We start from the raw sequence: 72089 nt of genomic DNA, 5'->3' as shown, positions 1-72089 counted from the left end.
GTACTGTATCAACTGAAACTACCATGGTATTTTCTATGGATTTTTGTTTTATTTCTTGTGGGGTGGTAGGGAGCTTGATTGCTACTTGACACCAGGATGTAAGGGATTCAGAAACCAGAGGAAGTAGGGAACAGTGGGACATTTGTCTGGGCATGCTGTCAGCTTCAAGCATGCAAAGAATGTTGTTGGAATGGCTTTGCCAAGGCTGGAACTGTTGTAGGGCCACACATCACTCCTTCATTTGGGTAAGTGTGAAATTCCTAAGGTTTTAAAAATAACAGAATAGCATAATAGGCTCTCCTCCTAACAAATTAAATCTCACCCACTATGATAATAAATAAGATTTGTGTAATGGTGACATGTAAAATCAAGATTGAAGTGTCTCCAACTAGAAAGTGGTAATGGCTAATTTCACATTATGCAGAATAATCCATTTGTCAGTGAAAACCTAACTCCCATGCTTAGATTCTCATCATTCTTTTTATGATAACTGCCCAGAGTCTCTGTTTAGTTATGATGCCAATTTGTTATTTCATGTAATATTAACCAGTCATCACATAAAATGAAGAGCAGACTAATTTTCTGAAAGTCTGCAAGTAAATACTGAATTATGGTTAACTCCTTATAGTAATTCAGTTTAGAAAACTTCCATTTCCCTTCTCAAGTCTGCCAATATTCAAAATCATTTCCATCATCTCCATGTGTACATGTAAAACCTCAAATGAAGCTATTTCATTTTCTTTAATATACCTAGAAATTGTGTTTTTTATTTTAAGTGCTGTTATGGTTGAGATAAAGTAAGGTATCATTGGCCTTAATGGCATCTTGCAGCCACTAGTTCTGCGGGTAAATTAGACAAAACGTTGTTTTCTATAGGAAGTCCCTGGCTGGCCACATTTTCATAAATACTGAAAAAGAGCTCTATTAACGATAATACTATTTAGTCAACATTATAAAAGCAAAGTAAAGATATCCAAGATGAAGCTTCAGTTAATAACAGACAAGTATAACTGCATCGAAATCTAACGAATGCTAGTACAGTGCTGGAACACTGTGATCGGTTGCTGGTTTTGAACAGCGCTTGTAGCCTGGCTTTTCACGATATGAGTCCTCTGTTCTTTTTCTTTTTCCAGATCTGATGGACCCAAGTAAGCAGCAAAACAGTGCCAGGAAGACCACCGGCCAGTACATTGCTGGCAGCTGGGTTTTCTGGCTGAGCCCTGGGAAAACTGAGCTTATATTCATCTCCAAGAAAAATGAATAGATGAGTAGGGCCACAGGGTAAGGAATCAAGTATGAGAAAATTCGACTAAATGTGGGCTTGATTCTGCCCATGCCTCTGTCAGTGTCTCGCCGTGGAATGAGCTGCTCTTTCCCTCTCACGTGCGTGGCCACACACCCTGGAGGAGCCCTGACCTTCTTTGCTGCTGTTGGTGCTTTCTGATCTCCTCCTCCTTCCACCAGCTTTACTCATAGTCAGTCTTTGTTCCAGCCTCTACCTTAAAGTTTCTTTCCCAAGAAATCACTCACCTTCCCTGTGTTTGGAGTCATGTTCTGTGACACCTTAGGTGGAGAATAATGGACAGGCTTTATGATGCCCTTGGAATTAAAAAAAGGTGACCAACCTTGCAGGGGGATTGTCTGGCTTTGGGAGGCTCTCACCAGTTGGCGGTAGTCAGAGAATGACTCAGCTGTCTGGCTCTACCTTTGAGACAGATTTAGGTGACCTGGAGACTCATCAACAGCAGTAAGGCTTATTCACACATAGGCATGCCTGGATTAGCCAAGTCCCATGGGTGCACAGGAAGTTTGTCTTTCTTTGATTGCTTCAGGCAAGTCCTACTTCTTTCCTGTTTGAAATGCCTTTAATTTAAACTTCCTATGGAAAGCTAAGACTGTCCACTTTTATTCAAGCATATAAGACTAAATAATTAAAAATGCACTTCTAACTATGAATTCTTTCCACATTCAGTGTGTTTTTATTTTATTCTTTTATTAAATGCCAGCATGTTACAGGTGCCAAGTGGCACTCTTAATGATGACTTGGGAACACTCATACTAATTTTTCAGAGGAGCAAGTAGAGGTCTCAAAAGGCTAAATTGCTTTCTCCAAGACTCGCTTTTTCATGCTGGAAAAGATATTAATCTTACTTAGCCTTTTCTTTTCATTTTGATGATGTATTATTCGGTTATAGTGAAAAGCATTGGTTAACTTGTGTTAGTGTATTTTAGGTGTCTTTGATAGAGCTCCAGCGTCTGAAATTGAGAATAACACAAGCTGCTAATAACAAGGAAGAGGAACGGAAGCTGAGGGGTCATTATGACAGCGCTATGCTTTGAGCCAATCCTCGGGACACTGACCTCCAGCTTCCTGTCCTGCAAGACAGTTACAGGTCTTTATCGTTTATTTAACTCAGTAGCTTGGCATTCTCTTATTTGTAAACCAAAGTTCCTACCTTCTAGACTAAACTAATAAAGATAGCACAATGGCAACAGGAAGTGAAATGGAAGTTTTAAAAACGACCTCCAAAGATAAACCCAGGCGGCACTTATTCCAGTCAGTTAAGACCCAGGTGTGACGGAGTTCGGATTTGGATTGATGTAGTGTGGGTTACTGGAGAAGGCAATGGCGCCCCACTCCAGTGCTCTTGCCTGGAAAATCCCATGGGCGGAGGAGCCTGGTAGGCTGCAGTCCACGGGGTCGCTAAGAGTCAGACACGACAGAGCGACTTCACTTTCACTTTTCCCTTTCATGCACTGGAGAAGGAAACGGCAACCCACTCCAGTGTTCTTGCCTGGAGAATCCCAGGGACGGCGGAGCCCGGTGGGCTGCCGTCTATGGGGTCGCACAGAGTCAGATACGACTGAAGCGACTTAGCAGTAGCAGTAGCAGTGTGGTTTACTACCAGAAACACCCAGAGACTCATTAGAGGATTGCTCAGTTAGTAACACGTCAAGGATAGGCACTTAAAACAGTATTGTAAAGTGTCCACAGTAGAGGTCGTACAGATTGCAGATTCTGTCTATGAGAATAAATAACTTGGGCATCACATGATGTGACTGGCTTGCATCTCGAATTTCCCAAGAAGAAAGCGGTGGTGCAAGAGCAAATTCCATTGCATTTTCTCTATCAGGAACAGTTTGTAGACATTTGTTTCCAAGGACACCGGCAGGGACATAAATATTAGCTCGCTCCATAAAGAGCTTGCAATGGAATGCAAAATAAGATGTGATGCTGTATGTCAACTCATTTATTGTCACTAATGAGAGCTAAGATTTGTTAAGCACTTACTATTTCCCAAGCACTGTGCTAAATGCTTTTCATGTATTACTCTAGTAGGACCTCACACCCTTGTGAAATGGAACTTGTTTTGCCCTTTTATGTATGGAGAACATGTGACTTGGAGAAGCAAAACAATTTGCCTAACACCCTTGAACTAGTGAGCAGGACGGAGCCAGGATTTGAGCATGCGCAGGGTGACAACCTCTATGTTCTGCTGTCAATCATAACTACTGTGCATCTTACAAGAATGTTTATGTAACTTGTAGACCAAATAGGTAGCTTTTCCAGATGGATATTTTTTGGTATATTTTTGGTTAGCATTGCTAGAACTTGAAGACCTGGGGTAGCCTATTGCTGAAAGAAGACAAAGGGCACCTTGGTCATGACTGAGATGGGAGACGGAGTGAAATCAGAAGCAGGGCCATTGCCTGGACAGATGAGCTCCTGCTATGGCCTCTTCCTCATACGTTCTCATGACTACATGCTCACGCTTGGGCTAAAGGGGAAAATGATTAAGAAGGACAACCAAGCTGGTCCTTCTTGGATCTGCCATGTCGTACATGGTCATGTGGGAAGTAGAACAAAAGAAATATGTAGAATCAGATAAAGCTGAGTTTAAATTTCATTTTGTCATTTTTCTAGCCAAGTCTTAGTTTCTTTGTTTACAAAGCTAAGACAATAATGCCTACTTCACAGTGTCATTGAAGGAATTTATTTATGTCTGTTTGTGTATTTATTTACCAAACAAAATACTTGAGACAGAGATGAAATAATAAAAAATAGCTATAGCTACTATATATATTAAATTTGTATTTATTATAAATTTTATTTATTTATACTGTTTAATATATTTGTGAAATATAGTTAACATAATATTTACATGTATTTAATAGTAAATTAAATATGTAGTTAATATTAATTTATAATATTTTGTAACTTATTGTTATAATACTTTATAAGTTGTATATATTTAATAAAATTATATGTATTTGCATATACAAATATGTGTAACTTTTGTGTATATAACATATAAATGTTATAATAATCCAGTAGCTTTCTATTCATTATTAGTAGTTATTATTAGCTCTCTAACTCTAGTTCATTGTGTCACTCTGAATTTCCAATCTCACCCATTTGCTCTGGCTCTTAATGAATCCTTTAGAAGTTCAATCATTTTTCTTCCTTCATTTTCAGCTAAGAGGATTTATTAACTGTGTCCTCATTGTTTTAATAGAAAAATAAATATACTTTTATCAAAGTGCTTCTGAGGTCAACCAGCTCATGTCTCTAGCCTGCTACTCTTTCCCCTTAAATTACCATCTTTTCTCAAATTGTAGCTAACAGAAAAGATTATGAGGTTTATAGAAAGCTGTAGCTTATAGTTCCAATAATGAAATTCTTTAAACTCTTCTGGTTTTCCTTCTTGGTACAGGTGACTTTGGGATGGTTTTATTTTCCTCCTCCGGTACAATATTACCGACTTCTGTCCATAGTTCTTCAGGCACACTATTCACTAGATCTAGTCCCTTGAATGTATTCGTTACCTCTACTGAAAATTCATACGGGATTTGATTTAAGTCGTACCTGGCTGACCTATTGTTTTTCCCAGTTTTCTTAAGTTTCAGCCTGAATTTTGCTATGAGAAGTTGATGATCTGAGCCACAGTCAGCTCCAGCTCTTGTTTTTGCTGACTGTATACAGCTTCTCCATCTTTGGCTACAAAGAATGTAATCGATTTGATTTCAGCATTGACCGTTTGGTTATGTCCATGTGTAAAGTCATCTATTGTGTTGTTGAAAAAGTGTATTTGCTATGACTAGTGCGTTCTCTTGGCAGAATTCAGTTAATATTTGCTCTGATTCATTTTCTTCTCTGAGGCTAAACTTGCCTGTTACTCAAGGTATATCTTGACTTCCTACTTTTACATTCTAATCCCTGATAATGAATCATTTTTAGGTGTTAGTTCTAGGTGGTCTTCTAGGTCTTCATAGAACTGATCAACTTCAGTTTCTTCACCATCCGTGGTAGGGATTAAATATCAAAAAATAAATAAAAAAGATTATGGCATCTGGCTCATTACTGCATGGCAAATAGAAGGGGAAAAGGTGGAAGTAGTGACAGATTTCCTCTTCTCAGGCTCCAAAATCACCGTGAACAGTGACTGCAGCCATGAAATCAGGTAACGATTGTTTCTTGGCAGGAAAGCGATGACAAACCTATACAGTGTGCTGAAAAGCAAAGACATTAGTCTGCCAACAAAGGTCCGTATAGTCAAGGCTATGGTCTTCCCAGTGGTCATGTATGATTGTGAGAGTTGGACCATAAAGAAGGCAGAGCACCAAAGAATTGATACCTTTGAACTGTGGTGCTGGAGAAGACTCCTGAAAGTCCTCTGGACAGCAAAGAGATCAAACGAGTCAATCTTAAGGGAGATCAACTCTGAATATTCACTGGAAGGACTGATGCTGAAGCCGAAGCTCCAGTATTTTGGTCATCTGATGTGAACAGATGACTCACTGGAAAAGTCCCTGATGCTGGGAAAGATTGAGGGCAGAAGGAGAAGAGGGTGTCAGAGGATGAGATGGCTGGACAGCAACACTGATGCAATGAACATGAACTTGGACAAACTCTGGGAGATAGTGCGGCGGGACAGGGAGGCCTTGCATACCGAAGTCCATGGGGGTCTCAAAGAGTCGGGCATGACTGGGCGACTGAATAACCACAAGTGACTTAGAAAAACACTGGTTAAGTTTGAGCTCTATACATGAAGTAGGGCACCCAAAGCTGGTGCTCTGGGACAACCCAGAGGGATAGGATGGGGAGGGAGGTGGGTGGGGGTTCAGAATGGAGGGGTCACATATATACCTGTGGCCGATTCATGTTGATGTATGGCAAAAGCCATCACAATATTGTAAAGCAATTGTCCTCCAATTAAAATAATTATTAAAAAAAAGAAAACCAAGCAATCAGACCACATTTTCTATCTCAGACACCTCAAAAAAAAAAAAAAAAGAATGAAAAAGAAAAGCACTAGTTAGATAGGTTGTTTTTAAATGGTGTGATTGGATTAACTGATGGCTTAAGGGGACACCTGTCTTGAAACCTATGATTTTAATCAGTTTGGATGATCCCCATATCATTAGATGTCTTGACAGTCAAATAAGACAATACATTTGCAGCATTTAGCACAGAACTTAGCATACAGTAAATGTTATTAAATGCTGCTGCTGCTGCTGCTGCTAAGTTGCTTCGACTCTGTGCGACCCCATAGACAGCATCCCACCAGGCTCTCCTGTCCCTGGGATTCTCCAGGCAAGAACACTGGAGTGGGTTGCCATTTCCTTCTCCAATGCATGAAAGTGAAAAGTGAAAGTGAAGTCGCTCAGTCGTGTCTGACTCTTCTCAACCCCACGGACTGCAGCCCACCAGGCTCCTCTGTCCATGGGATTTTCCAGACAAGAGTACTGGAGTGGGGTGCCATTGCCTTCTCCTTATTAAATGCTAACAGTTACTAATGTTTTCTCCGTTATAGAACTAACAGCTGTAGCTTGGTTATAGTAACGATATGCGATGAACAAATTAATACAGGTTGTTTTCCTTGTGAACCAGTTATTAAACTACTCTCTCCCTCAGCTACAATCGTGTCCAGGAGTATTTTGCTTTGTGATTCTGAGAACTGCCCAGCTCCTTTGGGCTGGTGTGTTAAGCTCCACCAGAAGGGGGCTCAAGGAGGAGGAAGAGGAATGTTCTCTGTTCCTTACTGTGATCAGGGTCACCCTTGAAATAGCTCTTTCCACTGGCATTGACAATAGGTTCCAAAGGCTGTAATTGGTCCTACTTTACATTTGTTAATCACACCTTAGAAACAGTCTCTCAGAACCTTCTCTGCTATGTCAGAAAGAGGTCCTCTAGGTCCCAACTCCACATGGTCCCTCCGCTAAGCTCCCGAGGTACCCGGACCAGCCAAGCAGGGCTCCTTCCATAGAGCTCTGAGTCCAGACTCTCTTCAAGCATCTCCCTTTTAATGATATCATCCTCTTCCATTTGTTCTCTGAACTCAAGGGGTGAGAGTTGCTTTCTCCAGTCATCACTTTTATGAATCCACAGTGTCCACCTTCTGTCTTTCATTTACATAATACCTCATTAATGATTCTGGGGATCAAATTCTTACGTTAAAATAACTAGTGAGCTTTCTTTCTTCTGGCAGAACCTAACTGATTAACTTTCCCATATCCTACCCAGGCCATGACTCCTGGTAGCAAAAATTGCCCAGGCTGGGAAACTCTTTTATTATTTGCAAGCCAATTCTAAATGGTGCTCTGTATTCTATAGAGTATCTGAATAGTTAAGTTTTAAATCTGTTTTTCTAATAACTTTGAAGTTCTCATCTTAAGATCTGGCAAACGGCCTACCGTTTAGAACCCTGCAATAGAAAAGAAAGCCCTCTCAGTTACAGTGCCCACAAGCACTTCTGGGGTAGGGAAAACCCATTTTCTTTGACTTAAATTGCCAAGAGAATAAAACAGCTTTATTTTCTTGAACAATAGAGTTTTGGGTTAAAATCTTGGTTTGTGTCATGTTTTCCCCAAAAGAAAATGCACGGCAGAGTTACTGTGGGTCTTAATTGAGATGATGCTCTAGAATATAATCTCCATAAGGGCACAGATCTTCGCCTTCACTCTATTACAACAGCCTAGAACAGCACCTGACGCATAATAGGTGTCTGATGAATCATTACCGAAGGAATGAATGATGGCTGTAAAACTACATTGCAAACTCTAAAAATCTATGCAAATATTATGGTCCATTAATATACCATGATGGCAAATCTGTTACTGAGTGCTGTTGAATCACTTACCTTTTCTTATAATATAAATCTTATCTTGTTTTTGCACCCTGCTGTTATATATGAATACCGTGACACAAGAAAAAATTGTTGGGATTTGAAAGCAGTGTTCTTCCAAACTAAATCACATTAAAGTACAAAGGGCAAGAGAGTGTGAGTCTGTGTGTGTCCATGTCTCTATATGTAGGCATGTGTTTGCAAGTATGTTTGTAAGTGTGTGTTGTTACTATCTTTGTCCTAAGTCTCTCAGATAAAAGTGAGACACTAATTTGTGAAACTGTTAAAACTACTCAGTTCAGTTCAGTTCAGTCGCTCAGTCATGTCTGACTTTTTGCAGCCCCATGGACTGACCAGTCAAATATATAGGACTTGACTTTGCCAAGTCTTAATTCAGACTTTCTGAGACCACCTATCACTGAAAGTTTAAAACAGAAGTAGAAAAAAGAGAGGGACCAAAACTTAAAAAAAGATTTGTGCGTTAGGTAGAACTGCTTTCTATAAATCCCGAGAAAATAAAACAAATTATGTTTTTATGGCTTGGCCTTAACTAAGTCTTCCACCTTCTCAAATTCCTACACGAGACCCTCTGTACTTTGAGAACACCAAATTACTCCTAGGTCTATGAATTCTCCTTTGTACATTTTGTAAAAGGCTATATATTTTGTAAAAGTATGAGTGGGAGGTACTTTCTTTGTTTGATCTCTCTCTCTATAACTCTATCTAGAAGCTTAATATATTGCTTTTCATCAAGTAGGCAGGGAGCTATGAACAGCAACCTCTTCAGAGTCAGACAGAACCTTCTGAAGACAGATTTAACTCTTTTCTCTCAGCAGGTATTATTTTAGGAATGTGAATCAGGATGAAAGAGCTAGGAAGACATGAGATTTGAATGTGTTATGCCCAAGGATAGGCATCTAGGACATAACCTAATCAGCAACTGACTGATATATAATCCTATATGCTACTCTGAGACCCAGCCAACAAATTGAGGGGAGCTTATTGAATGGGGTTATAAAGGTTAACCATAGTTCTAATGGGTTTCCAGCTTTCACAATATGCCTTGCTGCTCCTGAAGCAGAATGGACAATAAGGCCCAAAGCTTATCCTGTAATCATTACTGCACTGTCCAGTTCCCAAGAGTTCCCCTCAAGTTCTAATTCATTCAGTTGTTTCTGACTCTTTGAGACCACATCGACTTTAGTCTATCAGGCTCCTCTGCCCATGGGATTTCCCAGGCAAAGAATATTGGAGTTGGTTGCCACTTCCTTCTCCAGGGAATTGAACCGGTGTCTCATGTCTCCTGCATTGGCAGGCAGGTTCTCTACAACTAGTGCCACCTGGGAAGCCCCCAAGAATGCCCAGCAATCTCTCAAAAAGTCTAGTTTACTCCAGGAAAGGTATTTGAGCCCTGAGAATGTGAAACCAGTTGGTTGCAAGGTAATGTTCCAAAGCTCTAATTGGTAATAGAGGTGAAAGCACAAAATAATACAATCACTGGTAGAAAGGGGTGGAACTCAGGATACTGTTCACTAATTTCACAATACAAGTGTGGATAATAGATTAATTACTTAAGTTCTCGCCCATGTAGCTCTAAAGGTAGAACTTTTTATATAAGAAAACTCAATACAGAATTTAGTTAATTTTTTACATTCCTTCCTTTTCCATTTCACCTACTCTTATAGTCTGTCTTTTAATTTATGAATTTCTGAGAGCATGCAGGATTCAGAGGCAGATGGATATTAGAAGCAGAATGGGGGTGGGGAACTTATTGTCAAAGTTTTAGAAACAAGGACCTCTAAGAGTTATAGGTCAGATTAGGGCTTATTTATTCTCAATGCTCATTTGAAGGACCATGCTCCTTCAAACTCCTGAAGGAGTTCATGGAAACCCACTCCAGTTCTCTTGCCTGGAGAATCCCATGGACAGAGGAGCCTGACGGGCTACAGGTCATGGGGTCACAAAGAGTCAGTGACTGAGTGACTAACCACAGCGCATTTGGGCTGCTGTAACGAAACACCAGGAACTGAGTAACTTATAAAGCACAGACATTCATTTTTCACAGTTCTGGAGGCTGGTAAATCCAATATAAAGGCATCAGCATGCTGACTTTCTGGTGAGGGTCCTTTTCCTGGTTCGTGGCAGCTCCTCCTCACTGTGTCCTCAGATGGAGGAAGGGACTAGGGATCTCTTTGAAGCTGCTTTTGTAAAAGCACCAATCCCATTCATGAGGATCCCACCTTTCTGACTTAGTGAAAAGGGAAAGTGTAAGTCATTCAGTTGTGTCTGACACTTTGCGACCCCATGGACTGTAGCCCGCCAGGCCCCTCTGTCCCTGGGATTCTCCAAGCAAGAATACTAGAGTGGGTTGTCATTCCCTTCTGCAGGGGATCTTCCCAACCCACGGATGGAACTCAGATCTCCTGCATTGCAGGCCGATTCTTTAATGTCTGAGCCACCAGGGAAGCCCCTCTTTGACTTAAGTACCTCCCAAAGGCTTCACCTCTTAATTCCATCATCTTTGGGGACAAGGGTTTCAACATATGTATTTTGAGAGGACATAAACATTTAGAGTGTAGCAGGTATCACCAGATATTTTGACTAATGCAGAACTGTGAAATTTGAATTTTGGGGAGTCTCCATTATTAACAAGAGCTCCTGGTAATATGTTCATTAGCCTTCAAAAACCACTACTGAACAACTCACTACCCTTAAAGCCATGGTGATAGATAAGGAAAGGTGAGTTGCTTCTTCAGCTCCCAGATGCCTGACCCTGTGGATACAATGGATATTTGATCTTTTCCCATTTTTTTTTTCTTTTTATTTTCTTCCATTGTGATTTGTACCACAGCCTTTGGGCATGTTCTTCGAACAAATGCATGGAACCATGTGGCCAGTTTTGATACCCAGGCTTAAAGACAATTTAAGATGAGGACATTTGCTACCTTAATTGCCTGAAATTTAAAAAGGAGTCACAAACTGGCCAGGACTACCCACTATACCTGTGGTTACCAGGGTTCATTCAGTTCAAGGACAAGAAACTTTCACATGAGCTCAAGTCAAGGAAAGGGAACACGTAGGACAAAAGGGGGACATGACAGACTCCAAGAGCAGGGTGTGTCACTGGGCTTGTGAATCTGGAGAATTAACAGCCAAGCAATTTCCATCATTCTCCTTCTCTCCTTCCCCTCTATACTCTTCCTTCCTCCACACCTTCCTTCCTTCTCCCTTTCCATAAGCAATGTTTACTGAAATCTCCATACCACTCTAGCAGATGGGGATACACCAGCAAACAAATTACAAAAATCATTCCCCTATGCATTAGGGCTCAGACGGTAAAGAATTCACCTGCAATGCAGGAGACCAGGCTTCGATCCTTGGGTCGGGAAGATCCCCTGGAGAAGGGAATAGCTACCCACTCCAGTATTCTTGCCTGGAGAATTCCATGGACAGAGGAGCCTGGTGGGCTATAGTCCATGGGGTCACGAAGAGTCGGACGCAACTGAGCGAATAACATTTTATGTACTCTATAATCTCGTGTGTGCATGTGTGATACTGAAGATCAATCAATCAATAAGCAAACATATATGCTATACAGTATGTTGGTTGCTGCTAGATTCTGTGGAAAAAATAAGGAAGAGGGCCAGAAGATGCAGTTTTGATGAACAGAGCGGCCCACAGTTCTAGTCTGTCACCGCGATTTTCCTGTCGTGATTTCTGCAGTTGTTAGCATTTATTTTCCCCTTCTCTGTGTCTTTATCTCTCTCCCTCCATCCCCTCCCCTCAATTCCAGCTCTGTCCCTGTGTTACTCCAGATGCTCATCTTTTATCTGCCTGTCCCAACTCCACATCATCTTTTAAAGCAAATGCCAATCACTGACTGCATTTTAGCTTTGGTGTCTCTTAGCACACATCCCTGAGAGGTTCTGACAGCTTCAGTTGGACTCTGTCTGGACACAGTCCTTCCTCCACTGGCATCTATCCAGAGAATGCTGTTTAGTCAATGGATGAACTCCCTGAACTACATATTTTTACTTCAGCATGTGGATTTATCTCGGAGCCTTGGGAGAACCTCAGTATACAGTACTTTACTTTAGATATAGACCCTGTTTTACTCTGTGTGGAATTTATTGTTTTGGAGAAGTGCATTAAAGATAAGGACACAGTTCCCTCTTAGTTGGAAAGGAACGAGATAATTTAGGCAAGAATCCTATGTACTTTTTGGTAGGTAAAGATTTATAGAGGGGAAGAAACATAGGGTGAAAGCATTTTGAAATATTTTAAATGACATTTCCTTGATATTTCCTAATATCCTTTAATTCAGAGTGTTTGTGTTTAGCAAGAATACCAAAATAAAAAAAAAGATAAAAACTCTCTTTTTCATTTTCAAAATAGGCCTTTAAAACTTACTGTAGAGATAAGAGTGAGAAGATAATTTTTGCTTTCACTTAATACTCTGGAGTTTTTGAATTTCAGAAACCATAGTCATGATTGACTTGGTTTTTAAGTAATTAGAGTAGAGGTAAATGTTCAGTCGCTGTTTTTATGATCACAGAGGAGATAAAACCCACCTGGGGTGAATGAAAAGAGGAGAGCAGTAAGAGGAGATGTTTATGGGGATATCTGATGAAGGGCTCTGCATCCGGCTACACCTTCCCACTCTGGACCACATCTCAGAGATCCAGTGAGGACCTGGCCCCAGCCAATCATCCAAGAGCTAGTCCTTTCCCTTCCTGGATGGAATGTGGGAGGTAAAAGCCTGTTAGACTCCACATTCCCCAGATCTCACGACGCCAGAGGGATGGGGCAGCAACAGAATAGAAAAGGTGGCCTCTTCATTCTAGGCAGACAGTTACGGAGCCTTCTCCAAGATTCCATGTACCACAAAACGGAACAGAAAAGCATCTAGAGGCTTCTGATGGCTTCTCAGGATGCCGAGGGGTGCAAAAGTGGCTAAGAAATGCTCAGACTGGAAACAGATGGGGTGATACACGTGTTAGCAGATACTGGTTTATATAGGTGAATCTGGGGCCAGGGCCTGGACACTGAGCAAAGCCCACAAAACTCAGATCGATACAGAGAAGCGGGAGCATGGGTGAGACCTGGAGTTAAGTGAGTTTACCAGGAACTTGTCTAAGGTTAGGACTTTTGATAACAGAAATGAAGATTCTAGACAGAAATTAATAGAAAAAGAAAATTCCATTCTTGGCACACCTGAGCTTGTGGCCTGGAAGCTCCATGCCCAATGTGTGTGCATGCTTAGTTGCTCAGTTGTGTCTGACTCTTTTGAGACCGCATGGACTGTAGCCCACTAGGCTCCTCTGTCCGTGGGATTTTCCGGGCAGGAATACTGGAGTGGGTTACCACTTCCTTCTCCAGGGATCTTCCTGACCCAGGGATCAAAGCTGTGTCTTTTGTGTCTCTTGCATCTCCTGCAGTGGCAGGAGTTATCTTTACCACTGTGCCACCTGGGAAGCCCCAACACACATGCCTAATTCCACACCAGCTTCACTTTAAAAGAAAGTGTTTGCTCTTGTTTTATCAAGGGTGATTCATCACATTTCTCTGACAAATGGTACATGTTTGATAATCTCCTGCACATGGCCTCAAAGGAACTCCAAGCATGGTAACATTCCTTTTCAGCTTGATTGTATTTTTTTTATAAAATATTTCTGATTACACATCATTGCAAGCAGCTGTTTTAATACCTTAGCCTCTGAAACCTCAGGACTGATTCTTACATTATCTTAGATTCCTGTGTCTATAATTTAGTCTGATGGGCTCTTCAGCAACAGAAATAAATGCTTGCCCTTCCTTCCGTCCACGGCCATCACTTTTCATTCAGATTTCGTTTTAGTTTAGAGATGCTGAGAATGAGTTTTCTGTGATAGCTAGGAGGGTGAAGATTCCACCTGCAATGCAGAAGACATGGGTTTGAATCCTGGTTTGGGAAGATCCCCTGGAGAAAAGAGTGGCTACCCACTTCAGCATGCTTGCCTGGAGAATCCTGGGGACAGAGGAACCCGGGGGGGCTACAATCCCTGGGGTCACAAAGAGACAGACACGGCTGAGTGACTGCGCACAGCACGCACAACACATCATGAGAATACACCTGCCACACCAAATCCAAGAGCTAGAGACTTGACATTAAATTTTCAAAATGCTGAATACATGTTGAAACTCTGTAATAAGCCTTTAAGCATTCCCCCCTCACCCTGTCCCATCAAACTCACAAAGGCAGAGAGAGAGAGAACGCCGTGCCCTTTTTTCAGTAATTATGTCCAGACAAGACCTCGTATGGCCGGCAGGATACGATGAGAATGGAAAACAAGTGGCTTCCCAATTTCAAACGCGCGGTGCGCAGAGCGTGGGGAGGGGAAGAGAGCAGACGGTCCATCCGCATCCTCTTCCCTCTTAGTCCTGCCAGACATTTCCTTTGTTCTAGTTTCTATCTCAGAGATTCAAGTGCTGATCGCCTCCTTTTTGAAAATGATGTCACTTTTTTTTTTCTTGCCTTGGCAGAGAGCAAGTTCATTACAAATCTGCTGTGTGACTGATGGCTTTGAAGAGATAAGGCCGAGGGGGGAAACACATTTGGGAAAGGTATGAAACTCAAGAGACAGGTTGACAATTAAACTGGCAGTGGGGACGATGACGGAGGATAAGGAGAAACAGAGCCTGGGCCTAAATGTCTCTTCCATATTCTCTTTTACAGCCATCAAGAAGCTATTTTTATTTCCTTGATAGTTTTCTCCTGAAGCAGTGCCACAGGCTAAAATTCATTTTGTGCTTTTCCTGACCTTATTCATTCACTTTGATGACATTATTTCCGGCAGGTCATCGTGGCCATATTGGGTGGGGAAGCCATCTCCTCTGGCCATAAGAAAAGGGAAAATATTTGGTGCTGAATCTGATTTATTATAATTACGGATCATCGCGCTACCTGGCAGTCTACAGGAGAAACGTTTCAGATGTAAAAACAGGTTGAACGCATAATACACATTCTAATGCCACTTGTGTTGTTTAAAATGATTAATGACAGATGCAGAACTTGGGAATTTAAAGATCTCCTTTGATCTCCCAGGTCCAATCACAGTAAAGGCAATGGGCATATGAATAGTGGCAAAAGCCCATTTACTGAAGTATTGCGCTTTGAGTAACTAAACACACACACCCCCTAATACACCCAGCGTCTCATGAGAATAACATTGTCATCTTTATATCTCTAACTGGATTTCAGCGTTTAAAAAGCCCTCATCTTTCCTATAGATGGATACTTTTGTGCAGATCAAAGCTTTTTCAAACTGTGTTTCTGGATTAGGAATGGAGGTGTGAAGTTGCAGAAGAGTCGCGGATAATGAGATGAAGAAAGGGCCTCTGAGACAAAGGTCTGCTAGACTGGGACAGACATGATGAGAACTCTATTCCTTGTTTCTCTTCTTCTGTGGGTCTTCTTCTCCCTCCTGCCACCCTCAAGCTTCGCTTTTAAACAGCCAGAGACGTATTTATGAGTGCCCCTCATGTGTCTGTGGAGGATGGAATGTATGTGGCCGGTGTGCTTTCCAGTCTCCATCCTTCATGCCTGCAACATACCACATATCAGACACAACATTCTTTTTATATATATATATTTTACTATCCTCTCGGTCTTGAAGAAGCCCTTCTCAGATGCAGACAGAATGTAGTCATTCGACCCTTTACTCCCTCTCCCTAATATCTCCGTTTCCTTGCCATTGTCTGATAAAACCCTCTGCTTGTGCTTTTTCCTCTGGCTGGAATGCCCTGAGGGCTCTCCTATGTCTCATGAATGTCTCCTCTTGCCTCCAGCCACAGCACAAGTCATGACCTCTTCTGTGAAGTCTACCCTTTACTCAGGAAGAATTGATCCCTTCTTTACTTCTGGCCACTTCTTTATACTTGAATTTATCACTTTTACTGCATTTAAAAAAATTTGTGTCATGACACGGATGGTAGGATACATCCCCCAAATATAAACATGCCTAGTGAAAAGGAGTTCATATTTTATGAATGTTAAGTGAATAAATGGATGTAATACAACTTGGTGTTTGAATGTAGGTGAAAATACTTCAGAACTGTATACCTGCTTTCTTAGTTTCTAAATCAAGGATGTACCTTTTTCCTCAGAGGTGTTGAACTTTGAGTAAAATTCCCTTAGTTCCAAACAGGCCTGGAATTAAATATTAATACAAGATAAGTACGTATTTTAAAAAATGGACTCAGATAGGAAGATCTTATGGAATGCCATGACTTGCATTAAGTGATTATAGTAACTTTTCATGTCAATGCTCAATAATTACTTTTACTGTTCCCTGTTCATGAATATTATTATTCATGTTGTATAAGCAATGATACCTCTGAATCTTCTACCCCCCCCCATTCTGATTTGGCTTGTAAGCACAAATAAAATATGGTAGATCAAAGCAAAAGCAGTAATTAAAATGTCTTCAGTGTAGATATCTAAAGGTACACATAATTTATTTCATATTTAGAAATGACTACTTGCTTGATATTCTATAAAACTCTTTCTAATTTTTGGTTCTCTCTCTATTTTTCCTCTTGTTTGTTTTGTTTCTCCAGTAATTGATGAATTGGGTGAGTCAAGTTGGAGCCTCAAGCAGATTGTGGTTGGAACTGAGTGCCCCCATGAAACTGCTGTCTTGCTCTTGGCATGTGAACCTTCTCTAGGATGAGGAGATGCCAGGAGTGAGAATGCTGGAAATTAAGTTAGTGTCCATACATTTTTATATTTCACATTTTCACATTCACTCAAGTGCCTTGCCTATTGATACAGTTTACAATTTTCTGACTCTTTTGACTCATCTTACATTAGTGTCAGAATCAGCACATCAATGCATGTGGAATTCCCCAAACCAAGGTTTCTTTAAAATCATGTGAAATAAAGGTGCAGTGGAAATATTCAAAATGCTGCTGGAGCAATGATAATGAATTGGTGTTCCCGGTGCCAGGGTAATCTATGCACTTAGTGTAGGCTATCTATTTCTTTTTTCTTTTTAAAAAATTAAGTTTCTTTTTTTTTTTTGGTCTTTTGGTTTATTTGTATGCTGCTGTTCAGTCACTCAGCTGTGTCTGACTCTTTGTGACCCTATGGACTGTATCCCACCAGGCTCCTCTGTCCATGGGACTTTCCTGTTCCCATTTCCTTCTCCAGGGAATCTTCCTAACCCAGGAATTGAACTCAAGTCTCCTACAGCTTCTGCATTGCAGGCAGATTCTTTATTTGTAAGAGTGTATTACTATTTTGGTTGTAGTTATACTTTGTTCCCCCTAAGTCATATATTTTTACTGATATAATTTCTTTTAAATAGAACACCTTTGACTGGTAGAAGGCACCAACATTCCCATTTAAGGTCTAAGAAATGGTTTCAGAGAGTAGAACTAAGGTGAACACATTCTCAGGGCTAGAGAGTGGAGTGTAAACTGTGGTCCTGGTTCCACGTTCCTCTGCTTCAGCAAACAGCCTGTCATCAATGGCTGTCAGAAAGGTGAGCTGAAATAAGAGTTAGCAAAGACCGCTACCCTATTAAGAACGGCAAAACGCTGGCTAACAGCAAGAAGGTTGGCTGCTTTTGGATGCTTTGTAAGTGCCTTATCAGCACTCATTCCAGTCTCCTTAATTTCCTTCCTTTCATTGTTATCCCAGAGTTGTACAGATCTGACATAAGAAAACCAGTTAGATATTGAAAGACGTCTTCCATTTCATTATCTTAGAGAAAGAAAAAAAATACATTTCAAGCTTAAAAATAGCACAGGTATTATTGGTAGATTAAAGAGGAACACCGTCTATTCTTAGTTCTCAATAAATATTTTGGGAAATTGACTGCCTTACCAAGGAGCAAGGTGGATCCAGAGACAAGGATTCAAGTGCAAGTCGTTTATTTGGGATGTGGTCCCTGGAAATACTGAATTGTGACGTGAGGGAGGAGAAGGCCAAGAAAACCAAGTAAATACATATTATAGAGCAAGTTCCCAATGACATCAGTTGCGGTTTAGTCATGGGAAGGCTCTCCAGGAACCCACGCATCATACAGGGCTCAGAGCCATTCCACCAAAGAGATGACGCAGCTGGGGCCATTTATACCAACTGCTATCAGTTACTGCTTAAGGGCTGCTCCTGGGGACTTTCCTTTCCTGGTGCTTCTACAGGCAATGCAGGTTATGATGGCCAGAGACACAGACTCTGAAGCTGGAAATCAGCCTTGCAGGCACAGACATGGTAAGACCCAGGGGCGTGTGGGTCTGGATTTGGCAGGGTTTTGTTCCATCTACTGACAACATTTATTCTGATGGAAATGACTAGAGTCCCTTAAATACTCATTTCAACTGTGATATCCTCCCTGTGCAGAAAGCGCACTGGAAATTCTCAACAGGGTTTCCAGCAACACCAATAGCAATGCCATCATCATCACCTCTAAAACAATTCAAGCATGGTTCAAGAGTGCTAGTAAGTGGACCACAAAATACTTTGGAAGGCACTTTAATTACAGCCAATGCCCAATGAGCACAAGCACCATTCATGTAACACTCATAGAAATTCATCAGTTACGGTGCAGTTCTTGTAGAGTTTTATGATTCTTGTTTTGAAGAATATATAATAGGTGCCTAATATGTAATAAATTATTATGATTATAATTACTATGATTTTCTCATTATTATGGCCTTCTATAACACAATCACACTGTTGTTGTTAAGTTGCTAAGTTGTGTCTGGCTCTTTGTAACTCCACGAACTACGGCACACCTGGCTTCTCTGTTCTTCATTGTCTCCCAAAGTTTCTTCTAATTCATGTTCATTGTGTAGGTGATACAATCTAAACATCTCATCCTCAGATGCCCCCTTCTACTTTTGCCTTCAATCTTTCTCAGCATCAAGGTTTTTTCCAGTGAGACAGCTCATCACATCAGGTGGCCAAAGTATTGGAGCTTCGGCTTCAACATCAGTTCGTGCAATGAATATTCAGGATTGATTTCCTTTAAGAGTCACTGGTTTGATCTCTTTGCAGTCCAACAGACTCTCAAGAGACTTCTCCAACACCGCATTTAAAAAGCATCAGTTCTGTGATGCTCATCCTTCTTTATGGTCCAACTCTCACATCCATACATGATTACTGGAAAAACCATAGCTTTGACTAGATGGAACTTTGTGGCAAAGAGATATCTCTGTTTTTTAATATGCTGTCTAGGTTTGTTATATCTTTCCTTCCAAGAAGCAGGCATCTTTTAATTTCATGGCTGCAGTCTCCATCTGCAGTGATTTTAGACGCCCCCCCCACCAAATCTGTCACTGCTTCCACTTTCCCCCTTCTATTCACCATGAAGTGATGGGACCAGATGCCATGATCCTAGTTTTTTGAAGGTTGAGTTTTAGGCCAGCATTTCACTCTCCTCTTCCACCCTTATCAAGAGTCTCTTTAGTTCCTCTTCATGTTCTGCCATCAGAGTGGCATTATTTGCATATCTGAAGCTGTTGATATTTATCCTGGCAATCTTGATTCCAGCTTGTGATTCAACCTGCCCAGCATTTTACATGATGTACTCTGCATAAATGTTAAATCAGCAGGGTGACAATATATAGCCTTGACATACTCCTTTCCCAATTTTAAATCATTCAGTTGTTCCATGTCTAGTTCTAGTTGTTGCCTCTTGACCTGCATGCAGTTTTCTCAGAAGACAGGTAAAGTGGTCTGGTATTTCCATCCCTTTAAGAATTTTCCAGTTTGTTGTGATTCACACAGAGGCTCTTGCATAGTCTATGAAGCAGAGGTGGATGTTTACCTGGAATTCCCTTGCTTTCCCTATGATCCAGTGAATGTTGGCAATTTGATCTCTGGTTCCTCTGCCTTTTCTAAACCCAGCTTGTATATCTAAAATTTTTCAGTTCACATACTGCTGAAACTTAACTTGAAGGATTTTGAGCATAACCTTAACAGCATGAGAAATGAATGCAATTGTCTGGTAGTTTGAACATTCATTGGCACTGTCCTTCTTTGGGATTAAAATGATAATTGACCTTTTCCAGTCCTGTGGCCATTGCTGAGTTTTCCAAATTTGCTGCCTTATTGAATGCAACACTTTAACAGCAACATCTTTTAGGATTTGAAATAGCTCAGCTGCAGTTCCATCACCTCCACTAAATCTGTTTGCAGTAATGCTTCCTGAGGCCCACTTGACTTCACACTCCAAGATGTCTGCCTCTTGGTGAATGACCACATCACTGTGGTTATCCTGGTCATTAAAACCTTTCTGTTCACTTATTCTGAGTATTCTTACCACCTCTTATTAATCTCTTCTACTTCTGTTAGGTCCTTACCATTTATGTCCTTTATTGCACCCATCTTTGCATAAAATGTTCCCTTGATATCTCCAATTTTCTTGAAAAAGTCTCTAGGCTTTTCCATTATTTTCTTTTCCTCTGTCTTTGCATTATTCATTGAAGAAGGCCTTCTTATCTCTTCTTACCATTCTCTGGAACTCTGCGTTCAGTTGGGTATATCTTTCCCTGCTTTTTGCTTCTCTCGTTTCCTCTGCTATTTGTGAAGCCTCCTCAGACAACCATTTTGCCTTCCTGCATTTATTTTTCTTTGATATAGTTTTGGTCACTGACTCCTGTATAGTGTTCTGAACCTCCATTCATAGTTCTTCAGACACTTTGTCTACTAGATCCAATCCTTTGAATCTATTTATCACTTCCACTCTATAATCATAAGGGAATTGATTTAAGCCATATGTGAATGTCCTAGTGGTTTTCCCTACTTTCTTCAATTTAAGCCTGTATTTCACAATAAGAAGCTGATGGTATGAGCCACAGTCAACTCCAGGTCTTGTTTTGCTGACTGCAACCATTTTCAACTACAAATATAATCAACCTGATTTCAGCATTGTCATCTGGTGATGTCCATGTGTAGAGTCACCTCTTGTGTTGATGGAAAAGGATGTTTGCTATGACCAGTGTGTTCTCTTGATGAAACTCTCTTAGTCTTTGCCCTGCTTCATTTTGTATGCCAAGGCCAAACTTGATTGTTACTCCGGGTATCTCTCGACTTCTGCTTTTACATTCCAATCCCCTATGATGAAAAGGATATCTTTTGGGGGGTGTTAGTTCTAGACACAGAGAAAGCAATGGCACCCCACTCCAGTACTCTTGCCTGGAAAATCCCATGGATGGAGGAGCCTTATAGGCTATAGTCCATGGGGTCGCGAAGAGTCGGACACGACTGTGCAACTCCACTTTCACTTTTCACTTTCATGCATTGGAGAAGGAAATGGCAACCCACTCCAGTGTTCTTGCCTGGAGAATCCCAGGGACGGGGGAGCCTGGTGGGCTGCCTTCTATGGGGTCGCACAGAGTCGGACACGACTGAAGCGACTTAGCAGTAGCAGCAGTTCTAGAAAGTCTTATAAATCTTCACAGAATTGGTCAACTTGAGCTTCTTCAGCATCTGTGGTTGGGGCATAGACACGGATTACTGTGATAGTGAATGGCTTGCCTTGGAAATAAGATGAGATCATTCTGTCTTTTTGAGACTGCACCCAGGTACTGCATGTAAGTCTCTTTTGTTGACTATGAGGGCTCCTCCATTTCTCTGAGGGCTTCTTGCCCACAGTAGTAGCTATAATGTCCACCTGAATTAAATTCACCCACTCCCGTCCAGTTTAGTTCACTGACCACAATCATACTATGCAGCCTTTATTCTAGACAAGCATGAGTGAACTTCCTAAGCCAAGCTGAGATTGCTTTATCTAAATATACCTCAGACCTCCTAGGATGTATTTGGACTCTTGAGAGAGTGTTAAGGAGATTTATAGATGGGTTGTATGCACTACTGTTATCACGATAGGCTCTTTAAATTTCTGTGATGCTGTGATGAAATTTCCTGGCCAGGATCTTTCCTAGGACCATTTCATACGTCAAATTGCAGTCAGTTGACACATGGTATTTGAGACTGTTATAAATGTCATGGAGAAAACAAAGCAATGCATTAGCCAAGAAATTTTGTGAAAATCAGTATGGAGAGAGTGGTCTGCCTTATCACTACAAGCAGAAATTTCCCCGTGAAGTTGATGATTTTACTGGCAAATTTTTTTTTTTTAGTTGTCTACCCATGCGTTTTTATTTATTTATTTTTTTATAAATTTATTTATTTTAGTTGGGGGCTAATTACTTTACAATATTGTAATAGTTTTTGCCATACATTGACATGAATCAGCCATGGGTTTACATGTGTTCCCCTTCCTGGACCCCCCACCCACCTCCCTCCCCATCCCATCCCTCTGGGTCATCCCATTGCCCCGGCCCTGAGCCCTTGTCTCATGCATCGAACATGGGATGGTGTTCTGTTTCACATATGATAATATACATGTTTCAATGCTATTCTCTCAGAACGTCCCACCCTCACCTTCTCCCTCAGAGTCCATAAAATTGTTCTATGCATCTGTGTCTCTTATTCTGTCTCGCATATAGGGTTATCGTTACCATCTTTCAAATTCCATATATATGCATTAGTATACTGTATTGTTGTTTTTCTTTCTGGCTTACTTCACTCTGTATAATGGGCTCCAGTTTCATCCATCTCAGTAGAACCGATTCAAATGTATTTTTTTACTGGCAAATTTTAATCTTACCAGTAATAGACAAAATTGACGTAAAAGACTTAAATACCTTCAGTAATTACACAGTTTCAATTTACCTTGGTCTTCTTTCTACCTTAGTCATATTTATAGTTATATATGTGTTTTTATAAGCCATACTAGATCATTTTTTTAGAAAGCCAGTTCAATCGCTCAGTCGTGTCCGAATCTTTGGGACCTCATGGACTGCAGCACACCAGGCTTCTCTGTCCATCACCAATGCCTGGACCTTGCTCAGATTCATGTCCATAGAATCGGTGATACCATCCAACCATCTCATCCTCTGTCGTCCCCTTCTCCTCTCGCTTTCAATCTTGCCCAACATCAAGGTCTTTTCTAATGAGTCAGTTCTTTGCATTAAGTGGCCAAAGTATTGGAGTTTCAGCTTCAGCATCAGTCCTTCCAATGAATATTCAGGACTGATTTCCTTTAGGATGGACTGGTTGGATCTCCTTGCAGTCCAGGGGACTCTCAAGAGTCTTCTCCGACACTATAGTCCAAAGGCATAAATTCTTTGGTGCTCAGCTTGCTTTATAGTCCAGCTCTCACATCCATGCATGAATACTGGCAAAACCATAGCCTTGACTAGATGGACCTTTTTAGCAAAGTGATGTCTCTGCTTTCTAATATTCTGACTATGATGGTCACAGCTCTTCTTCCAAGCAGCAAGTGTCTTCTAATTTCATGGCCTCAGTCACCGTCTACAGTGACTTTGGAGCCCCCCAAAATAAAGTCTTTCACTGTTTCCATTGTTTCCCCATCTATTTGCCTTGAAGTGATAGGACTGAATACCATGATCTTTGTTTTCTTAATTTGAGTTTTAAACCAACTTTTTCATTCTCCTCTTTCACTTTCAACAAGAGGCTCTTTAGTTCTTCTTCACTTTATGGCACAAGGGTGATGTCATCTGCATATCATTTCTCCCAGCAATCTTGACTCCAGCTTGAGCTTCATCAAGCCTGGCATTTCTCATGATGTATTCTGCATATAAGTTAAATAAGCAGGATGACAATATACAACTTTTATGTATTTCTTTCCCGATTTGGAACCAGTCTGTTGTTCCATGTCCAGTTCTAACTGTTGATTCTTGACCTACATACAGATTTCTCAGGAGGCAGGGAAAGTAAGTGTTCTGGTATTCCCATCTCTTGAAGAATTTTCCACAGTTTGTTGTGATCCACACAGTCAAAGGCTTTGACGTTGTCAATAAAACAGAAGTAGATGTTTTTCTGGAACTCTCTTACTTTCTTGATGATCCAGTGGATGTTGACAATTTGATCTCTGGTTCCTCTGCCTTTTCTAAATCTAGCTTGAACATCTGGAATTTCACAGTTCACTTACTATTGAAGCCTGACTTGGAGAATTTTGAGCACTACTTTGTTAGCGTGTGAGATGAGTGCAATTGTGCTGCAGTTTGAACATTCTTTGGCATTGCCTTTCTTTGGGATTGGAATGAAAACTTAATGAAAATTGGAATGGAAATAGTTAATTGATCCAAGAGCTTATTATGACAAACTTAGGGATTTAAAGATGCTCAGGAGAAAGCACGGCTTCTCTTCTATGATCTCTAGTTTCTTCTCTTTTATAATTGTATTCTTTTCTATACTTCTCAGTATTGTACAACTGTAATCTTTGATGATTAAAAAGCAAGATTGATTAATACCCAGACTGAGAATGGAAAGAAACAGATTACACTTTTTAATGTGAACCAGAGTGATTGTTCCAAACATAGTCTGTTTATTTTTAAAGCCCAGGTTCTACAAGTTCCTTTATATTAGTCTCTAAGTAGGATTTCACATTCCTTTCTTTTATAGTTCTATTACAAAATTTTAGCTTCATGATTCAATGAGTTATTGTTGGTTTTGTTTGGTTGTTTTGATAGAAGAGAATAAAGGGAAAGATGAAGCGACATCACCTGTTTTTTTTTTTTCTTCAATTGTTGTTCATAAATTCCTCTGTTGCCTTAGTCCGTGAAAGCTCAGAGATGTTTGACATATATCTATGATTATACCAGGACAACAATATTCCAGAAAGAGTTGTGCAATTCAGTGGCCCATTTCTAGCTCCTAATGACAAAGAGAGAAATGAGAGAAACAATCATGAATCAGGGCTCCTCAGTTCTCAGTTCTCAAATCTTTTATGTCTTTGATGGAATGTCTGCACTCCTACAACCACCAAAATCAACCAAAGATTGGTAACCTTTTGAATAGCAAGGTTGGATATGAAGAAAAATTTATAGCACTCTCCTGAAATAGCTGGTTGAGAAATCCAGCCTGCTGACTAGGAATTTTGATTGAATCAAAGAAAAAAAAAAATAGCTTTCTTGTGTCTACGTTCTATCAATGACCTGGATGCCAAATAAAATCTTCAAAAGAAACATTTGTGTATCCATTCACTCTTTTGTATAAAATTATATAGTTGGGCTCTCAGATTTTTAAACATTAATTTAAGAAACTCCATCTGTAACATCATATATTTCAAACAGAATGATACATTTTTCTTCTGTTCATATCTCTGAAATTCATCACATATGGAAATCTTCAAGTTGTATTGGAGTTTTTATTTATTATCAAATGGAGCTTTTGTGAGGAAAGCAACACTTTTTTTTTAGACAAACCCAATTTGTTTGCATATAAAATATAATGTGAAAATTAATATTGTACTGTGTTTGCAATACTGTGAAAATACTGGGATCTTATTTTGACTAATTATACATCTTAACTTTTCTTATAATGAAACATTTAGCAGAGACATATTATTGCTTTGCGCTTTGTTTTAGAGGAGAGGTGTGAGTTTTTCTAACTTGGCTGTGTTCCAATTCATGCAAGAAAATTACATTTTCTTTTAAAAAAGTCCTCTGCTTTGAAACTACCTTTCATTTTATTGCCTAGAGTTCATATTTTTTCTAGAGATTCTTGCATATCAGAATAAGATGACAGCCCTACAACAAGCTATGGGATTCTCTGAGATGAAAAATAATTAGTTATTATATATATTTTAAGTGTTAGACGCTATAGTGCCGTGGGTCATATCTGTCCTGAGGAGTCTTTCTATATGGAGCCCAGTCACTTACATTTTAAATGATTTTAAAAATTCATGTTAGATAAAAATACATTACATTCAGTGTTCAGTGTTCATAAATAACATTTTATTGGAACACAGTTGTGCTCTTTTTCCTTTTGGCCACACTGTCTGGCATGTAGTATCTTAGTGCCTCCGCCAGGGATTGAACTCATGCCCTCCTTGGTGGGAGTGCTGCCTCTTAACCTCTGCACAGCCAGAGAAGTTCCCTGCGCTATTTATTTGTTTATCACTTTTTTGCTACAATATTAAAAAGTTGAGTAGGTATCACAGAGACCACATAACCTATAAAATCTAAAATATGAGCACTCTGGCCCTTCACAAAAACGTCTTTGCCAAACTTGATCTTTCTCTCATGCCCTCCTATAAATACTTAGACATAAACATATAGATCATAGGTATAAATATATAGATCACAGACCATGTCTATAGATTTATAGCTATGTGTTGTAGTTTTATCTGTACTTATATATGATGTATCCTAGATCATCAGTGACCTGCTTATCTACAGATATATCTGTCTTAGATATACCTGTCTTAAATCTATCTATACATCTGTAGTCACGTACAGATGTGAGAGTCAGACAATAAGGAAGACTGAGAGCTGAAGATTACATGCTTTTGAACTGTGGTTCTGGAGAAGGCTCTTGAAACCCCTTGGACTGCAAAGAGATCAAACCAGTCCGTCCTAAAGGAAATCAACCCTGAATATTCATTGGAAGGACTGGATGCTGAAGCTGAAGCTACAATACTTTAGCCACCTGATGGGAAGAGCTGACTCATTGGAAAAGGCCCTGATGCTTGGAAAGATTGTAGGCAGGAAGGAAAGGGGGCAACAGAGTATAAGATGATTAGGTAGCATTGCCAACTCAATGGGCATGAATTTGAGCAAACTCTATGTGATCGTGGAGGTCAGGGAAGCCTGGCGTGCTGCAGTCCATGGGGTCACAGAGTCAGACATGACTGAACAACAGCAACAATTCTGTGATCTATTTTAGATGTATCTGTATCTATGAGTTATCACAGGCCTATCTATCAACAATCTGTCATAGATCAAGCTATCCTTAAACATCTCTGACCTGTCTCTGAACTATTTGTATCTGTATATTTATAGGAGAGAAAGAGAAGAGAGAGATTCACCATATAATTAAAAAAAATTGCAATTGCTATTTAATCTCAAATATATTTGGATATGTTCATACTAGTAGTAAACTTACAACAATCAATATTTTTGTCTTAATTTACACTCCATGTAAAACTAACACACAAAGTAGCTAACAAGAGTCTCCATCCTATTGTCACATGAACAAATTACTAGCCCAGCTTGATTTAGATAGAGCTACTGCCTCCAGGCAAGGATGTGGTTTGTACCTTTAGCCAGACAGAGAAGTTTAAGTAAACTCCTTTCAACATACCATTTTTCTAGCTACCACACAGACTCACACAGGCCCATAAAAAGCTTGAAATTTCCTTCATTTCTAAAAGCATACAGTTTATGCAGTAGGTAACTGTCACACTCCATATAGTCATCGGTGAAACATTCACAACACACATCAGTTCTTCCTCTCCTTTGCCAAGAGATGGAAAATCATTCGATCACATAAGTACCTTTTGATTTTGTTTTATATTTTTATAGCTGAAAATACAAAGCTGACTAGTAATGTGGGTATTTGTTGCTTTAAAAATAGCCTTTTACTAATTCTGAAGGCAGAATAGCAAATATTTTGCATAGAGAATCACTATTGTTTACTGTATGACCATAATCACTTTCCTGAACTAAGGAAACCACAGAGAATGAATGAATGAATCTTCTGTGTTCCTGCTCTCTGTTCCTAGTAAGCACTTTTTAGGGAACAATCTAGTAGAAATAGATTTCATAATTTCAATGTACATGTAATTTGGACTAATATTGTCAAGAGACAAAACTTTTCCTTGTTATTTTTCCCAGATTAGTATCGCTAAGACCTGTACTTACAAATACTGAAAGTAAGTGGATGGAAATTGACAATTATAGTTAATTAGCCAACTTGCTTGGTTTTCAAAAATAATTTTCTTACTAGATAATTCAGGCTAATATCAAGATGATCTGGTTCATGTAGACATTTAACTATCATTTAATGATTTTAAATACAATGATGCTACAGAATTTAAAAAGCCCACATCCGTTAAAATTCTGCTTAAATAATTACCTCCCGTTTCTCATTCTGAGATAGCCTTGTAGGTAGGCTTATTTGATAAGAAGGACTCTTTGAGATCATTATTCACTCTGTGTGATATTAATAATAACTTTAACATGTTAAATGAATTGAAGATAAAGATCCACTCTTAGGTCTGAGAGTTAAGTGTCATCCTTTAGGAATGTTGGGAGGCAGGAAGAGAGGAAATGAGGGAATTCACATTTCAGAACATTATCTAATCCTGGGAAGACATAAACCAAAGCAGAGACCGAGGAACAGAGCTGCTATCAGAAGGTAGAATTGGCCTTCCCCCAGACAGTCTGTTCAGCTAATCCCATTTGAGGCCAATGTACTACCTGTATTTTATCACCATCATTTCTCTCTGGCTGTACTCTTCCTCACTACCTACAAACACTTGAGACCATCGTTTATCTGAAAACAGTGAAACTGACTCTTGTCTGCAAGCTGCCAGTTCCTCACCAGTGAAGGAACTTGTGCAAAACTGGATAGGCCCACTCAATTTATTTCATTATAGGATATCAAAATAGTTGAAATGCTGTTGAAATCATATTTTCTGGTATATGAAATCATCTGTTTGGACATTATTTTTTGAACTGAAGACAGAATGTTCTCTTTTTCCTTAAAATAGGATCAAAAGTAAGTTGGTAGGAGAAATATTAAGAAAGAGTCTTACTTGAATGCTCAGAGCATTTGATAGCTTTAATGTCCTGTTAAACCTAAAGGGTAGTCACTAATTTTCTTTTAAAAACGATTAATTAGGAAAAGAAAAAGAGCACATGACTTTGCAAAACAGGGGAAAAGCTGATTTCAATATATATGAATAATACTGCCTCTTTTAAGCACTTGGATACATATATGTTTTACTAGTGTATTTATTTTTCTTATCAAATTCTATTTTGTGTTGATTTAAAAAAAATAACCTCTAAACATCATCCCTATTAAGTTTCAGATGTCTGAAAATTATATTGGTATTTTCTGTCCTAAGCTATTAGAATAATTGATCACAAAAGCCACATCCTGGTTCAAAATGCTTTAGAATTAAAAGGAATTTTTTAATACCTACTTGTTTTGACAGATTCTTTAGGTTGTTTAGGGCTAGGAGCGCCATAGACTTCTAAGATAAATTAGTTTCATTTTTATTTTTATTACTGTTATTGCCAGCTTCTCTTCCAAATTACATTTTTAATAAATTTGATCTATAGCCATTTTGAAGGGTGAAAGCTCATAAACACATCTTTCTGCTTTAATTGCCTTTATAAAGCACTTACTCAAAAGGGCAGTTTTTCTTCCCAATTGTGCCACCAGTTTTCATAAGTGAATCTGTCAGCCTCCTAGGATTAACTGAAGCTCACTGCTGAAAATGAATCATATACTTTGGGGCGTTGATATATTCACACTTAAATTTATTTTGGAAAAGAAAAGAAAAGAATTGCCTTTTCTGGGAGGTTGGGTGACAGTCCCAGGTACCATTCTAATTTCTTTACAGTAATAGATGTATGGTATTCTACAAATCGTGGTCCCACTGTCAAACCACCACTGCTCCTCACTTTGGGGCAAAGAACCACACCTTTTGTCATAGGACAACAGGCTTGAGCAAGTTTTCTGCTCCTATTCATGAGTGTGCTCCTCCCGATGATCTCATCCGGAATTACGAACTAACATTCCTTCCACACACCCAGGACTCCCTCACTTGGTTCTCCACCCTGACGTCCCCTGAATTCCAGGACTCAGAACCCACTGCCTCTTTCCCTGAATGTCTAACAGGCACAATCAGACTCAGCGTGTCCAATGCAGAACATCTGAATCCACCCACAGCCTGCCTGCCCCATCTCAGCCCAGATCCCCAACATGTACTATGCAGACCCCAGATCTTGGAGGAATCCTTGACTCCTTTTTATTTGGCACAGTCTCCACTGAGTCTATTAATAACTTTGAAGAACTCCATCTTCCCAAGCAAACGTGCACACACAGGATCTGACCATGTCTCAGCATCAACTTCGCTCCCTCTTGGACCAAACCGCAGAGTTCTCTTGCCTCCACTGAACTGTGTTACTGACAGATCTTCCCGCCTCCAGACAATCTTCCAAATACAAAGTAAATTAGGTCATTGCACACATGTACTCAGAAGTTGCCAGTGGTCTCCATCACGTTTAGAAAGCAATCTAAGCACCCTGGGAAACAAGGCTGGGCTTGAGCATGTCACTGTTTCTTGGGGCCTCCATCCTTCCATGATACTCACTCATGTTACTCAATGCCCCTGACCTTCACGCTTTCTGGAGCCAGCCACAGCCGCGTCTACGTTGGGCTGGGTGGGTGCAATGCACAGTATCCCGGGAAGACAAATAGGGTAGAGTTGGAGCCACAGCATGTGTTGTGTGGCTTTTGAGTGGGGTGGGGAGCTGGTGCAGGTTCAGATGCAGTGGGAGGGAGACAGTGGCCTGGGATGCGTTGAGCAACAGACAGGTAAAGGTGATGGCATTGGGTCCAGACACTGTTACCTGGACCATCTTTCCCAGAGGAAGCCCAATCTCTCTGGATCTTGACATTCCTACCGGACTGGCAGGGGAGCCCTGAGATGAGAAACGTGGGCATTCTGGGTGCCTGGGGTCCCCGCCTCCTCGACTCCTCAGTAGGTAAGAGTCGGGCTCATGCTACCAACAAGCAAACCCCAGTGCTCACGGAAGCTCCCGTCTGTCCCCTGGTTTCTGTTCCCTCTATCTGGAACATTGTTCCCCGCCCCCCCTTCATCTGTAACTCCTTTCCAAGAATTTGGATGCTTCACTCTCCTATTGTATGTTCCACCTCCCCAACAACTTCCCGGGACGCCTTTTCTATTGAACCTGACTCCCCGTACCTACCTCAATCTGTCATTCTATAACCTTCGCTTTACAATTTTTCTACATAGCTTTCATCACTACTTGACTTTCAAGTATATTTATTTATGTTTCTTTATGTATTTTTGCTTCTATCAGTAGAATGTTGGCACTATGAAAGATGGGGAGGTAGTCTCTTTTTTCCTCACACTATCCTTTTTGATAGCTATATCTTTTGAAAGAGTAATATTCCCCCATGTGGTAAAACTTGATTTGATTCCCATGGAGAGAGTCACTGGATATCAGATTTGGAAATATAAACTTAAACATTTCAACACTAGGCCCAAGATGGCAAATGCACTTCCTGCCTTGGACACAATTCAGGATGGGAGAAGTAGAACAGTAGAGGAGGCAATGTTGTGGCATCGCTGTTCCAGGGAATGTCAGATACTGACAACATGTGGAGTCAAAAAAAAAAGGCACCCACATTCCACTTTCAATGACACATAAAAAGTCAATCATGTTAAACCTGAGAGTGGAAATCAGGAATCCATTGCCTTTTTTAGTTATAATTTGCCATACAAACTCGGCAGTTAAAATGGACCACATGCTTGTGTTCCCATAAAATTCATCTGTCGAAATTCTAATCCTCAATGTAACTGTATTAGGAGGAAGAGTCTTTGACAGGTAATTAGGTCATGAGGGATGAGCCCTTGGGAATGGCATCAGTGACCACATAGGAGGGGCAAGAGCTAGCTTTCCTACCATGTGAGGATTTAAGGAAATGTCAGCCGCCTGCTTCCTGGTGGCTCAGACAGTAAAGAATTTGCCTGCAATACAGGAGACCTGAGTTTGATCCATGGGTGAGGAAGATCCCCTGAAGGAGGACACGTCTATCCACTCCAGGATTCCTGCCTGAAGAATTCCATGGACAGAGGAGTCTTGCGGACTACGGTCCATGGGGTTGCAAAGAGTTGGACTCAACCGAGCAACTAAGCACATCTCTGCAAACTGGGAGAGGACTCTCATCAGAGCTCTTCCAGGCTGGTCCCTTGATCTTGGCCTTCTAGCCTCCAGAACTGTGAGAAATTTCTGATGTTGATAAGCCACTCAGTTTATGGTATTTTGTCATAGCAGCTGAACTAAGACAGCAGTCATCATATTATCTTGTTCATTTGCTCAGTAATGTTTGACTCTTTGCAACCCCATGAACTGCAGCACACCAGACTTCCCTGTCCATCACCAACTCCTAGAGCTTGCTCAAACTCATGTCCATCGAGTTGGTGATGCCATCCAACCATCTCGTCCTCTGTCGTCCCCTTCTCCTCTTGCCTTAATCTTTCCCAGCATTAGGATCTCTTCTAATGAGTTGGCTCTTTGCATCAGGTGGCCAAAGTATTGGAGCTTCAGCTTCAGCATCAGTCTTTCCAATGAATATTCAGGGTTGGTTTCCTTCCTACTTTCATCATATCTTAGTAGTTGTAAAAATCTCTGGGAGGTATTTTAGCAATGAGTACTTTTTACTCTACCTCTGAAATTTTGGTTCTTTAGCTTCAGAGGATACTGAACATAGATTGAAGAATAGTTACTAAGATCATGAGCTTTTTAAACTTTTATTTCAATAGTGAAAGGAGAAATACTAATTTTCTTTAGATGAACAATAAAAGGTTATTTTCAAGATCATCAGGATTAGTGATTAATGAGCAACAGGTTTAAGAAACATCAATCATGGGTGACTTATTACACTGGGTTCACAAGGCATTGGGTTTATGAAGTTATTGTTGATTTACGAAGATGTTATCAAAACACCTAGCATTGCTTCAGCCTCTTTATTGGGGCAAATTGAAACAATTACAGCATCGATATCACATGATTATTCAAAAAAAATTCAATGATATGTAACACTTCATTATATATAGTCTGGTATATAGTAACCTCAGGAAACATTGGTAATTATTATTAATATTATTTTGATTATAATTAATATTGATATAATGTTAATATAAATAATACTTAGATAACTTTAAAAATTTTGCTCATATGACTATTTACATTCTTAATTTGCTTACAACTGCTTTCTTGGGGTATGAAACTGATGTCTTAAGGCCCATAAATTCTGGGTCAATTAGGTACAAAAGCATTCTACATTCTAAAAAACATTTAAAGTGAACTTCATCAGAGTGACAATTATCCTAATTTTATCTCTAAAAGTGACTTGAAATTGGGATTTACTTTTGAACACAGGCTGTTAAATTAATATTCATAAATATGTATTTATATATAGCATGAAATTTCCCTATAGAAAAAGCAGAAAAAATTATTGCCTATAATATCACCATGTAGCATTCATATGTCCCAGGCAGAATTTCATTTTATTGCATTCATAATCATTTTACAAAAGTGGAACTGTACAAAGGGAGCCCCTTACTTTACTAAACACTTGTTATTTTTTCCAATAAAATATATTGTAAAATTCACTCTACATTAGTTTTCATTTCATCAGTTTTAGTGTTCAACTTCGTGCCCCCTGGAACTTGAAAAGATGTAGCATACCTTGACAATCTAAGTGTAGGCGTCATTTCATCGAGGGGATATAAAAGGAGGTGTTGTACTCTAATGTACCTCCTCCAGTGACCTTCCTGATTCCTCAAGGAAGGAAAACATCCCTGGTATTCCATTCTCTGAGTGATCTTTGAGTGAGGATAGTGAGTCTATCTTTACTCCCCAATGACATACTTTAAGGAGAGCCGCTCCTTTAATTACGCACAGTGGCAATGATGTATTTGAATGGCCACAAAAGAGAAGTCAAGTAACACTTAATCGACTTTAATTATGTATTATTCAGAAAGAATTATTTCCTTAACAAGAATTCTAGCTCCAAATTGCAGCTCTGTGCTGCTAGCCTGGATGTTTAACACATATTTCAGCTCCCGAGCAGCCTGGTGGTCAGATACACTTTTACATAATATTGCAGAGGACTGTCTTTTAACTGACGAGTGGAAATCGTGCCAACATTTCTTTCTTTTCCTTTTTTTTTTATTTGTTTCAGCCTCATGCTCTACAGACAATATGCCCATCCTTCAACTATACAGCTTCAATAGAATTGTATTTCCCTTTATTTCTCACTTTTATGCCTTTGTTTTGAAAAGCAATGGTGTGTAGATAAAGGCTTAGGAGTAAGAGAGCCAGAGAATTTAGTTTCAGCTGTACGTTTGCTTGCTGTGTGACCTTGGGCATGTTACTTAACCTGCCTAATGCTCGATTTTCTAATTTGTAAAATGGACGTGGTCATCTTTTTCATAATTTGATTGTGAAATCTGAACAAGAGGCATAAAGATCAGTTGTCATCCAGTGCATCTTCTCTACAACTTTCCTTCCTTCCCTTTTATCGTGTTGTGCTTTTGTCCGTATTTTGCTGTGTACTTTTCACCTATTTTAAATTTTCTCATCTCTTTTGTTTTCATTATTTCCAGAGTGATCTCAGCTGCATGAGATATGACTGGACCCATCTGGCTTATCACTGTTTCTTTTCATCCTTACATTTCTTTTCTTTCACATGAGACATTTTTTTTTCCTTTGCAAAAATTCTGAAGATTTCAAACAGAAGTACGTAACACTTAGATTCACTTAACATTTGTAATTTAACTTCTTCCTTTGCTGGATGATGGTTATACACCTGCTCTATAACTCATTTGTATGATTTCCCAATTGAACTATCATATCACCTCCCTGCAAGATTTTCTTGACCTAAAGCGTATAAAGAAACCTTCCCAATGCTATCCTTTGTCATGATACCAGACTACAGTTCACCCAGTACCTTCTGACCCAAGGCTGCATGGGCCAAAACACATTTTTTATTACAACAGCATCATTCCCAGAAAAACTATTTTAATCAGCACGGTGATGTTTGCCACTTTGAGTTCTTTATACCTTCTCAAGCAACCTGTAAAAATACTGTCATAGGACTCTTCCCTTTATTGAGCTACCTGTTTCATTTTTACTCAAATGACTTTTTAACTGGACTAGAATGTCTGCTTGAATGCCAGGCTACTGCACGTGGGACAGTTTTCTTTATCAACTCACTGATGGCCCAGTCTTAAGGTTGTGGAGTGCATCTCCCATTGAATCAATTAGTTCTTCATCTTCGACTTTCCTAGTAGAAATTCATAATGTTTTTCTTTAAAATTCTTTTCTTAAAATTGAAATACCTTCATTATCCAATGGGAATTCCCTGGTAGCTCTGTCGGTCAAGAATCTGCCTGCAGTGCAGGAAACCCGAGTTCAGTCCCTGGGCCAGGAAGATCCCCTGGAGAAGGAAATGGCAATCCACTCCAGTATTCTTGCCTGGGAAATCCCATGGACGGAGGAGCCTGGTGGGCTACAGTCCATGGGGTTGCAAGAGTCAGACACAACCTAGCATCTAGACTACCACCAATTATCCAAGTCCTCTCTTTTTGCATCATTTTTTGCCATCTGCTTTGATTTTTAAGCTCGCCACAGTCTCCTCTGTTCATGAACATAATGTTTGTGGAGTTTCTGTATTTTTGACATTACTTCTTTTTCTTTCTTTCACTTTGAACCTATCAACATAAATAGCCCTCATTTTGCTCCCTGATTTTGCTCCAGTCTCTCCTCTTTGTTTTTTTCCCCACTGCTCTCATTAAATGAATTTAAAACAGAAAGTGTCTTGGCTGCTATTATTTCTTTTCGCTTCACTCTTTTTTTTCTCAGAGTGCCTCCTCCAGACTCTAATGTTCTGACAAAGAGAAAACCTTCTCACCTTGATATTTCCTCTGGTATTTGAACCACCTCCCTGCCCTGTAGGAATGCCTTCATCTTCTGAATACCTTTTCCAATTGATCCAGCTTTCAGGGAAGCCATTAGAGTAATGATCTGAAAAGGCAAACTTTTCTCTTACACATAAACCATAGCCACCCTGTGACTCATCCTTTATGAGTGTTTTTCCAGTCTCTATGTGGGTACATACATGTAAACATTATAAATTCTGTATCCATATCAGACTGATTACATGCTACAAGCTGCAGTCCCTGGGGTTGCAAAGAGTCAAACAGGACTTAGCAACTGAACAACAACATATATATTTGCCTCCTTTGTTTAGTTTTAGTTGTTTTTAGTCCTATCAGTTTTTTTTTTTTTTTTTTAATGAATCCATAGTCCTTCCAAATGCGACCATTTTTCTCTTTCACACTGAAGGAAAGGAGACATAGCCTTGAGTAATCTCTCCGCTTGTATTTCTCAGGACCATTGGCGGGGGTGAGAGAGGAGAGGGCTGCAGCACATGCTACAAAGTTAAATCTCTTTTTTCTCATAATTTACATCCAGAGTCATCTGACTCAGAGTTCATTTACTTCTCAAATGTCTATACTCCTTGTGATGGTTACAAGTAGAGTTACTTTTGGCACAACTATTTCTCATTTCCTAGACTCACAGTCAAGCCAGTTTATTTATTTTGGGCTCCAAAGGCTTTAACTCTGACCTCTGTGTTTTAATTATCTGCTTTCATGATCTTTTTTTAGTTCTGATATGCCTATGGTTGGGGCTTCCCAGGTGACTCAGTGGTAAAAAATAGTCTACCGGCCAGTGAAGAAGACTTGGGTTCAATACCTGGGTCAGGAAGATCCCCTGGAGAAAGAAATAACAACCCAATTCAGTATTCTTGCACGAAAAACCTCGTGGACAGAGGAGCCTGGTGGGCTCAGTCCACGGGGTCGCAAAAGAGTCAGATGTGACCTAACAGCTAAACAGTGATAACAACAAGGCTTATATTTATCCAACTTGTGCTTCAAGATTTTATATAAAACCTCTTCTCCCTTTCCACGATTCCTCAGAACTGACAGGTTCTTTATATTCATGAAGCACAATATGTCTTCTTAATTTCCTTTGTGTTTATTATTTTGTAATTGAGTTTCATTTATTATGGACTATTTTTTTCTTCTTGGTCTTCCTTCCTTTTCATGATGTATTCTTTTTTTTTCTGTCTTTCAGTCCCTTCCTTTCCTTTCTCTATAAACTTCCCCAAAGCTGTCTCTGATGCACACTCTACTTCCTTCAGCAGAAGCTCTGTTTTCTGTCTATTTTCTATTCCTTCTGATCACCACTAGGTGTTTTATTTGTTCTATTTTTCCTTTCTTCTTTCACTACGACAATTAAAATTATTTATTATTTTCTTTTCATATCCTCTTCATCTTGCTGAAGCTAGGTTTTTGCTGCATTCTCCCTCTAAGAGACTCTGAATAATTTCCCATATTTAGTAGGGGGCTTAATCAGACAGTCTGCCTATGATGTGGGAGACTTGGGTTCGATCCCTGGGTTGGGAGAGCCCCTGGAGAAGGGAGAGGCAACCCACTCCAGTATTCTTGCCTGGAGAATCCCGTGGACAGGGTTGCCTGGCCGGCTACAGCGCATGGGGTCACAAAGAGTTGGATGTGGCTGAGAAACTAACACTTATTTACTTACTTACAATATTTTAGTCGTTTATACCTCCCTTTTTATTGTAATGTGTTTTTAAGAAATTTACACAGACATACCACTTTTCATCATAAAAATTATAAAAGTTCTGCTAGCAACTGCAGCTAATATTTATTGAGTGCTAAGATGTATTAATTGCTCACTGACTTATGAAGAGCCTACTCTATTCTAGTCCTTCTGTGAAAGATTTCACCTGACATAATTCTCTGAAGTAGGTGCTGTTAGCCTTTCATACTGCAGGTCACAAAACTGAGTTTTGCAGATGAAACTGAACAAGTTAGGGTGTAGTATGCCAAAGCTCAAAGTAAGAGGCTTAGTTTTACTTTGTAAGAGTCTAATCTGGGATTCAAACCAGCCAGATTGTGACCTCAGAGCCCCGCAGAACTAAATCAATTCTTTGCATCATCCCCCTACCACACAGGGATCCCAGTCTAGATCTCTGTGACAACCTAGTGTGGTGGCATGCAGGGGTCAGCTGAAGAGGGAGGGAATATATCTATCTATCTGTAATTATGCATATATATGTATATATATGTTATTATGACTGGTTAGTGTTGATGTACAGCATAGACCAGCACAATATTGTAAAGCAGTGATCCTCCAATTAAAAACAAAAAGTTTACATTGGGTGGAAATAAGAAGAGGGTACAAAAACATTCTTTCATTGTTGAATAAATATATTATTTCTTCTCAGAATTATCAACTATAAAGAGCCAAACACATTTATTCATATATGAGTATATTAACCTGACATATTAAACTACCATGATTTTTGAGATTTGATCAAAAGGCAATTATATATTTGTCTTAATTTGTCTCATTATAGTTTATTTAAATACAGTTAATTTATTGACATCCATAGGACAAAAATCAGATGCAATTATTCAATTTACTCTTGGAAGTAAATAGCCCTATGGTTGCTTTAAGGTTAAAAGCAAAGACAAGTGAAAACTCCACCAAACTAGCAGCTCAGACCTTCAAATATTAAATCCTAGGTATTGGTAATTTAATTTTCACTCTAAAGAAAATCATCTTCCCTGCCTCAAGTAGCTGCTGTCATTTTTGCTTTCCTGTCACTTTCTCCCCACTCTCACAGGTTCAGAGGGTAGGAAGAGGAGAATAAAAAGAGAAAGAATTTCTGGGTTTTGAATGAGGTCTTAGGATAGCTTTCTGTGCTCTGTCTGTGAGATGCGTAAAATCGACACCTTTCTTTTTTCCTTTGTGAAGTCCTTCCAACATTATTTCATGGATATTTGTGATTTCTCCTTTTAGCCACTGATTTCCCAGAGCTCCGTTCCATACAACCCTCTCCCTGTTGGAGACCCATTAATTTCTACAGAAATGTCCAGGGCAACAGTAAAACACAGCCACATGTGGTCCATGGGCAGTACTTATGCCCGCATTACTTTGACAAACTCCTGGACTAAAGGCTCATCCTTGATTCCTGCAGTCACTTCTATTTTTTTTTTTTTTTTGACTGTCCTCTTTGTCCCTTTAATTTTTAGGATAAGGGTCAGACCCCTGTCTCTTGTGTCTCCCACTCTAAGGGCGTGGTCAGCACTCTGTAAGGGTTGTGTCTGACTCCCCTTTCTCTCCAAGGGGCCAAGAGTAGAGGAAAGACTCCTTCTAAGGGTGGAGGTGGGGTGGGGGAGTAAATATTGAACAGAGCAGCATCTCCCTTTTCTCCAAGCACCAAAAATAGCACTCTGCTGCGAGTCCTCGGCTCATCCACTCTCTGCTACCTTTTTACCCTCCCGTGTACGAGGATCTCATGAGTTGTGATACAGATTATTAGAAGAATACTTTGAAAAATCTGAATTTTGCTGTTATATTTTCTCCTGGTAACCAAAGTGTGTGTGTTCAGTCAAGTCTGACTCTTTTCAACCCCATGGACTGTTGCGCATCAGTCCATGGGATTTTCCAGGCAAGGGTAACTGGAGTGGATGCCATTCCCTTCTCTAGGGGATCTTACCCACCCAGGGATCAAACTCATGTCTCCTGCATTGGCAAGCGGCTTCTTTAGCACTGAGCTACCTGGGAAGCCCTATTGGTAACCATAGTTGCCATACCAGAGTATGTAGCTTTCATACTGAGATTGACACGCCAAGTTGGCAGGGATACTAACACTTCCATTTCACCTTATTGTATACATAAAGTCTCCATTTTGTGAACTTTTTCAAATTTGTAAAAATCCACTTGGATTTTTTGAAAGGAGGAATGAGGAAAGAGATTAGAAATGGATAAACTGGCGTTGCCACGTGTCAGATGTTAGGTACTCTTGCATCTTGAAGCCCATGTCTTCTTTAGCTGTTCCAACAGTCCAGGAAGGGAGAGTTTATCACTTTCATCATTTTGATGGGCAAACTAATTTTTTTTGTTGTTGTTACCCTGGGTGACGACATAGATGCATACAAAAGCAAGGATAGAACACCTTGCTCTGAATGACTCCTAAGCTTGAGATAAGTAGTATCTCATTCATACTCTTTTCCCTTCCAAATAAATCACATAAAATATTTTCCCCATCACCGTTCCTCTTCTACTCTGAGACTGTGCTCTAGAACCAACCAACTAGGTCCACATCTGAGCTTTTACACATGACCTTGTGCAACTTACTTAACTTCCTGCACCTCCATTCCTTATTTGTAAAAAAAAAAAAAAAATAGGGATAATAATAATGATACCTGCATCATTGGCTTTTAAGTCATTGCTTTTCGAAATAATTTTCATTAGCGTCACTGGGGAACAGGTCAGCAGAGCTCCTCACATTGTTGTCAGAAGTCAATCCTATTGAAGGGTTTATAGGTTAACATTTGTAAATCTAATAAAATAGTGGAAGAAAAGGAACAAGAAAAGATCACTGGACTTTGAGTTAGGATCCGTGATGCTTGAATTGAAGTCCATGTACTGCGTGACCTTGGAGAATTACCGAAATGCCCTTCGTACCCTCATCCATAAAAATATTTGCTTCCCTCATGGAGCACAACGTGACTTCCTTCCATTTCATCAGGCCAATGCCAACTCTGAACCTGCTGCTCTACGTGGTAGAAGGGTGAACATCCCCTCCCACAACCCAAAGACCAAATAAAATTACAGAGCTTCGCTACTGCTGTCATCCCAGGACTGTCTTCCTTGGTAGAGTCTGTCTATCTCAGTAAGAGTGAAAAATCACAAGGGACATGTACTCCTGGAGAGGCCTCATACACTCTGAGTTTTGTAAATGATACGGTGCAGAAGGAGACTAACGTAGTCCTGACTAAACATTAACTAAGCTACAGCCATGCATTTTGTTGCTGTTAATCACTCAGTCATGTCCAGCTCTTTTGCAACCCCATGGACCATAGCCCGCCAGGCTCCTCTGTCCATGGGATCTTCCAGGCAAGGATGCTGGAGTCAGTTGCCATTTCCTTCTCCAGGGGATCTTCCCAACCCAGGGACTGAACTCATGTCTCCTGCGTCTCTTGCATTGGCAGGTGGATTCTTTACCGTTGAGCAGCCTGGGAAGCAGCCATGTATAGTGCAGCTTAAAATGCAAGCATCTCTATCACCATGGTAATACCTATGAAGGTGTTGGAACTCCTGATCCCATTAGAGGGGAGACGTAGCAGGCTTAAAGAAAAAACTTCATGAACTACACATGAAATTAAAGATTTGGGAAAAAAAAACAAATTGTTTTCCAGCACATTTACTGTGGAGAATGGAAACGCTGTTCTATGAGATACTGCTTGATATTGTTTAAATATTGATTTTAAAATAACTTCTAGTTTTATCACTCAGAAGCTGGAGCTGCTTTTTAAAAAGAAATTGTGCTAAAGGGTAAAGGTTTGGAGATTCAGAGAAATATTGTGGGTTTAACCAGGTCAATTAGGAATATTTCTCAGCAGGGTTTGAAGACCTGCTTCATTTAACAAGACCTTCATTTGTTACTCCTCAACTTTATAACTTTCAGAGTCTTCCAATTACACTTATCTTCTTTTCTTTTGGCAATTTTTGTTTCATGTTATGATTATTTACTTACCTGTCATCAGGTGCTGAGTTGCTTCTAGTCAGGAACTGTGTCTTTCCCCCCTGACTTTCTCAGCACTATGCCTTTTGTGTAGAATAAACAAAATGTTTATTGAATGAATAAATGTATCCTGGTACATATATATTTGTATGCATTCAAGGAACTAAAGTATAAACACAAAGGAACGTTGAGCAAATTCTTAAACGATAATCCTGTTTACGATTCTGCTGTTACTAATTCTTGTTGATTATTGATTTTGTGCTTTAAGCTCACAAGAATAAACAGATTTTAGCAATTCTAGAAATTCTTAGTGTTTCCAAAAAAGTGATTGTGATCAGTGGATCAGAGTTGACTTAATCTAAGGAATTATTATTTTTCACAATAGAAAAGCTGAGAAAAGCTTGCTGCTATTTGAATACTTCCTCACCTCTATTTCAGCACTTCTTGAATTGAATTCACTATTTTCCTCCAGATATCTGCTCTTCCTTTTATGTTTCTTGTCTCCATCGATACATTACTTTTCCTCTAATCACCAAAGCTAGACAGCTCAGGATTATCATGGGTACCTTCTTTTTTGTCTTCAGCCACATTTAATGGTTCAGTTTTACTCTGAAAACTTTTTCATGCCCCAGTCTCCGCATAGCCATAGCCCAAGCCTTTGTCATCTTTTTCCTATTGCAATAATCTTCTGACTGGCCTTCCTGCTCCACTGTTTGCTATACTACCACTGGATTTATCTTTCGTAAATGTTAATGTGCTTACATTGCTTCCCAAGTATAAAAAAAAGAAAAAAATTAAATGAACTTTTTTTAGAAAAGAACAGATGTCTTCCAATTATTACAATCTGGCGCCTGTAGCTGCATCTGGTCAGGAGGCATGTTTTGTTTGGTCCTTGGTGTTTAAAATATATGCATTGGTCAACATTTAATAATTTAAGGAATTAACTTCTGGTATTTACTGTTTTTTTGCTGAAAAAGAGCAACTGGTAGCATGGGGTTGCCTTTCTATGGCTGGGCTGGTTTGCTATTCTCACACACATGCATGCTAAGACTTTTCAGTCATTTCTGACTCTCTGTGACCCTATGGATTATAGCCCACCAGGCTTCTCTGTCCATGGGGTTCTTCAGGCAAGAATACTGGAGTGGGGTTGCCATGCCCTCCTCCAGGGGATCTTCCTGACCCAGGGATTGAACACGCGTCTCTTATGTCTCCTGAACTGGCAGGCAGGTTCTTTATCGCTAGTGCCACCTGGCACATTGCCCCTCAAATGCCAGGTCTCTCATTTCTCTGGAGACCCCATCACTCTCTATTGTCTCCATGTCTCTATTTGCAAAGCAGAAATAGAGATACAGACGTAGAGAACAAGTGTATGAAGGCCATTTTTACCTTTACTAGCTCTGTTATTTTGGACAAATCACCTGAACTCTTTGTGATTTGGACAGTTCATTTGTAAAGTGGGGAGGCTAGTGACTACCTCACATGATTGTAATGAGGTTTTGAAAGGCTGCAACAGACGAAGGTTTTATCATTTGGTAAACGCTCAGCAAATGATAGCAATGGTTAATTTCCCCACCAAATATTTGACTCCTTATTTGTTTTATCTTCTGAATATTTCGCTGAGAGCTGTACAGATTTTCAATGTTCATAGAAAAGTTTGTGAATTGAACAGAAGCGAATTCATGGGTTTTTCTTCGATGAACCAGAAAATTAAGAGCTGAATTGATCTGAAAGAGTGTGATGTGCAATCTACCTTCTGGAAAAGTCAACAAACACACGTGGAAATTAAACGATTTTTCTAAGGAAAATTAATGTGGCAGAACAAAGACTAGACTGTCTATAGGGTAATCCCATGCTTGTGCCTCTTTTCTCTTGGTGACATCTAAGAGAAGGAGCTGCATTCAGATGAGAGGGGCCTCATGAAGGCAGGGCTCCTAGAAGGTAACTATCCTCCAGTATTATGCTGTGACCACGCAGTCATTTCCACCAAGCCACATACAAGTGGAAAGATGGCAGCCATGGCCATCCTGTTGGAGACTATAATTTATAATATTCAGCACCTCTTTTGCATCAGAGATTCAATTAGTCATCTTATATTATCTCATCAATCCTCTTTCCCGCTTTTCCTCTATATATATATCATCAGTCAGCACTTCCATATATTATGCACCATGTAATATTTGCTAAAAGAATAATTCAGTTCAATTCAGTTCAGTCACTCAGTCGTGTCCGACTCTTTGCGACCCCATGAACCTCAGCACGCCAGGCCTCCCTGTCCATTACCAACTCCGGGAGTTTACTAAAACTCATAATGATTGACTCAGTGATGCCATCCAACCATCTCATCCTCTGTCGTCCCCTTCTCCTCCTGCCTTCAATCTTTCCCAGCATCAGGATCTTTTCAAGTGAGTCAGCTCTTTGCATCAGGTGGACAAAGTATTGGAGTTTCAGCTTCAACATCAGTCCTTCCAATGAACACCCAGGACTGATCTCCTTCAGGATGGACTGGTTGGATCTCCTTGCAGTCCAAGGGACTCTCAAGAGTCTTCTGAAGCATCACAGTTCAAAAGCATCAGGTTTTCAATGTTCAGCTTTCTTTATAGTCCAACTCTCACATCCATACATGACTACTGGAAAAACCATAGCCTTGATTAGATAGACCTTTGTTGGCAAAGCTATGTCTCTGCTTTTTAATGTGCTGTCTAGGTTGATCATAACTTTCCTTCCAAGGAGTAAGTATACTTTAATTTCATGGCTGCAGTCACCATCTGCAGTGATTTTGGAGCCCAAAAAAATAAAGTCAGCCACTGTTTCCACTGTTTCCCCATCTATGTGCCATGAAGTGATGGGACCAGATGCCATGATCTTAGTTTCTGAATCTTGACCTTTAAGCCAACTTTTTCACTCTCCTCTCTCACTTTTATCAAGAAGCTCTTTAGTTCTTCTTCACTTTCTGCCATAAGGGTGATGTCATCTGCATATCTGAGGTTATTGATATTTCTCCTGGCAATCTTGATTCCAGCTTGTGCTTCTTCCAGCCCAGAGTTTCTCATGATGTACTCTGCATATAGGTTAAATAAGCAGGGTGACAATATACAGCCTTGACGTACTCCTTTTCCTATTTGGAACTAGTCTGTTGTTCCATATCCAGTTCTAACTATTGCTTCCTTACCTGCATACAGGTTTCTCAAGGTGGTTTGGTATTCCCATTTCTTTCAGAATTTTCCACAGTTTATTGTGATGCACACAATCAAAGGCTTTGGAATAGTCAATAAAGCAGAAATAGATGTTTTTTATCTGGAACTCCCTTGCTTTTTCGATGATCCAGCAGATGTTGGCAATTCGGTCTCTGGTACCTCTGCCTTTTCTAAAACCAGCTTGAACATCTGGAACTTCATGGTTCACGTATTGCTGAAGCTTTGCTTGGAGAATTTTGAGCATTACTTTACTAGCGTGTGAGATGAGTGCAATTGTGTGGTAGTTTGAACATTCTTTGGCATTGCCTTTCTTTGGGATAGGGGTGAAAACTGACCTTTTCCAGTCCTGTGGCCACTGCTGAGTTTTCCAAATTTGCTGACATATTGAGGGCAGCACTTTCACAGCATCATCTGTGATGCAAATCAGCAGGATTTGAAATGGCTCAACTGGAATTCCATCATCTCCATTAGCTTTGTTCATAGTAATTTCTTTTCCCCATGGAAAAGAAATGCAAAAAAGCAAAATGGCTGTCTGAGGAGGCCTTACAAATAGCTGTGAAAAGAAGAGAAGCAAAAAGCAAAGGAGAAAACGAAAGATATACTCATTTGAATGCAGAGTTCCAAAGAAGAGCAAGGAGAGATAAGAAGGACTTCCTCAGTGATCAATGCAAAGAAATAGAGGAAAACAACAGAATGGGAAAGACTAGAGATCTCTTCCAGAAAATTAGAGATACAAAGGGAACATTTCATGCAAAGATGGGCTCAATAAAGGACAGAAATTGTATGGACCTAACAGAAGCAGAAGATATTAAGAAGAGGTGGCAAGAATACACAGAAGAACTGTCCAACAAAATCTTCACGACACAGATAATCATTATGATGTGATCACTCACCTAGAGCCAGACATCCTGGAATGTGAAGTCAAGTGGACCTTAAAAGCATCACTATGAACAAAGCTAGTGGAGGTGATGGAATTCCAGTTGAGTTATTTCAAATCCTGAAAGATGATCCTGTGAATGTGCTGCACTCAATATGCCAGCAAATTTGGAAAACTCAGCAAGTGGCCACAGGACTGGAAAAGGTCAGTTTTCATCCCAATCCCAAGGAAAGTCAATGCCAAAGAATGCTCAAACTACTGCACAATTGCACTCATCTCACACGCTAGTAAAGTAATGCTCAAAGCTCTCCAAGCCAGGCTTCAACAATACATGAACTGTGAAGTTCCAGATGCTCAAGCTGGTTTTAAAAAAAGCAGAGAAACCAGAGACCAAATTGCAAACATCCTCCGGATCATTGAAAAAGCAAGAGAGTTCCAGAAAATCATCTGTTTCTGCTTTATTGACTATTCCAAAGCCTTTGATTGTGTGCATCACAATAAACTGTGAAAAATTCTGAAAGAAATGGGAGTACCAGACCAACTGACCTGCCTCTTGAGAAATCTGTATGCAGGTCAAGAAGCTACAGTTAAAACTGGATATGGAACAACAGACTGGTTCCAAATAAGAAAAGGAGTACGTCAAGGCTGTATCTTGTCACCCTGCTTATTTAACTTATATGCAGAGTACATCATGAGAAACGCTGGGCTGGAAGAAGCACAAGCTGGAATCAAGATTGTCGGGAGAAATATCAATAATCTCAGAATATCAGTTCAGTTCAGTCACTCAGTCATGTCCAACTCTTTGTGACCCCATGGACTGTAGCACGCCTGGCTTCCCTATCCATTACCAACTCCTGGAGCTTGTTCAAACTCATGTCCATTGGTCAGTGATGCCCTACAACCATCTCATCCTCTGTCTTCTCTTCCTGCCCTCAATCTTTCCCAGCATCAGGGTCTTTTCCAATGGATCAGTTCTTTGCATCAAGTGGCCAAATTATTGGAGCTTCAGCTTTAGCATCAGTCCTTCCAATAAATATTCAGAGTTGATTTCCTTTAGGATTGTCTGGTTTGAACTCCTTGCAGTCCAAGGGACCCTGAAGAGTCTTCTCCAACACCACAGTTCAAAAGCATCAATTCTTTGGAGCTCAGCTTTCTTTCTAGCCCAACTCTCACTCCATACTTGACTATTGGAAAAACCATAGCTTTAACTAGACAGATATTTGTCGGCAAAGTGATGTCTCTGCTTTTTAATATACTGTCTAGGTTGGTCATAGCTTTTCTTCCAAGGAGTAAGTGTCTTTTAATTTCCTGGCTGCAGTCACCATCTGCAGTGATTTTGAAGCCCAAGAAAATAAAGTTTGTCAGAAGTAATATGCCCAAAACCATTTAACGTGATGGAACCACTCTTTGAATCTGGAAGCTTCTGAGTTCCCTTTCCAGTTTCCTTTCTTTTTAACACATCACATGATTGTATAACTCTTTATCTTTAATCCATACAGCTTTTTTCCGATTCTACGGAACTGCTTACATTTCATTAAGCATCTCACAGTTCTGACCTTACCACCCTTTCTTCATAACTGTATGTGTTTTTTCTGTCTTTGTATCATTTAAAACACAACTGATATTTCTCATCCTGCCCGTCCCCTCTTTTGGGTGGAATCCTCCACATCTCTGTTTCCATAGCCCCATCTGCCTACCTTTCTCATATCACTCGTTATACTCTTATCCCTCAATCCTTGGTGGCAGGAAACTCATCTCACTGTATTTTTTGGCCTCAGTACCTAGCAGGATTATCAGCAAGTTATCAGTGCTTAGAGGATATTTGATACACAAATGCATGAAAAAAATAAAAAACACAAGAAGTTAAAACTTGTAACTATAGCTATAGACTATTAGATAGAGAGGGATTTCCAGGTGGCACAGTGGTAATAGAATCCACCTGCCAATTCAGGAGACGCAAGAGACATGGGTATGATCCGTGGGTCAGGAAGATCCACTGAAGGAGGAAATGGCAACCCACTCCAGTATTCTTGCCTGAAAATTCCCTTGGACAGAGGAGCCCTGAAGTCTACATTCCATGGGGTTGCAAAGGATCGGACATAACTAAGCGATGACAGCCACTCTTAGCTTTATCAGATAGAGTGAACAAATTGCCAGACTTATGAATAGCTTATTGCTAAGGACCTACTCTTGTCTGTTCATTAACACTTATCCTCTGCACCTCCTGCTGGACTCAGTAGACAGAAATGATTAATACCCAATAGAATGTTCTACCTGAGCTCTGGGCTATTTTTTTTTTTTTTTTTTTTTTACAATTTCTATTACAAACTTAGCTTGCCCCTAGTCCGAGTTTTCTCTGTTTTAGCTCTAGGCATTGTTTCAAGACCAAAGAATGTCCAATTTGAGTAGAGGTTTGTAGTTTCTCTCCCCACATGAAGAGCCAGCATATGACAACAACAGGAAGTGTTTCAACAGTAGTTGATCACAAAATAGAAGTAATCTTGAGAGCGCATCAATATTGTCAAGAGCTCTTGTGATCATAGGTTAAAAACTGCTTGGATCAGAAGACTAGAAGATATAAGTTTAGAGAATCCATGAGTACTGAAAAATTTGAAAGAAATTGAAACAACAGGGTTTGAGTGTAAAATCTATTTCTTAGGAGCAGAGAAGTGGATATGCTTTTTATTTTCAGCCTCAGACTATCTCCTAAGAAAGTCAACCCAAGACTAGGTGAGAATTGTGTGGCTTCATTCTGTCAAAACATATTGCTACTTATAGGTTTAGGGATGCTGCCAATAAAATACTTCTTCAACCCCCGAGGTTCTACAAGAATAGACTCTTGGATAAGATTATTGCTAACAGCACAAGTGTTGATATAGCCACGAGTTAATAGCTACTGGCAAACAGCAGCCTTTTTTGTTCTGTGTGAATAGTCCTTCCTCTACTAGTCTGCCAAACTAAGCACATTTGGTATGTTTTCAAAGTGGCACACAGGAGGTCAATTCATTAATCATTCTCAAATACAAGGAAACAGAGACTCCTGTCTTGGAAGCCACTGGAAATGTAACCCTTTATGTTTGCAGTTTTAAAGTAGTAGGTGATATTTTCCCTGTAAAAATCCCTTCCTTCCTTTTCTTGCTTCCTCAAGGGCTTATATGCTTCTTATCTCTTTGTGTGAGAATTTAAATGACTGTATCGCCTTTAAGTCGACAGTTGAGTGGAACTGGAGGATAAAAAGGACATTTTTTCTTTAAATCATAATTTATTTTGTTTACCCATAGCGTGTATGAAATACCTGGTTACCTAGAGGGATGGGGTGCGGACGGAGATGGGAGGGAGGTTCAAAAGGAAGGGGGATATATGTATATCTATGGCTGATTCATGTTAAGGTTTGACAGAAAACAACAAAATTCTGTAAAGCAATTATCCTGCAATTAAAAAAATAAACAAATTTAAAAAGATTATTTTTCCAAACTTTCCCCCACTAAGAAGTCATTGCTCTGGGAGCACTGATACACTCAGTGTGTGGCAATTATGTGTCTGTCTATCTTAGGTAATTGGGACAAAAGTGAAAATTCCCCTGATCTCTGAGCTGATCTTGAAAGCCTGGAATTTGGTGGCAGACTGAGTTGGATGGGAAGTCTGGCTCTAACTCTAGCCAACTTTGACACCGTGGGCAACATCTGAAAGCTTTGTTTTCCTCTTCTCTAGACGCATGTAATTACACAGCCTACCTCTCACGGGAGTTGTGAGGCTAACTGTGATAATATATGTAAAATATCTGAGCCCAGGAAGGGCCTCTGAATCTTCTCTTTCTTCTCCACCTCCTCTTTCCTCCCTCATATCTTTTTTTTTCTTCTCTTTCTTCTCTTCTTCCTCCTCTTCTCACCTCTTCCTCCTTTGTTCCCATCGCCCACATCTGAAACACATCCACTAGGAAGTGAGTCATTAATTTATTTGGGTCTCTAAACAAATACAAGGCAAGGGGTTTTTTCTTCTATCCTGAATCCTATTTTCATTGAAAATAAACTCGCTTCTTGTATGGTTTTCTGAGGCTTCAAGCTGGAAAGGACTCCAGGCTTTGGACGACACTGCTGCAATGGGCTCTTTTGTTTGATAGCGGGAATCATACAGCTGAGCGTCTAATGCCGTATCAGATGGAACACACACCAGCCTTCCCTCCCTGCTGTCCGGATTTCTGCAAAACGCCCTGTTTGTTTTGAAGGTTAAAGAGAGTTCTGAGCAGTAATTGGATGCAGAGCATGTAAGCTTGCCCACTTTAGATCTGAGGCTTTCAAAGCCGATCAGGCCACAGAACTCTTGACATTTTGTTTGTTTTTGCTTGAATATGCAACTCAAACATTTAACTGATTTTGAGCCTCCACAATATGTGTGATTTTAATCTTCTTTTAAAAGCATCTCCCTCCACAATTCTACCTGAGCTCTGAGTGTTCAGTGAGCCTGCTGTCCTTAACCTTCTTCGATCCTCTGCCTAAGAGCATATAGCACATGTCTAATCTCAAGCACACTCATTGTTTACAACAAACAAAACTGCTTGGGTGAACAGTTTTCCTTCAGTTAATGCTATCACGTTTCTAGCACTTCCCTCTGCGACTATCTTTTCTTTCTGAAGTTTCCTTGACTTCCCTCACCTTGTATATTCAATGCATGGCCACATTGCTCAAAGTCTAAGTCTAGCTTCTCCTGAGAGATTTTTTTTAAACTAATATCTTGTCCTGGTTAAGTCACATTCAGTTTTGTGTGTGCATGCTCAGTTGCTCAGTTCTGTCCGACTCTGTGATATTTTGTGCTGTAACCCACCAGCATTCTCTGTCCAGGGGATTTTTCAGGCAAGAGTGCTGAAGTGGGTTGCCATTTCCTTCTCCATGGGATCTTCCCAACCCAGGGATTGAAACCATGTCTCCTGCATTGCAGGCAGACTCTTTACCTGCTAAGCCATCAGAGAAGCTGCATCCAGTTACTGGACTACATAACCCAGGTCTAGCCTGGCCCAGGGAGTAAGAATGCCATTACTTTTTCCCATTTCTCTAGGAGCCAGCAGGAGTGGTTTCACATTCAAAGCAGGAAGTGGAAACCACACTTGTCCCAACAAATACCTGGCTGGTCCAAGTGTGATGCCATGTCTTCTCTCATTTTGCTACTGACTTTCAATTTCTCCAAGCATTTCCTCTATTTGCAATTCATTATTTTTTTTTTTAATATATGAGATTACTTTCTTTCCTTTTCTCACCATCACTTTCTAATGCTCATATTATCCCAACTCTTCGTCGCTATCTTTTTCATCTCGTACAGTCATGGTTCTCACAAGATCAAGGTAAAGAAAAGAGACATTTAAATTCTTTTCTTAAACAAACAGAAAAATGACAATCAATGGAAAGCACAGCTCAGTTTAGAAATAAAACTGGACTTTTTTAGGACACCAAACACATTTGGGGCAGGACTTTAGTGATATTTCTATCTCTCTACCTAGTCCCATTAAAAAGCAGAGACGCCACTTTGCTAGCAAAGGTCTCTCTAGTCAAAGCTATGTATGGTTTTTCCAGTAGTCATGTATGGATGTGAGAGTTGGACCATAAAGAAGGCTGAGCACCAAAGAGTTGATGCTTTTAAACTGTGGTGCTGGAGAAGACTCTTCAGAGTCTCTTAGACAGCAAAGAGGTCAAACCAGTCAATCCTAAAAGAAATCAACCCTGAATATTCATTGGAAGAACTGTTGCTGAAGCTGAAACTTCAATACTTTGGCCACCTGATGTGAAGAGCCTACTTGTTCATTCTACTCCCTTCTAAAATACAAACAAACAAACAAACAAACAGAAAAACACATCTGACTCTGATTCTAGGAAAAATTGAGGGGAGGGGAGGAGGAGAAGGAGGCAACAAAGGATGAGATGGTTGGATGGCATCATTAACTTGATGCACATGAGTTTGAACAAACTCTGGGAGATAATGAAGGACAAGAAAGCCTGGTGTGCTGCAGTCCATGGGGTCACAAAAAGTTGGACACGACTGAGGGGCTGAACAACCACCTAGCCCCAAACACAGTACCAGACACACAGTGGGAGCTTCATATCTGATGAGTGGATAACTGGATGGTCTCCTTTTCTTAAAATCAGCCCCCAACACAAGCTCCATGGCAAGTTTTGCCATATGTGTGATGATTTCATATTAGGACAAGATTGCATTGACTTGGGACAATTTGAGGGATGTTTTCCACTTGTAAATTGAATTATGTATAATTTTATGTGTAATAGTCATAAGGCACATCCATACATTAAGAGTAACACTTTAATGGATAAGTCTAAATATTGTGTCCTGGGCCTTCCCTGGCAGTGCAGTGGTTAAGACTCTTGCTTCCAATGCAGGGGTCAAGGGCTTGATTTCTGAGTGGGGAACTAAAATTCCACATGCCTTGCAGTGTGGCCAAAAAAAATGTGTCCACACAAAGTGGCAATATCTAGGATTCAGCCTCCCTGAACAGAACTGTGGGAGGTGAAACAGCAACTTCAAGGCTGGAGGCCTCACCCCCCAGGGCTCTTTTGCATTCAGTGAGGTTGGTTCCAGATGCCCTGAATTTTTAGCTCTCACAGTCACCAGTTACAGGGCTAAGAAGAAGCGCCTAAACCACTCCAGACCTTAGTTTCACCATCCATACAATGATAAGCATTAAAAACTACCTAAACTAGATGATTTATTTTAAAGGTCCTCTGTATGTCAGTGTTTAATTTATTTACCCATGAGTTAGTATATGTAATGCACTTATAACAATATAAGTTAACATATAACTTAACAATATAATATTAGCTTGTGTCATAATTTGTAGTAGTTTTAAGAATTACTGAGGTGGCTTCATATGCTTGCTACCCACACAAGAAGCAGTATCCTTTGTAAATAGCTGTTGCTCAATAATTAGGAAGAGCTCCAATTCTTGAGATGAGCACATGACTTTATTTTCCTGGTTCATAGTAATTACACAACATTTTTGCAAGAAATTGTGCTTTTCGTTTTCAAAGTTGTTTTCATTGCTTGTGGGGAATCAACAAAGGCCCCAACTTTTCCCCATCACATTGTTCCCAAGAATAGAAAGTAAATTCCAAAACTCTCACTGTGCTCTAGAAAATGCACAGAGATTGTATTTTCATGAGAAACTGCACATTTTCTGGGACCTTCATATGTTTTCTAATAACCACAAAGCTTAAAGACATTCTTGAAGTGGGTGCAGTAGGAGAGGAAGCCGGAATGAAAAATCTCTGAGTGTTGTTGCTTGTGGGTGGTCTATTTTCCCCCTGGGACCCCACCCTTCTCCTCCAGAGTTGCCAACTGCATTTTTATAAAGGGAAAATAACCTCCAGGGTGGCGTTTTTCTCCCCCAAATGTGAAAAAAGCCATGTCTAGATGAGAACAATTTCTAGACTGTTCCAATGAGTGAGAAGGAAGGGTTTCTTTTTTGTTCTTTCCTGGAGGCACTTCTCCATTCTGCTACTAAACCAAAGTGGTGAGGCAGTGATAAGAAGGGGTAACTGCATTCATTTAGCTACTCATCAAATACTCACTGAGGATTCATTATGGACCAGGAAACAAAGTGTAGCACTGAAGGGAAAGAAAAGGATTCTGCCAAGCAATGATTTCTTGGATCGCGGCACCAATGGCACAGTCAATAGAAGGGAAAAAAAAAACCAAAAAAAAAAAATAGACAAATTGAACCCAATGGAAATTTTAAAATCTGTGCATCAAAAAAATAATATCAGAAAAATAAAAGGCAACTTACAGAATGGGAAAAATATTTGCAAATCATGTAACCAATAAGAGATTAATATACAAAATATAACAAGAGCTCCTAAAATTCAACAATAAGAGACAAGCTGATTAAAAAATGGTCAAAGGATTGAATAGCCATTTCTACAAATGGCCAATGAAAAGATCAATGGAACATCATTGATAATTAAGGAAATGCAAATCAAAATGACAGTGAGAGAACACGTTGTCAACACAAATAGGCACATGCCATAGGTTCTTGCCATCTACCTCTGTAAGGATTAAATCTTGGGCCGCTACAGCTGCTGACCTTCAACACTCTCTGAAGAGTTCAGGGTGGAGGGCAGAAACAAGACACTCTATTCTGGGAAAGCTGGCAGGACAAGTGTTCAGATAGATATTCTCAGGAGATGATTTTATGAGCCCAATTCTTATATCTTCTCATATCTTGAAATCTAGAAAAGAATTAAAATTATTCATGGTGACAACTGTTTCTGTGACTAGCAGAAGCTTCACAAGACCTTTCTAAAGTTTCTAAACATAAACTTTCTAAAACACAAACGTGCTTGATTACAGGTACGCCCCCTTTACCAAAATCACATATATACAGTCCTTAGCCTGTACCTCTTTAGAATGGTTTCTGAGTTATCTGAGGTGCTGCCTCCCAGGCTGTGGTCCCCATATTGACCCAAATAAAACTTAACTTGCAATTCTCATGTTGTGCATTTTTGTCTTTAGTCAACAACCTCATACTCACTAGGATGGCTATTATTTATTAAAAGAAGAAAGAAAATATTAATTATTGGCAAGAATGTAGAGAAATCAAAATCTTCGTTCATTGTTAGTGGGAATGTAACGTGGTATAGCTCTTACAGCAAACATATGGCTGTTATTCAAAAAATCAAAAATATAATCACCATGTTACCCGCCAATTTCACTTCTGGCTATATATCCAAAGGAACTGAAAGCGGGGTCTCAAAGAGCTATTTTGTACATCAATGTTCATAGCAGCATTATTCACAGTAACTAAAATCTGGAAGCAACCCAGTTGCCTATCAACAGATGAATGGATAAGCAAAATGTGGTATATACATACAATGGAACATTATTCAGCCTTTAAAAGGAAGGAAACTCTGACATATGCTACAACATGGAAGAAAATCTTGCGGACATTATGTTAAGTGAAATAAGCCAGTCACAAGAAGACAAACACTGTATCAATCTACTTATATGAGATAGTTAGAGTAGCCAAAATCATAGAGACAGGATGTAGAACCATTGTTGCCAAATGCTGGGAGTGGAGAGAATAGGGAATTATTGTTTAGTGGATATAGAGTTTCCACTTTACAAGATGAAAAGCGCTACAAAAATGGATGGTGGTGACGTTTGCACAACATTACGAATGCATTTAGCTCCACTGAACTGTGTACTTAAAATGGTTAAGGTGGTAAATTTTATGTTCTGTGCATTTTACCACAATAAATAGATTTTAAAAAGAAATGAGCACCTGGATTCTAAGCAGTACTTTCAGGTAGCTGACAATGCTCATCACCTCATACAGGAAGGATTAGTTAGGCTGGTAGATAACAGCTTCATATAGTCCCTGTTCAGCTTGAGAAAATACTGGAATTTTCATGCAGTCAGCAGACTGGAACTCATATAAAGGGATTTTGCTGAATATTGGGTTATCAGAATGGGCATATACAGGCCAGTCTATGTGCTCAAAATATAACTGTATTAATAAGTAGTGAGGGATAAATGAAGTCATGATGCAGGCAGTACAGTGTAGGAGATAAGAAAATGGACCTTAATGCTGCACTGAATATAATTTTAATTTCCATCCTCAAAATTTACCAGCTATTTGACTTTGAACAAATTTTTTAACCTCTCTGAGCTTGTGTTCCTATCTGTGAAATGGACATAATAGCACTATCTACCAGATAGGGTAGTTGTGAAAATGGAATGAATCAATCCTTTAAAAAGTGCCTGGACCAAAGGATGACGCAGAGTTAAGTGCTAATTCTGTCTGATGTTATTATAATGAATGACAGACAATAGGACATGTTTCTGGTGGAAGAAAGCCAGACATGCAAAAGAGAACCCTAGGGAGACTCGGGATCTAAAAGTAAAGGAATGAGCTGATAAAAGAGTATGAAAGAGAGACAGAGAGGAAGAACGAGACTATCTAGAGTTAACTGTGTTGTGGAAGCCAGTGGAGAAAACATTTCCCAGTAGTGTTTAATATGGGCAAGTGATGACACGCAGCTCAAGTACAATGCAGTGTTGTCTTTGGATTGGTCATCACTGATATTTTCAGTGGAATGTTTATATTTTCAGCAGATGACCACTGTCAGAGGGCTGACAGTGAATACAGGACAAAGATGAAATACCCACATTGTCCTCTCAAGAAGTTTGACCACGTGTGGAAGGAGGGAGAGAGGTTAAGGTGTAGTTGGAGGGATACCGGAAGTGGAGAGATGATTTTTTTTGTTATTATTGTTAAGCATTGTTGCTTTTAGTATGAATCCTGCTGCTGCTGCTGCTAAGTCACTTCAGTCGTGTCCGACTCTGTGCGACCCCATAGATGGCAGCCCACCAGGCTCCTCTGTCCCTGGGATTCTCCAGGCAAGAATACTGGGGTGGGTTGCCATTTCCTATGCTTATAAAGCATGGAGCAAGCAAGTTTGGAAATACATGAAAGAGAAGAAATATATCAAGCAAGATTCCAGATAAGGAAGAAATGAGAATATTTTTGCTCTCAGTGACAACAGAAAAATGCCTAGAACATCTGCTTTCCGTACGCTATCCGCCCCAACCCAAATTCCTAACAAGGTTGGTACAGTCCGTATTTTGAGATTTATGTACTCACATCTGACATCAAGGGCTTCTCTGGTGGCTTAGTCGGTAAAGCATCTGCCTGCTATGCAGGAGAACTGGATTCGATTCCTTGGTTGGGCAGTTCCCCTGGAGAAGGAAATGACAACCCACTCCAGTATTCTTGCCTGGGGAATCCCATGGACAGAGCCTGGGGGTTACAGTCCATGGGGTCGCAAGAGTCGGGCACAGTTAAACCACCACCACCACGTCTGACATCAGACCAAGGGGAATCCACACACTTTGCCTCTCCCTCTATTCCTACCACTTTATTCTGTGCTGCCCAATCAGGTGGCTATTTAAATAAACATCTAAATTAAATTGACATGTCAGTTTCTCAGTCCCACTAAGTCATTTTTCAAGCCTGTTGGTGTCCTGTGCTGCCCATGGTAGGGAACATTTTCCTTGTCACAAGAAGTTCCCTTGCACAGTGCTGTTCTACGGGTCGAAATGAACCCCATTTCTCCCTGGGGTTTATCATGAAGAGGAGCTCCTAATGCTGCTTGGATCTTCACCCTGTTGACCTTGAACCCTGGGAGCATGGTCATTGATAGCTTGCTCCTCACTGGGCTCAGAATCTTTTGCTAGTTCTCACTGCAGTCTCCCTTTGCCTCTCCATCTTTAACGGCACCTTCGGTTACCTTCATTCCTCTTGGAATCTTCCCCATTTGCCTTAAAGAATCTGGTAAAACTTGGTAAATGCTCTCCTGCTCCTGGAATTTGGAAACTCTGTTTACACTGTCCTCTTTCCTGAGCCCCAAATTGTCTCCACAGAATATACTCCCTCCACCTTCAGAACCTACCCCTGTGCCTCTTCCATTTGAAACCAAAGGCAACATCATAAATGCACTTTGGTTTCAGATGGATCAGCGGCCACAGCATTTTATGTGTGTAACATGGACAAGGTTCTTACCCTGGCAGAGCTTCATTTACCTCATGGGTGAAGTGGGGTTGAAATGGTACCTACTTCAGTGGGTTTTATGAGCATGACATAACATAGATTTGCCAAATCAGTGGGATGCCCAGCAAATCCCACACTGGCCTTCCTTCCCTTTCTCCTTCCCTCCCTCTCTCTTTCTTCCTTCCTTCCTTCTCTTCCCCTTTCCTTCTTTTCTTTATTTCTTCCTCCATCCCTTTGCTCCTTCTTTGGATCGTTGCCTCTCTCTTTTTCTCTTTCACCTTCATTGTATTTGATTGCAAACATGGAACACTTGAGTATGCAGTAGCTTAAGAGAATACGGGGTTGCTATTTGCTCTACAGCATGGGTTTCCCTTGTGGCTCAGCTGGTAAAGAATCCGCCTGCAATGCAGGAGACCTGGGTTCCATCCCTGGGTTGGGAAGATCCCCTGGAGAAGGGAAAGGCTACCCACTCCAGTATTCTGGCCTGGAAAATTCCATGGACTCTATAGTCCATGGAGTCGCAAAGAGTCGAACATGACTGAGCGACTTTCACTTTCACTACAGCGTGGCAGCTGGAGGTAGGGCGAAGCCAGCTGTGGTCCCCTGGCTGGAGGACCCAGAGCCCTGGCCTCCATGATTTCTTAGTCTTTCCTCCACGCTCCCACCATTGCTGCTGCATGGCCAGTCACCGCCACTGTGATGCACTCTGAAAGAAGAGAAAGAGCCAGCTCTCCTTACTTGAGTGAGGAGGGAAAAGGTTTTCCTGGAAATACCAAGGAATGTCAACGTTTGGCTTAAGCTGTCCTCCCTTCACTGTAGAGAAAAGCAGGAGAGAATGTGGTGAAGCAAGACAACCTATGGACTCTTCCCAAGGGTGAAATAAGAGCTCCTGTGTGCCCAGTTTTCTTCCCCACCCTCTTCCCTGTAGCTTCTGTGTCTTTCACGGAAGTTCTGATCACTCATTCTGAGTACAAATTCCAATAGCCCTTGTGCCTTCCCCCAGTTTCTTTGGGAAGCTCACTTCACTCACTTGTGATTTTAAGCTGATATTTTCTACAATTCACAAGGTAGACTCAACAATATATAACTAACAGCTTGATTTAAGGTGTGTTTCCATCTGAATGTAGCCACTGTTATAGCCTCTGGAATCCACAGCTCTTCACATGTTCTTCAAAAAATATAATCAATATCCATGTAGTTAGTTTTTCTCCACAAAGTCAGAGACTTTGCAAACTTGAGTGTGTAGACTTTACATGTTCAAATCCGACCTGCTTAACACAGAGCATAATGCAATAACATAAAAAGCTCTTTTTATAGACAGAGGATCAACAAATACCATTCTGAAATAATTTGTCTTCTTTAAATCTTTTCCCTTTTTCATATTTGTGATACTCACTTTTAACCTAAGTCAGGTCTGTGTATGACTGTTTCTAATACTCGTTTGAATGCATATACACATATTTGTTGGTCTATTCATATGTCATATTCTTGAAATGGTAAAAATTCCTACTCATTGGTAACTTTTTCATGTTTTATGGGTTTCTTTATTCTCATAATTCCACTGTCCACTATTTCAAAAGAAGAAAATATTAAGAAAAGGTGCATAGATCAGGGACACTTTGATACATTAAACATTCTTTAACCTGGGGATCCTGTGAGTAATGTCAAAACTTACAGTATCATAAATAGTCTCATGGTAATGTTGAACATAAATATTGCACATAAAGTCAAGACTCCTGAGTCAGGCATTCTGAAGACCCACCATACTTTTAACTTAAGCAGTACCAATGCTAGAGTTATGAACATCTGTTTGCAACAGTTTTCCATTAAGGGTTATTTCTTTTACAAGCAAAATCTGAAGTAAAAGTCACGTGCTGACCATTACGTCATGCCTCAGACTTTCTACACCTCAGTGAGGCACAAGGTTACATGGACTTATCCCTCTCCAATAAACTCTTCATAAAAGCTGTTCCATTTCACTCACAGTGGACCTTCCTGGAGGTTGTGTGTGGAAGAAGGACATTTCAGACAGACCCCTTACAATGGACATTGTATTTTTAATACAGCTTTAAAATAAGATCTGTTCATTTTGAATAGAATCCACTAAGCAATCTTTATTGGAGTAAGGGGAAGCAAAACAATTTGAATCCAAATAAAGCGAAACAGCCTCGAAACAAGTGTGAGTCACAAAGCACTTGGGAAGGGGGCTGATGCTCAGAACCACAGGTCACATATTGGCTTACGTTTATCCTCTGAGTTTCCACGGGAGAAGCTTTTCTGAAGCAAAGGATTATCTGCCCAACAAAAGCACACATTAGATATGAAGGCAGTTTGCCTTTCGGTGACATATTGGCTTTTTGAGAGAAAACCACCTAATCAGTGCTATGAGCCAAGTAGAGACGGGAAAGCTTTAAGGCCAAAACACAGAATTTGGAGTTTTGATTCTCAGACTCTTAATATTGTGATCATTGGAGTCATTTAAACTGGCTAAAAACTCAGTTTTAGTAGTTAAAAAATAAAACCAGAAACACTGTGGTGGTTTAGGATTGTTCCATTATTACAGCAAGTAATGACCTGGGCCTATAGAGGTGCTTTGTGAAATGTAAACTCTCTAAAATGACTGTTTTATGATTCTTTAAACAGTCTGTAAGAGGAAAATAAGTGACGTTTTAAACAGTAAAAAATCTAGATTTTATTTAGCTGCTAATTTAAATAAACCACTAAATAGTAAATTTTAGATAATCAAATATTGAATAAAATATTAAGATGCTCATTGCAGAATTTCAAATACTGATGGTTTCCCAATAACTGAGAAGTCATCTACTTTTGTTATATAGTCTATTTTGACTCAAAGTAATTTTCTTTTCTTTTTCTCTTTTGTTTCACATGTTATCTAAACCTGGGGCTGCACTTGTTACAAATTTCCACTACAAAATTCCCATTACATTCTCTTCATTTACTACCATTTAATAAAGAAGAGATAAAAGATACTCAAGATGGAATGGGTGGGACACCAATCCAACAATGTAAATTATGAGGCTTTCATCGGGAACACTCCTTTTTGATACAACAAAAGAATACTTAGAAGGAACTGAATTTTTAAAAATAAACTTTTAAAGGATATTACTGCTTTCCAAGTTTAAACTTTATCACATAAAAGTGTATTCCCTTCCAAAAAATATATTTACTCTCACGTGTTCACATATACTGCTATTCCAATAAGTGATGAACTTTCTCAATAACCTACCAACTGATTTTAATGCAATGACCAGGCCTGTGAGACATCTCTGACTTGATGTTTTTCTATAGTCTGGTCATCTTGTCCTGTACTATAGCCACCAGTCACACATGGTTGTTCAAATTTTAAATTAATTAGAATTAAATAAAATGAAAACCTCACTTCTTTAGCATGATGTCAATGTCTCAACTGCCACTCATGTGTGCCTGGAGGGCTGCCATATTGACCACCAACAGGGAACGCTTTCTTCAATATGGAAAGTCCTGTCAGGCAGCGTCACTTGCCTAGTTTCTCGCTACTCATTCCATGATGACTTTGCATTAAAAAGAATAAAATAAATGAGCATTAAAAAATCATTTACAGTAACATAAAGTTCAGATCTGGGAAGGTCAGCAAAACTAAGGGTTTGGCCCAGATTTCTGCCTTTCTCCGGGTGAGATCATGTCATTCTTGTTTCCATGGTGCAATAACTCAGGCCCAGAAACTCCAGGTGACTGATTTAAATTCTAACTGAAAGGATATCAGGCAAAAGATTTGAACTTGGGCCCCCTTTTCTCTCACTGTGCTGTTTCCTTCACAATGTCACACTGCTTCTTCTCTAGTCAGCGTGCGTGCACGCTAAGTCGCTTCAGTCGTGTCCAGCTCTTTGAGACCCCATGGACTGTAGCCCACCAGGCTCCTCTGTCCATGGGATTCTCCAGGCAAGAATACTGGAGGGGGTTGCCATGCCTTCCTCCAGAGGATCTTCCCGACCCAGGGATTGAACCTGCATCTCCTGCAACTCCTGCATTGCAGACGGACTTTTTACCTCTGAGCCGCTGGGGAAGCCCCCTCCACTCATCAGGCACTATTGAAAGACAAACTCCAGCAGGCTTCAAGCTTACTGACTTTGATGATAATCCTTTGTGAAATTTAAGGGCAGTAAGTGTACGTCTATGAAAACACACTCACAATAAAGCCATAAACAAAAATACCATTTCATTATCATAGATGATCCATAAAAGAGTAAACGCTAAAATTATGGTGTATCTATATTCTGTACACAGCAACAGAGATCTTAGGCATATCATTTTGCTACTTTACTGCCATACATGACAAGCCTATAAATAAGTATTATACCAACTTCATAGATGAGGGAAGTGAAACTTAAAAAGGTTAAGAAGCATGCCTAAGATCACAAAGCTGGAAGGCAGCAGGTGTCCTAAGATTCAGATCCAGGTGTTTGACTCTTCAAAACCCAGGTCTCCAGTCAGAGCACTCTACAGATAATCCCTGTGAGAAGTGAGCTGGGGAAAGTGTCCCCTAAGTTTTTCCCCATCTCTAACATTGCAAAAAGGTTTTGCATTTGTGTGTGTGTGTATGTGTGATAGAATGCTATTTTTCATTGTGTTCATTTATCTCTGGTTTTACCTGGCAGCTCAGCTGGTAAAGAATCCCCCTGCAATGCGGGAGACCTGGGTTCGATCCCTGGGTTGGGAAGATCCCCTGGAGGAGGGAACAGCTACCCACTTCGAATTTCTGGCCTGGAGAATTCCATGGATTGTATAGACCACGGGGTTGCAAAGAGTCGGACACGACTGAACAACTTCCACTTTCACTTTCATATATTTCTACTCAAATTTCCATTGTGACTGACCTGTTCTAGGGAAATTAATTCATGTGGTAAAGATAATAGAAGAGGGGGAAAGGGTAAAGAGGTAAGAAAAACCCCAAGGGTTATCAGTTTATTAAGGGTAGTTTTATTAAATAGAGAGAGCAAATAATTCCTAACTGCTATTCTTGTTCTTCACTTTTCACTTTCATGAATTGGAGAAGGAAATGGCACCCACTCCAGTATTCTTGCCCGGAGAATCCCAGGGACGGGGGAGCCTGGTGGGCTGCCGTCTATGGGGTCCCACAGAGTCGGACACGACTGAAGCGACTTAGCAGCAGCAGCATCATTCTTGTTCTACCTCCTCGCCTTTCTCTCTTCCTGAGAGAGATTCCTTCTCTCTCTTTTATAAGCATTTTGAGAAAGAAGAATTCAGTTTTATGTCCAACAAGAGTGATTTGTTTTATGAATAGAAGTATAAATTTAATATTCATTTTTTTTCATTCCATGGCAAAAAAATGGAAACACATTTATTATTTCTTGCATTACAAAAATCGTGCCAAATTTTAGGTATAGGAAGGTAAATTCAACAGCATGCTGTGAACTAAAGGGAATATCTAGCATATGAGATAAATGGGGAATTTAAACAACTCCAAAGTAAATGAAAGTAGCACAGTGAAAATCTTTAAAATAAGAAAAAACATCTGGGACAAGCACATGTTGAGCAATTACAAGTAGGAATCTGGACCATGATGCTATTTATTAAAATAAATATTCATTCTACTGAGAGGATCCCTTGCAGTAACAGGAATAAAATGAAAATTCACTTCTATCATTAGAACATGCCTCTTTCTGGTCTGCCTCATCATGGGTGAACAGAAGAGAATCTACATTGGGCTTTTGAATTTGCCGTATGTTTCTAACATGTACTACCTAACAGTGAATTATTTTTTAGTATGTGAATGATGGAACTCCTACCTCATCTTATCTTGAGACATATAATGAAATAGATACATATGTTAGCAAGTGTCTGGACACATCAGGTAGGCCCACCATTACCAGCATGAAAGTGTTAACATAGCATTATAGTACTACGAAGAACTTTGCATTTAAATAAAATCCTTTTACACTGAATATTCACAGGCTGAAAAGTTGCCTCTTGCTTCATTGATTCAAGCAACAAATGGGGCATGTGATCTGAAGAAATCATATCTTTATTTCTAGCGCCACTGTAAGCTGAGTGTGTCTATGCTGTTTTCCAGATGACCACCAGAAGAACTCATTCCTTTAGAGCTATTTTTCAAACCACTGTATCTTTCAATTGATCAAATGCCAAGAGACTTGCTGTTTTTAAACCATGTGGGAGCCATACATTGGCATGGAGGTCATGAAGAACTTCTTGTAGCAGCTGACGAGCAGGCCTTGTTAGAGCCTTTCACAACTCAACCTCTGAGAAGGCAAGAGCAAGACCGCTGTCAGAAACCTTATTTCTGTTTTCTTTATTATCTTTTCATAAGTCCATATTACAACCAAATTTTAACACCGAGTATGCAATGTTAAATATTAATTTAAAAAAAAAAAAAAACCTTGAGAGAAATCGTATTACACCTCCATGGTACATTCATTCATTTGCTAAAAGCAAATGCTTTCTTTGTACACTCTGTTTGCCTCTTTTTGGAAATAAGAGCATGCAGACTAGTTTGCATTTTTATTAAGTGACTACTTGTATTTGCAGGATTCTTAGAGAGTCAGGATGAAAGCCCACGGACATTGGGAAATGGACAAGTTTTTATTATTCAATCACTTATTTTCACAAAGCTTGCTAAATCATTTCATCTATTTAAAATTTAAATCTATTTAAATATAATCTTCAATTGCAATATACTCTATAGATATAAATAAAAGCTTTCCAAATAATTTTCTGAGAAAGAGGAAGCTGTATTAAAAATAAAATACATAGTCACATTTAAAAAAGAAATGAAAGGAGGGAAAGCTAGGAACAATCATTTTCATTCCATTTCCATGTCATTTATTTGTTTTAATTGCTTTAATCTCCCTTACCTCAGTACTTTTGGTTTGACAATATGCTTTATTGTATTTTTCCAGTAATCCTTGCAAGATACAATTATGTAGATCTAATTTTTTTTGAATTCCTCTTTTAGGGGGTATTGTTGAAGAAGGGACAATGATCACTATTTGAGTTCAATTTCAGCTCAGAGGGGGCTTCCCTGGTGGCTCAGCTGGTAAAGAATCTGCCTGCAATGTGGGAGACCTGGATTCGATCCCTGGATTGGGAAGATCCCCTGGAGAAGGGAAAGGCTACCCGCTCCAATTTTCTGGCCTGGAGAATTCCATGGACTGTATAGTCATGGGGTCACAAAGAGCTGGACACGACTGAGCGACTTTCAGCTCAGAGGAATTAAGGGATGAGAGGCTGTGGATCCAAATACATACTCAGTGGATCCGAGGGAGGTTTTGTTGTCTCTGTGTAGCCTGGTCATACAGAGTATAATCATTTTAGTCCTTTCATTCAAACCATTCAAAACTTTGGCACCAGACACAGCTTCTTGCTGCGCTGGCTGAGCGCTAGAGAAGCCAACTCCATCCCCACTCGACTCCCCCGTCCCAGGAAAGCAGGGGCCACAAGTGTGTTCAAACGCATGATTCCGTGAACTAGTAGAGTGTCCTTAGAGTCACTCAAAATCATCACTCCATGAGATTAGTGAGCCTTGGAAGTTTAAACTATTAGTTAATGCATTTGGCCATAGTGTGAACACTCCCCATACAATTATACAATGGTGAAAAGGGTAGACTTTATGTCAGCCTACATGTACACACTTCTATGTTTAAAATGGATGACCAACAAGATCCTATTGTATAGCCCATGAAACTCTGTTCCATGTTGTGTGGCAGTCTGGGTGGGAGGGGAGTTTCAGAGAGAATGGATACATATATATGTATGTCTGAGTCCCTTTGCTGTCTACCTGAAACTATCACAACATTTTTAATCAGCTAATACAAAATAAAAAAAAATTAAAAAAAAGAATTTACGTCAGCCTAAAATTTTGGCAAAATAATCTTTTTGACTTTAAACCACTCAGATGATTTATTCGTGTTATTTAACTTCCTTGCATGTGTGTGCTAACTCTCTTCAGTTCAGTTCAGTCACTCAGTCGTATCTGACTCTTTGTAAACCCATGAACCACAGCATGCCAGGCCTCCGTGTCCATCACCAACTCCCAGAGTTTACCCAAACCCATGTCCATCGAGTCAGTGATGCCATCCAACCATCTCATTCTCTGTTGTCCCCTTCTCCTCCTGCCCACAATTTTTCCCAGCATTAGGGTCTTTTCTAATGTGTCAACTCTTCGCATGAGGTAGCCAAAGTATTGGAGTTTCAGCTTCAACATCAGTCCTTCCAGTGAACACCCAGGACTGATCTCCTTTAGGATGGACTGGTTGGATCTTCTTGCAGTCCAAGGGACTCTCAAGAGTTTTCTCCAACACCACAGTTCAAAAGCATCAATTCTGCGGCGTTCAGCTTTCTTCACTGTCCAACTCTCACATCCATACATGACTACTGGAAAAACCATAGCCTTGACTAGATGGACCTTTGTTGGCAAAGTAATGTCTCTGCTTTTCAATATGCTATCTAGGTTGGTCATAACCTTCCTTCCAAGGAGTAAGCATCTTTTAATTTCATGGCTGCAATCACCATCTGCAGTGATCTTGGAGCCCAGAAAAATAAAGTCAGCCACTGTTTCCACTGTTTCACCATCTATTTCCCATGAAGTGATGAGACCAGATGCCATGATCTTGGTTTTCTGAACGTTGAGCTTTAAGCCAACTTTTTCACTCTCCTCTTTCACTTTCATCAAGAGGCTCTTTAGTTCTTCTTCTCTTTCTGCCATAAGGGTGGTGTCGTCTGCATATCTGTGGTTATTGATATTTCTCCCAGCAATCTTGATTCCAGCTTGTGTTTCTTCCAGCCCAGCGTTTCTCATGATGTACTCTGCATATAAGTTAAATAAGCAGGGTGACAATATACAGCCTTGACGTACTCCTTTTCCTATTTGAAGTCTCTTCAGTTGTGTCCAATTCTGTGACGCTATGGACTGTAGCCCACCAGTTCCTCTGTCTATGGGATTTTCCAGGCAAGAATAATGGAGTGGGTTGCCATGCCCTCCTCTAGGGGATCTTCCTGACCCAGGGATCAAACCTGTATCTCTTATGTCTCCTGCACTAGCAGGCAAGATCCTTACCACTAGAGCCACCTGGGAAGCCCTTAACTTCTTTAAGGTCAACAAATATTCATTTACCATCTTCATCAGAATGTGAAGTTCTGACTGATTAGATAGAAGTAGACAAATGAACAATGGCAAATTCAAATCTGCCTGAGACAAGAGAGGAGGAGAATATTGTAAGAAGCTCCTTGTTGAGTTACAGATTTAAATCACAGTTTGATTTTTAATTATAGCCTCAAAACCATACCTCTATCTATTATAAACCATTACAATATGATATTACTTTGAAAAGAGAATATTCAAATCTGTGTATGTGAATTAAAATCAGATCCAAAATATTTTAATCATTATGAAAGCTTAGGTTACAAAGGGATATTTGCAACTCTCTATTTCTTCCTTTTCCAATTATAGCTGCTTTGGTCCAGATTATTATTCTATTTGTAAAACACTTACTCAGGTCTGCATTTTAACTCTTTTCTCTAAAGTGCCCCCTTTCATTGCCACACACTGCAATAGAGTGGGCTCCCTAAGCTTGATTTGCCTTTTATCCCCTGCTTAGAACTCTTATGTATAACAAAGTCCAAGGCTCCTTAGACCAGCCCACACATAATCTGGTCCTTCCTGTCTTGTTTTTTACAATTACCAACTCGTGGATGTGAGCTATTATAACTTCCTACCTACAGAGACACACAGGAGCACACACGTGCACCACACACGGCAAGTGTACATGCAGCCACACACCCCACAGCGAGGCAGGAACGCCGACATGTGTTACACTGCGTTACTGGAGCTTATTTCAACATCATCGCTCAGAGCCACAAGAGCCAGCGCGGTGGCAGGTGTTCTTCAGGCAGTCAGAACTGGTCTTCTGGTTTATTTTCTGTGAATTCATAGTAACCAGTAACGTCTTGGCTGGTAAATCTCCCTAAGGTTTGTTTGTATGCATTATGGTATTTGGATGAGTGAAATTTAAGGAGTGAAAAAGGCAAGTAGAGAATTCAGAATCATCTTATAGGAATAGTAAAGATATGTGATCTTAATTGTACTTCAATCTGGTGAAGCTGTAAGCAGAGGTGATTTTCTTTCTGTGTTTTTGTGAGGCTTTCTTGGCTCAGTACAACCCGCTACCAGGTGATGGCTTCCTAGAATCTTCCTAAGACAGTAGAAATACCCCTAGTATCTCATTTCTCTCTTCAGCATCTTTTAGTGATTTGATAATTAAATGTAACTTAATTGAGTAAGAATTAATTTGATAAGCATTAATTTACGTATGCACTTACGTAATGTTTTAAAGATTACATAAGAATACCAATGTTTACCAGTTGATCTATGGAAAAAATATATGTGGGAGGATTATAATTGCTTTGCAAAATGTATTATGTAAATTCAAATGTTACTGATATGCTGATATTTTCTAACGCCAACAATGAAAATGAAAGTCAAAATAAAGCAGGTGGGACGTCCATGGTGGTTCAGTGGTTAAGACTCTGAACCCCCCAGTTCAGGGGGCCTGGGGTTCCATCCATCCGTACGGTCATGAATTAGATCCCAAGTGCTGCAGCTAAGAGTAGGCACAGGCAATATAAAAATAACTAACTAAATAAATAATTTTTTAAGAAGAAACATATTAAAAAATTAACCAGGCACCATACCTAAGGTTTTAGGCTTAAATTAGGTTTGTTTAATAACTTTTTCTATTTTTCCATTGAAAAGTCAACTTATTTCCTTTTATTGCTGGGAAATGTAAATTTGGTATTTCGAGGAATATTGACAAAAGCAGTAAGTAAAATCTTAGGGACAAACATCTTGAAATTTCTATTTTAGGATCTCTTCTTTGAGCGGACCAATTTAGTAATGCATTTCGGGACTCTCTTTTAAAAAATTGTTTGGTGGACATTCTCTGGAATTCATCTCAGCGACATTCCTCTGATACTGGTGACTCCGTTTTTTTCATTATCCCTTTATTTATTTCTCTTAAACCCTAGTTGTTTTCTATCCTTGCTTTAAACCTCTCATTTCACAGCCTGCTTCGTCCCAATCATGCAGCGGCAAATCAGGCCTCTTCTTGGAGCCTGTGGAGTTAGTTCAGGCTAGCTGTTTTTCAATGAAATGCAGAGCATAGGAAGAATCCACATCTATCAGGCATACTTGCAAAACAATTTCAAAATGAACAAATCTTATGAATTTATAATTTTAATACAAATGACAAAGGTATATATGAGAAATAGATTTTTTAAAAGAATCACACCTCTATTTTAAGTTGGTTGACTAACTTGTGGGGCAATACTGTGGGTACTAATGCATAGTCTTGAAAAATTTGATGAAACTCAGCACTGCAAGATATGTTAGGCTCACACTGTACCAGGAGAGAAAACATCACAAAGCAGGCCCCAAACTCTACCTTGCCTTACTACAATACCTGGTTCTAGGATGAGAACATTACCTGTTAATAAGAAAGACCGAAATGCTTGTTATTTCATAGGGCCATATCAGAGTAGTCTGGATCTGTCATTAAGATAGAACTCTTCAGAAGAATTGTGGTTGTGAGTTTCCATGGCAATGAGAATCCCAAAAAGGCAAGAAAAGCATTCACCTAAAGTCTTAAAAAGAGCTACCCTCTTGACATCATTTTCTTTGTTTCTCTGTAAAAGAAAGGAGAGTGATTCAGAAATAAAGTAGTCATTCGTTTTAAGGAGAAGATAATATTTAAGATACGTTTAGACATTCACATGGCTGGGATGAAAAGTTAGAGGGTGAATGGTTCTAGGAGAGGAAACACAAATTCCAGTCAGCAAAGAACCACCTCCTGTTCACTCTCATTTCCTAAATGTTGATGCAAATGTCTTGAGGGTCAGAAGCAGCAGACTTTTTTTTTTTGTAAAAACTCATCCAGATTCCAGAAGGGAATTTAGGAATAAAAATGTTTGTATGCAAGATGGAAGTAGTGATGTTGCTTTATCACCTCTAATAACTTTTGTTGGTGGTCTGCATGCTAAATCACTTCAGTCCTGTCTGACTTTTTGCAACCCTATAGACTGTATAGAGACCATGTTATTAATCCTTAAAATCTCTTTTCTGACAATTCGATGAAATTATGCCTCCAAACAAAATTTTATCTATTCTACTAACACTGAGAGATATCATTAGCACTTGCTTGTGTAGTATAAATTTAGACTTCAAAAAATGCATGCGGAAACCTCTCTACTTAGAAGAAACCCAGCTGCCTTAATTCAAGAGATTAATAGAATAGTGTTTCTGATGCATCTTTGCTTTTCATAGGCATTAATTTTTTTTATTTTAGAAAGTGAGGCTTGTAGTCCTTTCTTACTGCAAACAACCTTAGAACTAGATATGGAAATACCTTAATTCTGTAGGAAATTTTAAATTGCATTCAACCGTAGAAAAGATTTTGTATACTTATTTTGGTGGACGAAAGAAAGGGGAAAAAAATGGAAGACATATTGGGATTATATGAACTCTTCAATACAATGAATATGAATATTTGTTACTAGCTTTTCTCTTATAAAGTGTAGATTAGTTATTTTTCATGTATGAAGGATAGTATCAAGAAGAAATTCAATACTTATTTTAAATATTAAGAGCTCTGACTCATATGAAATAGAATGTATTTAAGGGGCCAAACTACAAATAGGAAAAGAATAGAAGAAAATTATTCAAAAAGGAGACAAACTTCTATAAAAATATTGCTAAACTAAAATAAGAGTTAGTAATAATAGAACAGTGTGTTTCATAATCAGAAATTCAGCAAAATTTTAAAAAGTTAATAATCCATAATGGCAGGGGAAGAGAGATAGGTACTATTAAGCACTTCTGGTAATGATATAAATTCTCTGGGCCTCTCTGGAAAGCAATTTGAGTGGTCACTAAAAGCTTAAAAAGAGATTCATACCCTTTAAATCAGTAATTGTATTTCTAGAAATCTGTATTGAAGAAAAGGCTAGAAATGTGAAGAGAGATTTATGTAAGAATATATTCTTAATAGATACAGCAGTAAAATTTTAGAAACATAATAAATATCCAATAACGGGATAATGACTAATAAATTATGGTCTGGCCATGTGATGTCAGGTTGGTAGTAAAAAGAATTTTTAAAAATAATTTAATAATTGAGCTTGCCATGTCTATCTTTTCAGTTAGAAACAATCTCCAGAAACCAAACCTTCACACATGTTCAGTTCAGTTCAGTTCATTTCAGTCGCTCAGTTGTGTCCGACTCTTTGTGACCCCATGAACTGCAGCACGCCAGGCTTCCCTGTCCATCACCAACTCCCAGAGTTTACACAAACTCTTGTCCATTGAGTTGGTGATGCCATCCAACCATCTCATCCTCTGTCATCCCCTTCTCCTCCCGCCTTCAATATTTCCCAGTATCAGGGTCTTTTCCAATGAGTTAGTTCTTCACATCAGGTAGCCAAAGTATTAGAGTTTCAGCTTCAACATCAGTCCTTCCAATGAACACTCAAGACTGATTTCCTTTAGGAAGGACTGGTTGGATCTCCTTGCAGTTCAAGGGACTCTCAAGAGTCTTTTCCAACAACACAGTTCAAAAGCATCAATTCTTTGGCTCTCAGCTTTCTTTATAGTCCAACTCTCACATCCATACATGACTACTGGAAAAAACATAGCCTTGATTAGATGGACCTTTACTGGCAAAGCAATGTCTCTGCTTTTTAATATGCTGCCTAGGTTGATCATAACTTTCCTTCCAAGGAGTAAGCATCTTTTAATTTCATGGCTGCAGTCACCATCTGCAGTGATTTGGGAGCCCAAAAAATAAATTCAGCCACTGTTTACCCATCTATTTGCCATGAGGTGATGGGACTGGATGCCATGATGTTAGTTTTTTGAATGTTGAGCTTTAAGCCAGCCTTTTCACTCTCATCTTTCACTTTCATCAAGAGGCTCTTTAGTTCTTCTTCACTTTCTGCCATAATGGTGGTGTCATCTGCATATCTGAGGTTATTTATATTTCTCCCGGCAATCTGGATTCCAGCTTGTGTTTCTTCCAGCCCAGAGTTTCTCATGATGTACTATGCATATAAGTTAAATAAGCAGGGTGACAATATACACCCTTGACATACTCCTTTCCCTATTTGGAACCAGTCTGTTGTTCTATGTCCAGTTCTAACTGTTGCTTCCTGACCTGCATACAGATTTCTCAAGAGACAGGTCAGGTGGTCTGGTATGCCCATTTCTTGAAGAATTTTCCACAGTTTACTGTGATCCACACAGTCAAAGGCTTTGGCATAGTTAATGAAGCAGAAATAGATGTTTTTCTGGAACTCTCTTGCTTTTTCGATGATCCAGCGGATATTGGTAATTTGATCTCTGGTTCCTCTCCCTTTTCTAAAACCAGCTTGAACACTTGGAAATTCATGGTTCACATATTGCTGAAGCCTGACTTGGAGAATTTTGAGCATTACTTTTCTAGCATGTGAGATGAGTGCAATTGTGAGGTAGTTTGAGCATTCTTTGGCATTGCCTTTCTTTGGGATTAGAATGAAAACTGACATTTTCCAGTCCTGTGGCCACTGCTAAATTTTCCAAATTTTTGGCATGTTGAGTGCAGCATTTTCTCAGCATCATCTTGTAGAATTTGAAATAGCTCGACTGGAATTCTATCACCTCCAACTCCAATAGTCACACATGTAGTCTTCCCTAAGTTATTGATAGATAGACAGAGAAAGACAGACAGATTCCCAAGTGCAAGGCTTTCCTTGTAGAAGAATATAAAAGGATAACTGCAATTTAATGGCAAAATATTACCCCTTCTAGAAAATCCCACAGTGAGGGAACTATGTTGTACAGTGGGCCCAGGTGAATTTCTTGAAGGAAAGAAATAAAAATCTCCATTTTCCCTTCCCAGGATTCCAAGATCATGTATCAGCTATATATTGCTGTGCAAAAGAAGAAGAAGAAAAAAAGCTTTCGCAAACTTAGTGGCATAAAACCACCATCATGTCAATTGCCAACAATTCTCTGGTAGCAGTTTGGGCTGGA

The 72089-nt window shown here is 39.7% G+C and overlaps 1 long non-coding RNA gene across 5 annotated transcripts; it reads right to left on the bottom strand.

Annotated features, from left to right (window-relative positions):
• Positions 1 to 24506: 24506 nt before the first annotated feature.
• Positions 24507 to 68569, bottom strand: LOC145515871 (uncharacterized). 5 transcript variants are annotated; one of them, XR_014061080.1, is made up of 8 exons: positions 68512 to 68569; positions 59239 to 59289; positions 58392 to 58563; positions 58026 to 58263; positions 56090 to 56184; positions 53531 to 53675; positions 40055 to 40157; positions 24507 to 24858 (listed from the first exon to the last, which is right to left on the bottom strand). It is a non-coding gene; the product is annotated as an uncharacterized LOC145515871 (long non-coding RNA). The 5 variants fall into 5 exon arrangements; XR_014061082.1 differs by lacking the exons at positions 58392 to 58563; positions 59239 to 59289 and having other exon boundaries at positions 53491 to 53675; positions 58026 to 58163; XR_014061083.1 differs by lacking the exons at positions 40055 to 40157; positions 58392 to 58563; positions 59239 to 59289 and having other exon boundaries at positions 53491 to 53675; positions 58026 to 58163.
• Positions 68570 to 72089: the final 3520 nt, after the last annotated feature.

This window comes from Giraffa tippelskirchi, chromosome 7, assembly GCF_054371585.1.
Source record: "Giraffa tippelskirchi isolate mGirTip1 chromosome 7, T2T-mGirTip1v1.2.pri, whole genome shotgun sequence".
Lineage (NCBI taxonomy): Eukaryota > Metazoa > Chordata > Mammalia > Artiodactyla > Giraffidae > Giraffa > Giraffa tippelskirchi.
Note: the sequence above shows the minus strand (reverse complement) of the source record. Positions and strands in the feature narration are given on the sequence as shown.